The sequence below is a fragment of the Lissotriton vulgaris genome, chromosome 4_1 (genome assembly GCF_964263255.1).
Source record: "Lissotriton vulgaris chromosome 4_1, aLisVul1.2, whole genome shotgun sequence".
Classification (NCBI taxonomy): Eukaryota; Metazoa; Chordata; class Amphibia; order Caudata; family Salamandridae; genus Lissotriton; species Lissotriton vulgaris.
In genome coordinates, this window is record NC_141691.1 from 965,180,823 (window position 1) to 965,252,911 (window position 72,089).

The window sequence follows — 72,089 nt, forward strand, 5'->3', positions numbered from 1 at the left end:
GGCGAGCTGGTTGTTGACCGCTTTCTCGATTACTTTGGCCGGGAATGGAAGGAGCGAGATGGGGCGGTAATTTTTGAGTTCGGTGGGGTCCGCTGTGGGTTTTTTCAGAAGGGCGGTGAGTTCAGCATGTTTCCAGTTTTCCGGAAAGGTGGCGGAGTTGAAGGAGCAGTTGATGACGTCTCGGAGGTGCGGTGCTATGACGGAGTCTGCTTTGTTGAAGATGTGGTGAGGGCATGGGTCTGTGGGGGATCCTGAGTGGATGGAGTTCATCAGGCGGATGGTGTCCTCAGTGGAGATTGGGTTCCAGTCGTTAAGGGTGTTCGCGGGGGGAGAGTGTTCAGCATGTGGTTGGGTGGGTTGGGCTCCAGGTTGGTTGTCGAAGCTGTTGTGGATGTCTGCAATCTTGTTGTGGAAGAATGAGGCTAGGGAGTCGCAGAGGGTTTGAGAGGGGGTGATGTCGTTGGAGTTGGCCGAGGGATTGGAAAACTCCTTGACGATGTTGAAAAGTTCCTTGCTGTTGTGGGCGTTGTTGTCAAGTCGATCCTTGAATGCTGTTTTCTTGGCCTTTCGGATTAGTTGGTGGTGAGTGCGGGTGGCGGTTTTGAAGGCGTCCTTGGTGCTGGTGGTTGGGTCTTTTTTCCACGCTTTTTCAAGGGTGCGGCAGAGTTTCTTGGACTTCTTAAGATCATCGTTGAACCACGAGGCCTTCTTGTTGCCAGGTTTGCTTTGACGTTTTTTCAGTGGTGCTAAGGTGTCGGCGGTGTTGGATAACCATAGGGTGAAGTTGGCGGCGGCTAGGTTTGGGTCCGAGGAGTGGGCTGGGGTGTTTAGAAGGAGCGATGAGGAGATCTGGTCGGTGGTCATTTTGTTCCAGTTTCTTTGCAGAGTTGGTTGGAGGTGGTTGGTGGGTTTGGGCTTGTTGTAGGTGAAGTGAACGCAGCTGTGGTCAGTCCAGAGCAGATCCGTAGTGTGGCTGAAGGAGACATGATTGCTGGAGGTGAAGATGGGGTCGAGTGTGTGACCTGCGATGTAGGTGGGGGAAGTGACCAGTTGTTTAAGTCCAGGAGGGTGGTGGTGTTGCGGTCGTTGATCTTTTCAAGGTGAAAGTTGAGGTCTCCCAGAAGGATGTATTCTTTGGAGGGGAGCGCGTGTGGAGTGATGAAGTCCGTGATGTCTTCACTGAATTTTGCGCGGGGTCCAGGTGGTCTGTAGAGGAGGGTGCCTCTGAGTGTGGTCTTTGGGTCGATGTGGATCTGGAAGTGAAGGTGTTCGGAGTAGGCGAGGTTGGCGTCAGAGCTGGTTGAGATGCGGATTGATTTCTTATGGGCGATGGCGATTCCTCCTCCTGTGTGGTTGGTACGGTCTTTGCAAGTGATCCTATAGTCTTCAGGGATGGCAATGGTGATGTGGCAGACTGTCACAAGCTTAGTGTTGACAATTAAGTGCTGGTGCCGAGCACCAGAAACCACCGGCTCAAATTAAGAACGGTTAATTATACACCTTACCGACTGTTTAAAAAAGGCTGCGAGGACACTTCCACTTGCTTTTGTTGCAAGGTTTTTTAACGCCGGCATTACCCATGTCTTCGCCACTTGACCAGTCTTTTCATTAGTTTGGGCAACAATTTTTTTAACAAATTGATTAACTTGCTGCAGGTTGTTAGATGGGATTCGAAGAAGATTATTTTGGGACACTCACAAAGTATCCATTTCAATCTTGCTGGCAATTTATTTCTTTGGCATCATGGTTAGAAGTCTGGGCGTTGCCAGGACTTAGCTTTCAAGAGAACCACTAGATCAAAAGCTTACTGCCAGGAATTTATCGTTGCCTGTGGCTCGAGTTCACTATCATCCAGAAACACCAAATAGACTCAAATTCCATGAGCTATGGCAACCAATTAAGGAAAGACTTGTTTCTTACAGGCCTGGCTACTTACACAATATTTTCTGAATTTCATACTTTTGTCTCAATTTTCGTTCTAATTTAGTACATCTCCGTTTATTAGCACTGTGTGACAAATTACATTTTGAGATGTGGATTGCTGTTGTTTTTTTTTTTTACATTTGCGGGTTTTCAATAAAAAATAGAAACACTATCTTGGCAAATGTTTCTCTTCGTTAGTACCGGTTTTACACATAAATACAGCAAAAAGCAACAGAAAGGTGACCAATCAAGCTTAGTAAAGGGCCTTCCACTGTGCAGCAACACATTGCGCTGTTTATTTAGTAACTGTTGACCCGTTTGAGCTGGAAACAGCACTTGGTTAATTAAACTCTGCAAATTAGGCCACAGATGATGGATTGTGTGGCAATTGAGGCAAATCTACAATTATGTGGAAGATGTTGCAACTGTAAAATCACGTCATTCCAGCGGCCCTGCATATAAGGTGCAATCTCTCCCTAATAACATCGGTAAGTAAATATATTTTGGATTGACACACATGTAATTCCTTCTTAAGCGGAAGTCCACAGCATGCAACAAGAGGTGTGATTTTAACCAGGTAAAATTGAGCAGTTCTCAACAGAGAAAACAATGGAAGTTGTGGGCTTAACATACAGTGAAAACAAGAAAACAAATCATGTCATGCACATTTGGATACAATGCCATCACTGGTTGCAGGCCACTTCTTCAATAGCAATGGCCCGCCCTGCACCTAATGCCAGCTGTGAGGGGCCAAAGGCTCAGTGTAGGTGACTCTTGGGGAATGCAGGCTTGGAACCAGGGGACAACGCTTGATTGGGAACGTTTAATCAAACTCTTTGAACAATATTTAATTGAATTTCTTGCTGGCTTAGAATGTCTTGAAGTTACTTGGCATTATGGATTTAGGCCCAGATCTCTCTATTGGGGTGAATGTATGACATTGTTCTGCATTCTGTCCATCAACTGTGGTTTTTGCATTTGTCACCCGAGTGGGATGGGTATGCTCAGACGTGAGTCCCATGCACTCCACACCATTGGATTCAAGCAAGCCGGGCTGAAGACGGCTGGAATGCCAGTAACCGGTCCTCAGAAGCTTGTTTCTGGTCCAGGGAAGGCATGGCTTGGCATTTCGGGCTGGACTGTTCCCATGAGGCACAGGGTCAAGGCTGATTTGCATATGGCCATGTCTGAACTGGGGTGGTGTGGAGTGCAAAAAAACGATGGATTTAGGCCCAGATCTCTGTACTGGGGTGAATGTATGACATTGTTCTGCATTCTGTCCATCAACTGTGGTTTTTGCATTTGAAGTTACTTGGCAGCAGCAGATGCCCATGTATAAGCTTTAGACAAGTCACATTTAGTGCCTGACTCTGCCCTTCACCCCTCCTGCCCCTCAGAGGATTCCACAGTGTTGGCTTCCAGGAGCCTCTTTGAGGTTTCATCAACGGCCTGTGATGTGTGGTACTGCTGCAAAGTTAATATTTTTTTAGGCCTGGGCGAAGTTTGCGGAGTTTCCTTATGCAGAACTCCATGAAAAAACTCGGTGACGCCACGCGGAGTTCCACAAGTGGCAGAGTGGGTTAGATTGTGCCGTTTATGCTGATTTGTAGTGCTGGGGTGGTTGTCCCGCACTGGAAAATGAGCATGAATGGCACCATGCAAAACGCAAGAGGGCACTGCTTCTTTTGGCCACTCGAGTAGATGTTCTACTCAAGTCATAGATTTTTCAACGTGAACTGAAGGTTTCTCAATGTGAGCGGTCGTGACCATCTGCAACAACTCTTGTTGAGGAATCACACTGGGAGGTGGTCTACCATTGGATTTTCCTCGCTTGAGCGCGATCATGGAAACAACTCCGCTCTGGGTCAGAACTCTGCATGCTCCACGGAGTGTAGAAAACTCCGCAAACGAAGTGAAGTTCACTGCACATGCCTACATTTTTTTCATTCTTGGAATTAAGGAAAAAATTGGGAAGCCCGATAGGGACCTGTCTTAGCACTGTACTTTTAGAACTGCCGGTGCTGAGCACCAACAGGACCTGACCCACTTAAAGCCCTGAGCATTTCAAATCTGTCCTTGTTTGAAAGAGGCCTAGGTCCAGTTTAATAGCTGGGGCACTTGATGGCTGCAAGTGCTGTTTCTCTATCTGAGAACGACCTCTAGCAGCAGTCGTCCACCACTGATGTCAGGCTTGGCCGCCAATTCACTTTACCAACCTATGTTCAATAGTTCTGCTATCATCAAGGTGTTCAGCAGTTATCCCCAGAGCAGATATTCTTTTTATGATAGCACTGGTATAAACCAGACTGGAAATGAACAGGCTCCAGGCGACTGACAATTCACCTATTTTAATGCTGTCGGTAGATGTCATCACATCTCATCTAGGCCCTGGCGAAATTTCATTTGCAAATGCGGAATCTTGTTTACACAGCTGGGATCTCGCGATCATCAATTGCTGGTGTTTCACATTGCACTTTATAGGCAAAATGCTAGAAATTTCGTTGTTATGCCACAATAAGTATTGAGCCTCTTGTCTGTAAGGAGCATATTAAGAACGTCAACTAACAAAATAAGAGTGGCCGCTGTGGCGGCTCCTCTGCTAAGGCGGAGGAGCATTGCCCCACTGCCCTCAAGCAGGAAAAGAAAGGAAAAAATAAAAAGATAATAATGTAATGTTATTATCATTTTATTTTTTCCTCCTGCTGTGGCAGCTTACGTGAGGGTTTGGTGTGTGGCTGAGGAGCAGGGGAGGAGGGTACAACCCTCCTAAGTGCGCAATGAATGGTCGATGCTCTTAGGCCGCGCAAACTAGTCATGCGCGTGTTCCCCGTGCATGCCCACCTCTCCAGCCCCTGGATGAGGACTGTGTCAAAGCGTTCAGACCAATCACAACGCTGCATTGCAGTGTTGTGATTGGTCAGGGGAGCCTGTGTGCAAGGTGCTTCCTGTTCCTGGAAGACCAGAGTCAGAGCAGAGACATGGGACCCGACAAGAAGGTAGGTGTTTTTTGTTTTTCTAAGTTGCGACCCTCGCTCCCCACGAGCCGTACCGACCACCACTGGCTGCTGTTAATTCCTTCATTTGCCCATTTTGCACAGATTTTGTTACGGCAAAATGCATCAACACATCAAAAAATAAACGTAAGGACGCATTTTGCACCAAAGGATTGTGGAAAATGCTGGATTGGCAATGATGTAATTTCTCATTCAATTTTTCAAGACTTTTGTGTAATTACCCTAATTTTAAGCAGACTAATTTTATTGTGGAACAAAGGGGCATATTACCAACAACTAGCGATAATTTTTGTCTCTAACTTGTTTAGAGACAAAAAGTATCGCTGCACATCGGCGAGTTTTATCGCAGATAAACCTTGCTATTAGCAAGGTTTATCGCAAATGCGATAAAAAACGGCCGCAATGCATGAATATCGCTGAAAAGTCAGCGATATTCATGCATTATCGAGCAAATGCTCTTAGCCATGTTATCCACCTCCCATTGGATAACATGGCTAAGAACTGCTCAGGGCAGGTGTTAGCTTTTGGAGATATTCACGCTTAGCGCGAATATCTCCAAAAGTTGGTAATAGGAGATAGCGATGTTAGGGACTGCTTCCAGTCGCTAACATCTTGGCACGCCCACTTTGCATGTCATTAGTGACAAATATCACTGACATGCAAAGCGGGGCCCAAGATGGTCGCTATCTCCTATTAGCTGTCACTAACTGGTGTTAGCGACAGCTTAGTAATAGGGAGATAATTTTATCTCCGCTTTCTTGGCTTTTAAAGCCAAAAAAGCGGAGATAAACCCCCTTGATTATATGCCCCGAAGTCTTCTGTCTACAATTATTTAACAATAGTACACTGTGTGGGCCTTGGCTACGATGCACTGCAGAATAGCCGCCTTCTAAAGGGGCTCTGCAGGCCAGACTTTAATATCCTCTAAAATCACTTTTCAGGCACGGAATCTGCCAGTGTAAACCAAGCCACCACTGGAAGACATCGACTAGGCTGAATGTATACATTTAAGATAGAATTCCCAAACCTTACCAGAGGACGCCACGACTGGCCCAGTGGCTGGAAATGGTCACTGGTCATCCAGAAGCCCCATAGAGACATCAACATAATTGGGAGCTCCTTGGGGGGCGGAGCTAGCCGGCAACCGAGATGGCCGCCTGAGTCCAGGGCTGCTCCATCTCTAATATCTATCCTGCACTTATCCTAGTGAGTTGTGCCCTACTTTCGATGCCCTGCGGCGCTTGAAGGAATGATACACCTGGGGGCACGATCTTTTGTCTCCTGCCCTGGTGGGCGGTGAGTGGCTAGTTGAGGCCTGGAGTGAGCTGAGGGCTAGCGGACCCGTGGCCTGGATTACATGTAGCGCCGCAGCTAGTGACGGGACACCCGCTGCTACTGCCCCCGGAGGCGCCACTGGCGCTGGAGTGTGACTTGCGGAGCTGAGCGATGGCGAATACTCGGGGGCGCTGGATTGTGGAGGTGGGGGCTCTGACTATTGGGTCTTCCCCCTCCCGTGGAGCTCACCTCGGCAGCGCGCCGGATCCACGAGCGAGGAGCAGAGCGAGGAAGCTGCTGCTGTCCATTGCTGAGGCGGCTGGTGCTCGTTGCTGCCCGGGTGGAGTGTCAGCCTGTGTGCCCTCTTCCCCGGCCTGCCCTGGGAGCGCCGTGTGAGGGGCCGATGCGACGGCTCTGCTGCCTGACCTGTGGCGATCCCCTCCTGCGCCCCGGAGTGATCTGCGGTGCTGATCTTTGCGGTGGACTGCGGGAGGGGGCGAGAACGCCTGGACTGCTGCTGCTCCCTCCCTGCCTGCCTGTTACGCCGGGACTGGGACGCTGGAGGTCCTGAAGTGCTGCGGCCGCCATCTTGCTTTCCCCTGCACACGCAGGGTGGTCTGAGTGAATTTCCGGCCCTGCTGGCGGACTGACCAGTGGGCGCTCTCGGCCGCGTGTGTCTGCGGGTGCCACCATACGCATCCTGTGACCGGACCCCCCTGGTTTTACTGGCCTGGAGCAATATTTAAAGTAGGCCTTGGAGATCCCTGACGTCCCTGCAGTGGTGGTCGGAGCCAGTGATTTGTGCAGGTGCATCGGGATAGTCTCAGTGGGCGCTACTAACCTGCGTGCCTCTATATTGGTCCCCTTGGATTGCAGTGCCCCTGTCCACCTGTACTGATGGGTGGTCAGACCCTGCGGGGTTGTGTTGGTGGTGCTGGGCCCTTCATACCGCGCCCAACCTCAGCCCCTCAGCTACGACCCCTGGAGGGGGACCTGCTCCTTCTGGCCGCCCTCCGGGGCCTGGACCCATAAGAATCCAGCGCGATTTTGGGGGATGCGACGCCTTTTCATTACTCATTAGAAGGCACCTGCACTTGCGTTTTAGCAGTGGGAACGCCGGTGTGGTGGCCTGCTCTACAGTAGCTGGTGGCCCCTGGTCTTTCTCCTGCATTGAGAGTGGGCATTTATTGCAAGCATGGGTCGCTCGGACAGAACACAGCCTAAGCTCTCTTTTGGCCCCAGAGGACCCAGGTCGTCGGACGACGCGGGGGCGGCGGTAACGCGGACCGCGACACAACGGAGAAGGCGCAGCAGCAAGACTTGCATGGACTGCTCATTGCCATGGAAAAAAACCTCCAGGGGGGAATGACCACTCTGGGAACTAAACTTGATGCTCTCACGTATCGCATGGACTGTAGGGCTGAACGGTTGGACAAACATGCGGAGCGGATTGATTCGTCGGAACGCCGACTCACTGAGGTTGAGAAGGCTCAGTCCACTCTGGACTCGGAGAACAAGCAGATCAGCAGAGCTATGCAGTCCCTACTTGATAAATCCGAGGACTTGGAAGCTCGCTCTCGGCGATGCAATCTCCGCATCACGGGCCTACCAGAGACCACTCAGACTAGGAACATGGAGCTTTTTGTCGAATGCCTGTTAAAGAAACTCCTTGGGGACACAGCTTTTTCTGCCATGTTTGTGGATGAGAGAGCCACCGATCGCTGGGACCTCGACCTAAGCCGGGGCCCCCCGCCCCATAATCGCTAAACTGCTTAGTTATCGAGATCGCGACGTCGCTCTGAGACTGGCCAGAGACAAGCAATCATTGCAGTATGAGGCCTCGGTGCTGACCTTGTACCCGGATTTCAGCGCTAGGGTGCAGGAGGCCAGAAAGCAGTTTGCACCAATGAAGCGTCCGCTACGGGAATTGGGCGCAGACTACGCAATGCTGTACCCAGCGAACCTGCAAATTAACAGGCAGGGGAAGTCTATGATATTCACAGACCCCAAGGTGTTACAGAAAGCCCTCAGGGACTGGCAGAGAGAGAAACGACCATCCAGAAACGATGAGGCGGATGCTGCGGACGGCTCCCTGGAGGAACAAGACTGAGTAGTCCTGGTTCAGATAAGATGCGCAACTCGTGCTGCATGTTGCTTAGATGTGTGAGGGGGAGTGGGGAATGTTGCTTTATGAGACTATATATTGGGGGGATCCCAATTTTGGTTGGCAGCAGCTGCCCATAACGCAAGTGGACACTCTATGTACAGCAAGGCGGCTGCAGATGCCCGGATACTTACCATGTTGTTATGTGATACGATGCCCTGTTTTCCCGCCCATCGGGGAATGACTGTTATTTGGACGCTGGAATGGGTAATGACTCTCTTTGAGGGGGTGTGCTCATCTGCTGTTTGGGGGGGCTCATTGACCTATTATTTTTGCAATGGGGGGCAACTAGTTCTGATTGAAAAGTTTTTTCAACTCCTAATCTGTTTTTTCTTGAGACGGCGGGGGGCGACGGGGGGCAATGCTATTTATTCCCTCTTGTTGATTGTAGATTGTAATTGCGGGCTACCTCTGCCCTCGTGTGATACTCACTTAGTTCGCATGTGCGTGAAGGGGAGAAGGGGGGACAGGTTGTTTGACTTGGTTGTTCTGACTCTGTGTGTTTTTTTTGCGCTGCGGCCAGGACGGGAGGTAGGGGTGGGACTTGGGGTGTGGTGGGATGTACGTGGCCTAGTTGGGGTAGGGCAGGCGTGGGTGGGTGCTCAGGGAGGGGTGTTCAGAGGGAATGGCGTCTTTAAGAATTTGAGGCAGGTTGTATTATGTTCTTTAGAAATGTCTTTTAAGTATATGCACATGATTATGGCAGATTTTATTATTATGCATAGGTTCCGCATGCTTATGGTAGGTTACACACACACACTTTGGAAAACGCGATGACAGTGGAGGACGAATCTCCTGACACTTTACGGTTCCTGACCTGGAATGTCCGGGGACTAAACGACCACCGCAAGGTGCGAAAAATTCTACAGTACTTTGCTAGGCATAGGTTTGACATAGCGATATTGCAAGAAACTCACCTGCCTGTGGACAGTCCGATTCTCAGATACCGGGGACTTGGGGGCAATGTCCATGCTGCAGGGTTCACAACACACACTAGGGGTGTTCTCACGTGATTCAGCCCAAGGTCCTCGTTGAAGTGGTCCTCTCTGGTAACGGATAGCGATGGGAGGTACATAATCACTGGCTGCTTCGGCAGGGGCTTTGACATGTGCGTAGTAAATACTTATGGTCCCAACTACGATCACCCAGACTTTTACACTGATTTAGCTGCGAAAATCACGCCGCACTCAGAGAAGTTGGTTTGTTGGGGAGGGGACTTCAACTTGACGCGACACCCGGGACTAGACAGGTCGGTTGGCCCGACCCGGTTGCCCTCGGCCTCTGCTCGAACACTGACTGTGCAGCTCACCAATTTGGACTTAACTGGTGTCTGGAGACATAGGCACCCAACGCTGGGAGGGTTTACACACTATACAGCCCCCCATAATATTCATACGAGAATAGACTATGGGTTTGTTTCATCCCATTGCCTTTCTAATATCCAGTCATGCGCTGTCCTGCCGCGCACTTATTCGGACCACTCTCCTATTTTGATGGCTTTCACCACTCCCGCACGTCGGATTCCACCCTTCGCTTGGTGCTTCCCCATTCTCCTTGTTGGATGCCCTCTTTAAGGAGGAGCTGACGACGGCTATAGTAACTTTTTTCGAGACGAATGTGGGCTCGGTTGACTCTTTTCAATCTGTCTGGGAGGCGTTTAAGCTCTTTGTCAGGGGGGTCACTATCTCTAAGCATGCGGGGGTGCTGAAATAGATTAGGGGCAGACTCCAAACCTTAGAATCCAAGCTCAGGGATTTGGAGCTTCAGCGGCTACAGACAAATGATGAGACCCTGACACAGACAATAGTTGGAGTTCGACAGGAGTATAATGAGGAAGCGGACGCTGAGGTCAAATATGCCACTGCTCGCCATATTGTGAAAGAGAACGTCCGGGCTCGGTTCTAGCGCGACTTGCTAAATGTAGAAGGGATAGGACAAGTATCCCGGTGTTGAGGTCTGAGACGACGGACGAACCTCTCCCTAACGCTCAAGTCGCGAAGCGCTTCCGGGAATATTATTCACAGCTGTGATCGCATGGTCCTGCGCCGGAGGAAAGCAATACCGATTACCTTTCCCATATTGAGCTTCCGTGGCTCTCTAACCTACACCGCGAATTCCTGGCTCGTCCATTCTATCGGGATGAAGTTGTTCTGGCGCTCTCTGCGATGAAGGGGGGAGCGCGCCTGGCAGTGATGGCCTCACAGTGGCCTTTTATAAGGCATTTTCTGACCTCTTGATACCTCATTTGCTCACTCTGTTTGATGACATGGCTAACTCGGGAACAATGCCACCCTCTATGAGAGAGGCAATTATCGTTGCGATACTTAAACCTGGGAAAGACCCCGGAGAGTGCGCGTCGTATCACCTACTGTCTCTTATGAACGTGGACGCGAAAATACTTGCCAAACTGCTTTCCAACGGCCTCCAACCTTTGGTCACCACTCTGGTGGCTCCGGAACAGTCAGGATTTGTTCCCACTCGTAACCTCACGTATAACATTAGAACGGTCTTTGCGGCTTTTCAGCACACGCGTCCGGAGGTGTCGGCAGTGGCCGTTTTCTTGGACATGGAAAAGGCCTTCGACTCTGTGGAGTGGCCTTTCCTTCGTTAAGTCCTGTGTCGGCTGGGAGTGGGGCAGTTGTTTCTGCAGCTTTTGGCGGTGTAATATAACAATCAACAATACGCCCGTCAAGGCCAAATTTTGAAAGTCTGGAACCGTGTAAAAAAGGACCAGGGTAATCAATTGTCCCGAGCCTTATGGCAAGAAGTAAGAGACAATCGTAAACTTCAAGCCTGGGCTTATCTAAATAAAGTAAAAGAAGAATTTGGAATAACAGCAATTTGGGAAAATACAATCACCCAGGAAAGCTTTAAAAAAACAATTAATAAATTGGTTACTCACCTATCGCTGCTAAAAGACAAAGAATTATTGGTAAAAAGGAAGCATGCATGGCCAATTATAAACGAATATAAAAAAAAGCAAGTCCAAAAATACCTTGAAACTCCATGGTCCCACCAAAGTAAGCGATTATTTATAAGAGTACGCTTTGGACTCTGGCCAGGCTTGTGCCATCTTCCACCATGGAAGGCCATTGAGGGCAATATGACATGTAGGCTATGTAAACTGGGACAAGAAGATATTCTGCACTTGGTTTGTTCTGCAATGGATACAGAAAGGAAAGCAATCCTCAGGAGGTTATTTAATGCCCGAGGTATAAGGATTTGTAGACAAGCAGTAATGGCTTGTCTAAACCCGAAAGATCTACCAATGAACTCTGCTTTTGTAAAATTTTTATCGGTGATCGTGAAAAATCTTAAGGAAAATTTTTATTAGATTTCGTTTTTTCATGAAATGCATGACGTTTTTAAATATCTGATTACTTAAAGATATTTTAAATATATATCTGTTTTGTAAGATTTTAATTAATCAAACAAATAAACATAAATTGAAATTGAAAAATTGAAATTGAAATTGACTTGCTAAATGTAGAAGGGATAGGACAAGTATCCCGGTCTCTTATGAACGTGGACGCGAAAATACTTGCCAAACTCCTTTCCAACGGCCTCCAACCTTTGGTCACCACTCTGGTGGCTCCGGAACAGTCAGGATTTGTTCCCACTCGTAACTTCACGTATAACATTAGAACGGTCTTTGCGGCTTTTCAGCACACTCGTCCGGAGGTGTCGGCAGTGGCCGTTTTCTTAGACATGGATAAGGCCTTCGACTCTGTGGAGTGGCCTTTCCTTCGTTAAGTCCTGTGTCGGCTGGGAGTGGGGCAGTTGTTTCTGCAGCTTTTGGCGGTGTAATATACATCCCCCACGTCTCGCATACGTATTGGTTCGCTCATTACTGATCCCATTAAGATTGGTAGAGGGACAAGACAAGGATGTCCCCTTTCCCCGATCCTTTATGCACTAGCGGCCGAGCCCCTTGCCTGCGCCTTACGGGAGTACCACAGTCACAGGGGCATCCGTTTCCCTACATATAATTTGATTGTATCCACCTATGAGGATGACACTCTTCTATATGTCCGTGACCCGGTGACACATCTCTCTCCGGTTCTTCGTGAAGTGGTCCTGTTTAGCTACCTTTCGGGCATCCATGTTAATTGGAACAAATCTGTTATGTTTCCTCTGACGCCTGCCACAGAGAAATTTGAGCCAGAGTATCCACTACAGTGGACTACGAACGCTTTGCGTTATCTTGGGATCCGTCTCTATACGGACTCGGAGTTTGTTCTCAGGGAGAATTATGGCAGTGCTATATCTAAATTGGAGGACGATGTCGAGAAATGGATCACTCTTCCGTTATCACTCTTGGGACGCATATCGCTCATGAAAATGATAGTTCTCCCACGATTCCTATTCTTGTTTAGTAATGTGCCTATGGTTTTATCATCTCACTTTTTCCGACGGCTACAAGCGCTAATGGTACATCTTGCATGGGTGGGAAAGCAACCCAGGGTTGCATGGAATATTTTAATTCGCCCATATGTGGCTGGTGGACTCAATTCCCCGGATCTGGAACTCTACTACCGCGCCGCACAAAGTGCACATGCCCATTATTGGATGCATGGCCCTCTGAATGCCCCCCATGTGCACATTGAAACGATAGTTGCAGACCCGACCCCGCTGCCCGCACTCTTGGCGAGACCTCGACATCGCCGTACGGGGATTCTGGATTCCTTGAATTCGGTCACGCATGCTTGGCATGACATGATCGATACCCAGGCGTGCTCCAAGTTGTATGCTCCAAAGGCGGCGATAGAGTGGTTCTCCTGGCTGGCCCCGTGGAAAGAGAAGGGAGTGCTATCGGCGGTGCATCTGTTGAATGTCCACACAATGGGGGATCTATTTGTAGGAGGAACAGCGCGTGCATGGGAGGGACTTGTCTCTGGTGACGCACCTTTCCCGTGCTGGCACGTTTCCAGTTCTATAGGGTAAGACATGTACTGAGGGATCTTCTGGGGGATGATATGGAGGAGCCTCGGACGGTCATGGCATATGACTATGTGGTCAACGCAAAGTCCCCAGTTAAATTAATAACCAATTTATACTGCATCGCCCTTTCTGAGAGAATGACGAAGTATGCGAAGCTGAGATTGGCATGGCAATTTGACTTGCAAATTGAGCTTTGAGAGGAGATGTGGCAATATTGCTGCACCAGCACTAGAAAGATATCATTGAATGGATGTCACAGACTCCTACACTTTAAGTTTTTGAACAGATCCTATTATACCCCAGAGAGACTATACAGGTAGAAGCTGCGAGACTCCCCGACGTGTGAGCGGTGCAATGCGCAAATTGCTGACTTTTAGTGTGTCGCCTGGGCCTGCCCTGCAGATTTTATCCTTCTGGCCTGCGGTATACGTGGAGATTAACAGAGTGATGCATTTGGCTTTGGTCCCGGATCCGCTACTAGCCATACTGGGTTATTCGAAACCCCTGCGCCCAGCACATAGGCAACTAACTGACATGGCTTTCCTTATAGCTAAATGGTGCATTGCGCGCGCTTGGATGAGAGGCCCTCTCTTAAGTCCTGGACGAGGGAGCTGACATACTGCTGCACGCAATCCGAGCTTTACAGCGTCTTGATGCTCCCACGCAACAGGCCCAAGAATTTCTGGTCCTTGGTACTGGACGGTGCAATGAACCGGGAGGAGACGGCTGGGGGTGGTGAGACTGTGGAGGCCGACATGGATAGTAGTGTGGAGTTGCCAAGTGTGTTGCCAGACACGGTGACTGGGCAGCACCCTGAGTGAGGTCCTGGGGTGGGTGATGATGCTGACACTAGGCTTTGGATGGAACGGTGCCCTCCTGTTCTCGGGATGGCCTATTCCCTACTGCAACTGCCTGGGAGGTTGGGCCCTGGGTATTTCCAGATACTATGTCCTATTCCATACCACTGTGTTGATTTGATTCATGTATGCTGTGTCCCTGCCAATGTAGCTGTGTTTTTCTTTTGTATATCCTGCTGCCAGTGAATATTGTCAATGCTTATGATGCTCTTGCCTTGTTTTTTTTTTTCTTTTTTGAAATGCCAATAAAATAAATTAATAAAAAAAAAAAATTGGGAGCTCCTAGAGATGCCACAAAACCTGCCCCCTGATTTCGGTACACTTGCGGCAGCCATCGACTATCTGGGGTTGAGTTCTGTGCCCTGACCAACAGCGGCTTGCAATTTCCGGTGTGAGCCCGGCCGGGCTGTGTGAGCATGCGCACTTGCGGCACCCGGAGCAACTACGGGAGCGGACAGGGTCGGTCCGGCTGGTCTCCCTGCTGAAAGATGCCATACAGATCCGGTGCTGTGGAGAAGATTGGATCAGTCAGATGAGGAGTCACGAGCGGGATGGAGTTCTGTGGCAATGCAGTGAGTGAGAGCCGGGGTTAGGTTTGGAGCAGCACTGGGGGAACCCACGCCGTGTGTGCCTGGGCCCTCTTGGCGTTTCGCGCCTGCTAGTGTTGGGCGGGGGCGCGGTCGGGCGTGCTCTTGCATTGGGGAAATACCTGTTGCGGCGGCTGTGCTGGACCGTGGGGAGCCGAGGCGGGCCTCTGCCATCTTGTCTGCTCCTCCTGCATTTTGCTGAGCTGCTGCTCCGCCTGCGCTGGGGGCCCGTCGGATCTCTCCCACCCATCCAGCAGCTTGCGCAAGACCCTCTTTCCTGCCCTAATGGTATTAGGGCCCTGCCTCCTACTCCGCCCCTCTGAATTGCGAAGTGCCTTCCCTACCTTAAATCACGAAGCGTGGTGCTCTACCGCATCGCCCCAAATATTCTAATTGCTGGGTGCAGTTGGATCACGGCATCAACTAAATTGCAGGCACCTGCGGACTGCTCCCACTCCGAATATGCTGATGAGGTCTGAGGGCTCTGCTCGATCGACTAACGGTTGTGCTTCAAAACCTGCTGCCATTGGCATGGCAGACCCTAGGAAGCCTTTGCCATCTTGTCTGCTTATTCTGTGCTGCACTGCAGAGAGGTGGTCCCGGCTGCGCTGAGGCCCATTAGGTCTCTCCCTCCAGTCTAGAGGCGAGCGAGAGGCCCCTCTTCCTTCTCTATTGATGTGGATGTCTTTCCTTCTGCCCCCCTCCAATTTGCAAAGTACCTCTCATCCTTAAGAGCACAAGGAGTGGTGCACTACTGTATCACCTCATATAACCTGGCCACTGGGCTCAGTGAATCACAACATCACTTGCGCTGGGGACGACTGCGGACCGTTCTGCCTCCTAAAACCTGCAGAATTTGAGGGCTCTGCTAGATCGACTCACAGTAACGCTACATGGCCTGCAACCATGGGTAAGGCAGACCCTAAGCGGCCAAAGATTCCTTTTGAGCGCAAACGCCAAACACGTACAACAGAGGCGAGTTCTGAGCTGGATACTGCCCAGGGACCTAAAGAAATGACGAAACAGGAGGAGGACATGCGATCCATCCTGCTCGATGTGCATTCCAGCCTTAAAACAATAGAAAACAAAATAGATGCACTGACCTCAAGCCTGGACACTGTTAAGAAACGGGTTGACGCTCATGAAACTCGTTTGGACGTCCTGGAGAATAGACGGTCGGACACTCAAGACTCTCAGGCGGAATATAGAACGCAAATATTGAACATGGAGGAAGTGCTTGCTATGATTAAGGCTAAGAAGGAAGATTTAGAAGCGTGTTCTAGATACAGCAACCTAAGATTATTGTCCTCCCTGAATCTACAGCAATCCCGAAAATGGAACCATTCATTGAGATTCTGCTGCAGGAACTGTTTGGCCCGGTGCTTTCACAGGTAATGATTGTGGAGCATGCTCACTGTTCTCTGAGCCCCCGGCAGCTGCCGGGAGCTCCACCAAGTCCAAACATCACGCGCCTCTTGAACTATGGGGACAGAGACGCAGTTCTTAGAGAAGCCAGAGCCAAAAGCCCCTTAACCCATCAGGGAAACCAACTATCCATTTTCATGACTACACTCCTGCTGTTCAGGCCACGCGCAGAGAATTTACACCAGCGAAACACATTCTACAGAACGCCTCCATTCCGTATGCCATGTTGTATCCGACCAAGCTAAAAATCAAACATGATGAACCTGTCAATTTGATCCCTAGCCTAATATTTGGCAGATTCAGTTTTACATGCCAAAGCCTGGCCACCCTGTCCTATGGCAGGTTAAAGCAGGCGTCCCAGGCCCCCACAGGGAGATCTCCCATGTATCTATGTTCTTATTTTGTTATAGGGTAATTTCAAGGGGGGTGGGTGGTTATCAGTCACAACCTAATTGGGGGGTCGTTGTGGGAGGGGGTGGGACAGTGAGTTTAAAGCATTTACAGACACATGATCATTAACCGCACTGCACTTGCACAGGTTCAATTGTACCATAGGTTTTCATATAGACAGGACACTTCACCCATATGCAAGAAACTGGCAGCAAAAAAGACATCTCATTACTCCATTATTGACGCTTCACAGTACATCCTCCTCTAGCATGAAGCCCGCTACTCAATTTTCCCTGCTAAACCATGATTGAGACCAAATCCCTCACATGGAATGTGAGAGGGCCTAATGATGTCAGAAAGGAAAGGATGGTACATACATATTTACGCAGGCACCATATAGACTTATGTTTCCTCCAAGAGACCCACTTGAAGCACACCATTGACCCCAAACTGAAACATAGATATTGGGGTGAGATGTACTCGGCTTCATACTCCAACTACGCCAGGGGGGGTCTCGATACTGATCAGGCGAGGGCTTAGCTGGTCGACTACACATGCACAAATAGACCCGGATGGGCGCTATGTCATTCTAAGGGGCTCCCTCCTGACGACACTGGTCACCCTGGTAGCCATCTACAGTCCAAATGTTGAAGACCACAATATTTCCTTACTGTATGGGCCAAGATAATGGCTGCAGGTGGAGACACGTTATCTGGGGCGGGGACTTTAATGCTATTCTGAACAATAACTGGGACAGGGTAGGGACCCCTGGCAATCCCCTTCACACGGCAGCATTACAGCTAACCAACATCATCCTTGAACACAGGCTCACTGATATCTGACGTACTAGACATCCAAGCGCCAGGGTGGCACCTGCATCACTTCCTATCACAGCGCCTGGTCCAGACTAGACTATTGGCTTGTAACGTGTGATGTCGCGGCTTGGACAGTAGATGTACTACATCTACCGCGCACACTCTCTGACCATGCCCTGGTTATGCTGAAGTGGAGAATTCAATATACATCCCCACGCGCGTTCAGCTGGCCACTTCCCCCACACGCCCTTTTGGATGCAGCATTCAAAGAGGAAATCCAAACGGGCATTACCCAATATTTTTCTACTAATGAGGGATCGGTGGACTCTCCCTCTATACTATGGGAGGCCTTCAAGGCGGTAATAAGAGGGGCCTTTATCTATAAGCAATCAGGGGTACTTCGGTCCATTCGCTCTACTCTCACAAAATTGGAGCAGGACAGAAAGTCTCTTGAGCTGCAGTTCTTCAACTCTAGAGACCCCAAGCAATTGGCTTCTATAAGAAGCTAAATATCGTAATTCGAAACAGAGGTGGCAGGGGAGACCAGGTTCCTGGGAAAAAAGCAAGAGCACGTGGTTATGGGGAGGGCGACAGGCCAGGCAAGACCCTGGCTAATGCACTCAAGCAACACACATCCCTTTATTTTTGTAGCCAAGTTGATGGAGGAGAACTCCTCCCCCATTAGGGGACAAATGGCCACTCATGAATATCTGACAAAATGTTATTTTTCATTATACACTGCCATGCAAAATGTACCTAACCCTGACCTAGGCGAATATCTAGACTCAATTGAGCTGTTCTGGCTTAGTGCAAACCACAGAGAATATTTAGACAAACCTTTCACAGTTGAAGATATCACACATGTTATTAGAAGCTTACGAAGTGGAAAGGCTGACCACCTTATTTTATAAGACGTATAAGGAAGATCTTGCTCCCAACTTCTTGATATATATCAAGAATCACTGGAAATTTGTATACTACTGCCGACCATGCGGGAGGCAGTTTTCATTTCCCTATTAAAACCAGATATAGCATCAAATCTATGTGATTCCTATAGATGCCTCTCGCTAAGTAATGGTAATGCAAAGATCCTGGCCAACTGATCGCCAACAGACTACAGCCACTTTTGGCACTTATCGCAAGGCGCGCCCAATCTGGGTTTATTCCAGCAGGTCAACAGCCCATAACCTGCGTACAGTCTTCTCCACAATCCACCAAATTGACACTCAAATTCCAGTCGTTGCAGATTTTCTGGACTCAATTAAAGTGTTTGATTTTCTTGAGTGGCACTTCTAGTTTACCATCCTGCCTAGGCTGGGCGTCAGTCCTAATTTCATCAATTTAATTAGCTTGCTATACACCAAACCTACAGCCCGGCTCAAAGCAAATGATTTAATTTCGGAACCCTTTCCCACTACCTGCAGCACCAGGCAGAGCTGCCCTCTATCATCGCTGCTTTTTGTGGTAGCAATGGAGCCATTAACAGCTAGAATCCACCAGCATCAATCCGCCCAAGGTCTACTTTTCACAGATAGAAACCTCATCATCTCCATGTACGCTGACAACATTACACTATACATTCAGAAATCAGATGATAATTTGAACCCAGTATTAAGGGACATCCTTTGCTAAGGGGGCATGTCAGGCATAAAAATCAATTGGCCAAAATCCTATGTTCTGCCTCTCACAAATGCTCCACTAGACAGCACACCGGAATTTCCGCTTACTTGGGGGATAATGTAATTAAATACCTTGTAGTGTGGCTAAGCAAAGACCTACAGGACATCTGGCGCTTGAATTTTGGCAAAAAAACTAGACTGGCTGGAGGGCAAGTCGAAATTCTGCGCCACTTTGCCTCTGACACTTTTGGGTAGAAGTGTCATAGTTAAAATGATAGTTCTCCCTAAATTATTATACCTTTTTGTTATTATACCAATACCCTTAACTCAGGCCACTTTTAAATCCCTGTGGCATGTCCATACACATCAAGAACTCAGCGAAGAGAGCCTTACTTAACTTATAGCTACTGAACAAAATAAAACCTTTCATCCCGCCCAATAATCTCAAACAGGCCACCCAAACATCAGTATTGTCAAGACTGGACTCTGGGAATGCAGTCCTCTCAGGGATAGCAAAATCACATCTTGCTCCCCTCAAAACAACGCTCAGCGCGGCAGCCAGAATGGTCACCGGAATCAAGAAATTCAACTACATTTCTCCTGCACTCAGAGAACTCAAGTGGCTCCCAATGGAAATGAGGGCTAGTTTCAGAACAGCCTGCCTCACTCATAAAGCCTTGCACACAGGCAAACCCAAATATTTGGCGGCCAAACTCAAAAAAGCCGGTCAGGCCAGGAACCTCAAAAGCTCGAACTCTCTTCTACTCATCCTGCTGAAAACTCGAAAACAAAAAACTGCGGCTCGATCCTTCGCCGGGAGTGCGCCCAAAAACTGGAACTCCATTCCCCCTCACATCAGAACTATCCCCACCTTTGTAAAATTCAAGAGTTAACTCAGTACCTTGTTCCTCGACTGCTCCCTAGGGAACCGATAGGAGCAGTCGGATCCCGGAAACAGGCTCTATGTCAGCAAGACCTCGAAGCAGAACTCTCCATCGCCAACCTTCCCTATTATTGTTTTATGTGATTATCTGCATTGTATCTGATGTAAAGCGCTCCAATGCCCTCGGGTCAGGCCAGCGCTATATAAAACTTCTTAAATAGGAAAAAAAATAAAAAAATAAAATGATTGCCCTGGTCTGGGCTTGCGGCCAACCCCTGGTGAGCTGGGAACTGTTGACACGCCCTCTATCGAAGGAAGGACTGGGAGCTCCTGATTTCAAACTCTATGCGTTATGTGCACAAGTACAATTTCTTCAATTATGGGTACATCCCATCCCGTTTCAGCCACATGTGGCCACAGAGAGGGACGTAGCCAACCCAACCCCTCTGCACGCAACTGTCTATAAACTCTATCATAGAAATGCTAATGAAATAAACACAGTCGAAACCCTACGTTGGGCTTGAGATGGACTGAGGAAGCAGACAGGTACTCCAATGCTGTATGCGCCCTCCACATCACTTGCGATTCACCCACACCTCCACTTCCTGCATGACAAGGGCGCTATCGCACATTCTTGTAAAATGGGCATCTCTACGTTAGGCGGCCTCTATCCACAAGGCACATTTTTGGAACCGCCAACATGTCAGGATGACGCACAACCACCAATCCTGGAATTACTCCTATATTATCAATTCTGAGCCACCTGCAAAACAATGCATCATACTTTTCCAACTTCTTCAGCTATCATGAAACCATTAGTACACCTATTAATCACACTGTCCTCTCGTAAATTGATAACCAGGCTCTATACTTTCATGCAAATAAATACCCTATGGGTTGCCCCAAGGGCTCTGGAGCAGTGGGGGAACGACTTGGTAGATCTGCCCACAGATGCACAATGGGAGTTTTGTTGCTCACAACTAAGATATTTATCCACTAACTACAAGCTGAGACTTATACATTTTAAATTTCTACACCAATACTATCGAACCCCCTGAAGCTCCTAAGGGACTCGCATTGTTGGAAGTGCAAACGTGAAGCCACTACCTTTTTACACATCGCATGGAATTGCCCAGTTATATCTAGATTCTGGGGGGAGGTATATGACCCAATACAGGCCATCACTGGACTGACGCTGGTATGTTCCCCATTAGTTGCATTGCTGGGCTACGTGGAGGAGATTCCACCTGGATCCCGCCACCTCACAACTATGTTGCTGCTGCTCACAAAGCGTAGACTAGCTATACATTGGGGAGCCACCAGGTACCCCTGAATTCCTGAGTGGATCTGAGACATAGTTTGTTGCCAAGAGCAGCTGGCAGCATTTTGGAGTCTCATGCCAACAGCATCTCGCCCGAAAGATATTTGGGAACCCTTCATGTCTTGGCTCAGGGAAAGCGATGTGGGCCTCCCTGATGACACTAGGCCATTAACAGCTGAAGCTCTGCCGAGAGCACCCCAATGGTTGCCTTAAACAACTAATACCTTGCGTATGCTACGCTTCCAGTTAGGATAACAACATTTCCTCTATGGCCCATTGTGTTGGTGGGCAGGGTATCCCTCTCTCCTTGACTCAGTCGTCCTAGTACCCCCTGACCCGGTCTGCTCACATATATATTATCATCAAGCCTCAATAACCATTATTTTGTTGATTGTACTAATGTATATGGAGTTGCATTTTATCCCTGAAACATATATCTGTGTAACGTCAATGTGCTGTACAGCATACTGCTGCTATTTTTTCCATGTAAGGTGTCCACTTTGCAATTCATTGTGCATTGTGTGTGTATGTATCTGTTTTGGTATACATTTGTCTGAATAAAACTAAATAAAACATTTAAAAACACTGTTCAACAATTAAACTCTCTCCTGAACTCCAACATGATTGCAAAACTTTTAGAATAGAACACATTCCAAAATGTAAGTCTGTGTACATAATAGAACGGTTCCAACAAAACCACCAATAGGAGGAAGAGGATAAGAGATTAATAATGTGAAAATAAAATTTCCTCCTCATGTTCATACCGTAGTGGCTCTGCATTTCTCTCCTGGGATGACACCATCCCAAAAATCACAGAACAGATTTACTTCTCCATACTCTTGGGAAGACATTAGAACACCTTTAGTTCAAAGACAATCATCCATTTTACCAATCCAGGCTCAGTAGGAAAGCCCTGGCAGGGTCACTATGAGAATGGGTGTAGGAGAGTAGGGTCTGCAATCCTATAGTCACCCCAGATTTTTGCTTTTTGCTTCACTGGTTTATGACTTTCCCTGGCTGTGGGCCTGCTAATAAGACCCACAGCATAGCTGTTCTCTCTCTAAATTGACACACATGTACTTTAGGTGCATTTACCAATTGGTAATGGGTCACTCTTGTAAGTCCTTGTACAGTGTACCATAGGTACCCAGGGCATAAGTGCACCCAAGGCCTACCAGGGGCTGCAGCATGTATTATGCCCCCCCTTGCTGGCCATCTAAACAGACAAAACTGGCTGGTAACACAGCTGGGGCAAGGTTGTGTAATCACCCTTTGCTGTAGATATAGTATACCTATATCTAACCCAAAATGGACACATAGATTCCTATAAGTCACTCCTATGGCAGTCCTTATCAATCCTGAAGGCAGAGTGCTTGGAATTATGTGAGATGGTGCTTTAGCATGAGCTGAGCCTGTCTGCAGCTTTCGGAACCATGTCCTTATAGCTGTTCCATGATAACGCTATACCATTTACTCTTAAGTGCATTATAATCCTTGCGGTTATTGCTAAATTTGGCATAGCATTATCGAAACATGTCGTGCAAGGTGTCATACGCTTTGGAATATTACCCCTTCGCCAGTTCTGGTGACAGGGGTAGCATTCCACCCTTCTAGAGGGATAAGACATGTATGTAACTGTAACCCCGGTTAAAGTTAACCCGAGCCTCAGCATCACAAAATGGATGCTGCTGCCACAGAGACAAGTCTGACCTCCTGCTGCTGGGAGTCCTTCCAGCGAGGGAGGCCTGGACAAAGAGTTTCCTGGCTGGAGAGGTGCCAGCACCACCCCAGACAGGACTTTGTGTATCCAGATAGGCAGGGCTGAAAGGAATGAGACATACCTGGGGCGCACAAGGTGTCCCTGTGCATACCCCGGTTCAAACCAGTTGCTGGAGCACTCCAGCCCCAGCTCTGGCGCGAAACCGGACAAAGGATAGGGGGGTGTAACCACCCCCCTTCCTGGTCCCACCCATGGGAGGGACCTAGTCACTAGTACAGCCCCCTTAAGCAGAATAAAGGTGGGAGCTGGTCCCATTCCAAATTAGATTATCCCGAACAACTTTACAAGAAGACACTCTGGACGCGTTCTGCTCCACAGAAGACTGAAGAAATCTCCCTTGTGGCCAAGGAGTGACCACCCTGCACAAGCAGGCACCATCAAGCGTCCTAGCAGTTAACTTTGTCGTCCTTCCTGCTGGAACCAGACCTCAGAGCTCAATGAGACCCGGACTCCCAGACCTCTCCGACCTCTACCCACATCTGCAGCACAGCTGAGACCCGTGGGTGCGACGAGACACGTGGGACCAGCCATCTTTGAAGAACTGTACTTCGCTTCCAGCACAACCTCTGAGGCACCCTTGAGAAAGTGCTTTGGGGATTGAGAAGCCCCTGCCCCGAGCAGCTCCTGCACCGAAGACCAGCCCTCCAGCATCCACGAGATCTGTGTGGGGCCCTTCTGCTTGATTGCTACTCGACGCATTGTCTGGTCACTTGCCGGCTGGCTAGTGGCCTCCTAGATGACGAACCTTGAAATCTACACTGCTGGTCTGGTTGCTTCAGACTGGCCCTTGCTTCCTTCCAAAAGAGAAGCACCCCGGAGCCTCCTGGTCCGCTCCAGACGCCATCTTCTCTTGCCGCGTGGGCTGCATTTGCCAAGGCCTGTTAAATCAGATCCTGGAACAGACACCGCCGACAGCGAGAACCTGCGTGTGACAGCTGGTGCCTCCATCCTGGTCACCGAAGACACCTCCTGGTTCACATGGCTGCAGAGTCAAGCGTCACCTCTTCACCTGATCGCGACAACATCATCTGGTTCCTTCCTTGTTCCACTCTGGTCACTGGCTAGTGACTTTGAACATTGCCCCCTCTGCTTTCAGGTCTCCATCTTCTTCGATCCGCCCTTGGATCACTCAGGACATCTTCCTCCTGGGTGCCTGCAGCATCCTTCTCCAAGGCTCCATTGACTTCAACGCTGAAACCCGACACACTTTCACACCTATGCAAACCGCAGCCCGTGGGTGAGCTAAAGAGAGCATTTCGGTGCTCATAGGAAGATTGCCTCTCCGAGTGTCCAGGTATCCTGTAGTTTCAGTCTCAACCAGTCGGAACTGTCCTTACTCACCTATTTTGTAAATTGTTAATGCCCGTTGACTTTGCATTGAAACCTGCGTGTGTGTTCTAACACTGCGCACGCGTCCCGTGGGCCTCCTGATCCTTACCTAAGGTTAGGGTACTGTAGCCCCAGCGATTCTACAGCCTCTGGGCATCCTCATTTCTCCTATTGTTCTACTTATACCATTTACTTAGTATATGGTTTGCCGTGCCCCTAGGGCACCATTGTAATTTGTGCGACTTATTGTATTTTTCTGAAGAGTATTGTTATGTGCTTAGCCCTCTGATCTCATAAAGAGTTCAGAGGTGTTTGTTAGTAATAAATATATTGTTTATTTTCATAACAACCTGTGTGGTGTCCTTTCATCTGGTATTCAAGGGGTTATATGTTTTAAAACAGCTGGCTTCACATGCCAAAAGAGTTTAGCCTAAGACTGCTTTGTCCATGCTACCATTAGGATAGCTGGTCTATGAGGTTGACTTACAACCAATCACCATAAGGGTTGTTTGGACTGATACAAGGTGATCACTAGAACTAGTGAGCATCATTTATCAGGCCAACTTCTCACAATGGGCATACCTCTTGGCATTGGACTGGAACCCCTACTGATGCTAATACCTTCTCTGTCAAGCAATTCCATCCGACTGCTCATTTGTCCTCTTCACAGAGTTTCAGGACACCCATCAGCAAAATGAATGTGGCTCTGATTGACATGTACAATGCACTTTGCGTTCAGTACAACTCTCATTAGCATAGCCTTTCTTTTGGCCAAGATAAGCACGTCATTACGGCGCCACTGGCATTAATATCACTACTCCTCGACCTTGTAGGACGTCTAGAAGCCTTGTGCACTATTCCACATGTCATATCCAGAACCTCTTATCAGGGCACCCAATATATTTTCCATTACTAATTCAGAGGCACTGCAGTATATGTAGGCTTTCCCAGGGCCCTGATTTTGGAACCCGACTTGTCTTAGCTGACACCTGACAGTGCTGTTTTAACAGCACAGCATGCCCAACTGCAGAGTCTTTAAAGCAGGGGTCTTCAACCTTTTCTATAATGCGAGCTACTTGTGTTCAATGAACTCATCAGGAGATAGTATGGTAACAGCGTCCACATTAGACAATGTTACAAAGTGGACGCCATTTGCAAGGTTACTATCGATCACCTCAGTGCATCAGGCCAGGTTGCCAGCATTCATGTAATGCTTCTACATGGGTAATACATAACAGCCATAGCAGCGTTGCCTCTGGTACCAAGGTAATAGCACTTATAAAAAGTCACCTTAGTACCATATGATTTATCACTCAAATATCAGCTTTAAATATATATTTCGAAATTCAGCCATTTTCCTTCAAATTTCAGTTCATGAGTTCTGAAAATAAACTAATTTTCATCTTTAATACACACTATCAATTTTGGCATACGTATATTAATTCATCCAAGCAAAAGTTTCTAATATAGTAGAGTTGGCTGCACACAAGAGAGCTGTTTACAGGTTGCTGGAGAGCTACAGTTAGTTCATGAGATGCTCATTGGAGAAGCCTGCTTTAAAGTCTTACGGATCTGTCAGTGCATTTGTTTGCCCCTGCACTTCCAGCCCATGTATTCTACCTGATGACATCACCACCACCTCTTCTGTTTGAGAACCACAATGTGCAAGTCCAGCCATTCTCTTCAACAGCTGTCACCACTGTTTCAACCCTGGTGGTATTTTGCTCCAGGGGAGCTTGCAGCATTCATAGGTGGCCTGAGGATTATTGTCTCTCCCCCTCATCAGGTCTGCATGATCAAAGGCTACCTCATCACCATTCTTATGCCCCTTATTCTCTGAGTTAGGAATGAATAAGCCATTCCCTTTCTAGATTTTGTCTGCCATTTTCAAAGGAAAGTCCCAAAATAATACTAGCTAGAGATATAGGGAGCCACACACGACAAAGGAACAATTTGATGGAGAGATGTGTGACATCCAGGAAACACACCCGCCCCTCTCTGACTCTGTCGAGTTAGATGTTCTAGATCCATTGAGGCAGGAGTTAGTTCACTGCTGCAGCAGGAGCCTACTTACAATCTTCAGCACCACCTTCCCTGCAAATCCTTCCACCGACCTGCTTCACCCCCCACACCCCTGGAATTCATGTTTGTTGGAGACCTGATTTAGCTGCAGACCTGCCAGTTTCTTTGTTCCACCAATACATCTTTAGGGTCAGACCTCTGGAGCTGTCAAACCCTCTACGCATGTTGGCTTAGTTGAGCGAAGGTAGGCTAGCCAGTGCTGATGATGCCATCCATTCCCCGCTCCCAGCAGCACACTTAGGGCACAATTAGGACTTTTGGCGGTGCGGGAGCGGGCGGCCTGCCACCACCACTTCCACGCACCGCCTAGAGCCGCTGCCCATCAGATTACAAGTTTTTTATAGCCTGGAGGGCAGTGTGGCGGTTCCCTCTGTGGTACCTCATCCAAGGGGGCGTTGCCTTTAAAAAAAGCGCACCAATGGGAACGCCTCACAAGGTTCCTGCATGGCATCAACAGTAATGTCCTTGCCGTGCAGGAACTGTTGTGAATGCACGCAGGGGCAAATGTTGTGCCCCCCTTGTGTGCATACACAGGGCACAGAGGCACAAGGGGACCATGTAGGGTCTCCTTTGTTTCCTCTCTGTCAGAGTTTTCATGGCGGTGGAACAGTCATGAAAACCCTGGCAGGGAGGGAACTTGTAGTATGCTTGGCGGGACCACGGCAGTCCCGCCAAGCATATTGCTGCCTCTGACTGCCGCGCCACAGCCAGGGAACATCGGTTCCCAGGCGGCGGTGGTGGTCCCAGGGCGGTCCGACTGCCCAAGTCGTGATGGGGCAGTCAGACTGCCGGTGCCGTGGTGGCTGGACCGCCACCGCCGCGCCACCAGGAGTACGGCGGTCCTCAGAAAGTCAGACTCGTATTTAAGCCCTTAATGTCAAGGAACGGGAGGAGAGCAGAAATCCCTACTTACATGTCTCCATTGGCCCATTCTAAGAGGGAAACCGGCTCTGATGTAGTACCTGGCAGGATCTGATACATTATTCTGGGTTAGAGGAAGCAGGTGGAAAAACAGAGCTCCAGCTTAAGTACCAAGGAAAAGTAGCCATCTTGGCTCCTGCCAGCTTTGATCTACCCTGTTTACCCTTAAAAAATAAAACAAACAAAAAGCTGTTTTCTTGGCTTCTTAACACAACAATGCATATTTTCCTTCTACATTCCAAGCCTTGTATTTTTTGTTGAAGTGACAAGTTGATTCTCATTAAAATATTGTGTCCTTCCCTTATGAATATGGAACAGCTACACATAGTCCTGAACATCTTTGAAGAGAAGTTTCTGTTGTGTTTTTGGTGTTTGAGCACTATGGGGCATATTATCAAGGGGGTTTATCTCCGCTTTTTTGGCTTTAAAAGCAAAGAAAGCGGAGATAAAATTATCTCCCTATTACCTAGCTGTCGCTAACACCAGTTAGCGACAGCTAGTAGGAGATAGCGACCATCTTGGGCCCCGCTTTGCATGTCAGTGATATTTATCACTAATGACATGCAAAGTGGGCTTGCCAAGATGTTAGCGACTGGAAACAGTCGCTAACATCGCTATATCCTTTTACCAACTTTTGGAGACATTCGCGCTAAGCGCGAATATCTCCAAAAGCTAACACCTGCCCCTTAGCAGTTCTTAGCCATGTTATCCAATGGTGGGTGGATAACATGGCTAAGAGCATTAGCTCGGTAATGCATGAATATCGCAGACTTTTCAGCGATATTCATGCATTTCGGCCGATTTTTATCGCTTAGGAGATAAACCTTTGTAATAGAAAGGTTCCTAAGCGATAAAAATCGCCGCAGCTCGGCGATAAAAATATCGCCGCTAAACCAACATAGGATAATTATCGCTAGTTGTTGGTAATATGCCCCTATATCTGTATCCTGCTTTCCCCAATCTTCTTGCATTTCTCAAAACCATAGCTATCCGCTGCATGTCATGGGCCCTTCTCGAACATCCATGTTAGTGCAAGCCACTGAAAGATTTGCTAGGTACAAGCACAGCATCCACTCTCGACTCAAACAGGTCACTGCGCATGGACCAGACCTGTCCTGGGCGAAGCCATGAGGTAAGGGTTGCATTTCTGAGGAGAGGTACAGCAGGGGCTGGGTGGACTGAGAAGCTGTTAGTGGTCAACACCTGTTAAAAAATCCCAGCCATAGTACCCAATATTGAACAGAATTCTGTAGACAGATATCTTCTTGTGCATCCTTTTGTGTTAGCTATTGTGATATTATGTTATTTACAATAAGCCAATGGAGGGGTGTCTCTTTTATTCACTGCCTTTGTCGGTGAATTTTCGAATAATAATTGTGAGATGTTGCGAGAAATATTTGAAGATCGTCTTGATGTCTCCTTTGTTACTTTCTAAAACGATCTTTTTAGTCCCCAATATAGCACATTAAAATCCACAATTTGGCAATCTTAAAAACCGCTCCTAGTGAGAGAACTACCCAAACACCCCATCATAGGGTTAGGCTTGTCTATCGTAATGTAATGTACTGTACTCTATTACTATTTATACATTGTTCCCTACACCCAACACGGGTTCTCTAGTCCTGATAGGTGGGAACGGTGTGTATTTGTAGCGTGGACTATCTTGAGAGTGACCTGAGGGTTTGGGGTTGGTAAAGGGGAAAGTAGCTGAGGGTGACGTGAAGATTCAGGGGTATGCAGAGGTAAAGGGAGGTGAGGGTGATTTGAGAGTTCAGGGGTGAACAGGGGTAAAGGGAAGTGGGGTGACTTTAAGGATCAGGGGTTGGTAGAGGTAAAGGATGGAGTGGGTGATTCGAGGCATCTAGGATTGGCAGAGGTAATGGGTGGGGAGGGTGACTGGTGAGCGTCACTTGAGGATTCAGGGGTGGGCAGAGGTGAAGCAACAGGTGGTTAACATTTATGTGTCAGAAATGGGTCATATGCCCAAAGCACGAGTTTCTACTCTGATGGTTTCAAGTTGTCTTGCAAGTATAAGCAAAACAAAAAGAAAACGTACCCTAATTTGAGGGCACGCAGCAGGTATGAAAACTAATCAGTAAAGCAATCAGTACTTGGTCCATGCTCCAGAGAATGAAAGATAACACACGGAGATGAAGTGAAGCCCAAGTGAAGCAGACAGGCGTAGACAGTCGCAGACTCATCACACCAATGAAAAGGAAGAAAATTAGATAGACAATGAGGCCAACCAATAATAAGTAATGAGTGGGTCAAAAGCCCCCTTTTTAAAGCTTTTTTTAATTCATTTTTTTAGACTTACTTAATCATCTAAAGTTCTCAGGTGAGACCAAAATGTGCCACACTGATGCATGGACATATTTCAAGTAAGGTCTACAGTTAGCTGGCTGACACGTGGGAGCAAGTCAGTCAGTCAGTCAAACAAAACTTTATTTGATTTGTTAAAACCTTAAAAGTACATTCCACATTCCGTGATAAGAGAAAGGACAACAGCAAAACATGGTAATATTCAACAGGAAAAAGAGCAGCAGCATAACAAGATAATATTAAAACCACAATTACACCTCAAGATACTTAAAAATTAACTTCTCTTGTTCCTTTTAAAACGGAGTATTATAACATTTATTTGTTAAAATCGCTAACATTTCCTATATATACAAGTCATTGTAAGGCATGCACTGGAACATATTACATGCATTATAGTCATCTATGCCCAACTCATAATGTGAATAGCATATACCGTAAAAGTAACAGAACTACCTTTTGTTGCATTTAGTAGTCATTCAAAATAAAGCACATGAGCATCATGTCAATGATTGCGTTTCCCTTAGTACTCGATTGCCTTGTGATGTAAGTCCTGCTAAAACTGTGTAAGCTTTCAGGAGCTTATTTAGGGGCCCTTGCGTCACTTTTGTGCCGCCGGTGCGCCTCTTTTTGTGACGCTCCAGCTGCGTAAAAAGTGCGCCATGGTGTGCTATATTTACAAAGTGACGCATCTAGGTACACATTATTCCTGCGCCAGGTATAATGTATGCAGGAGGGGCGTTCCAACGCAAGAAAGGGTCGTAGAAGTGACGCAGTGAAATCTACAAGATTTCACTGGGCCACTTCTAGGATGCAAATGCGTCAATATCTAACGTGTACTTCTTGGAAGGCCCAAGACTGATGCAAACACATTTAAGATGGGACTTGCCCATAAGTAATAGCCCATTGCTGGAGTTTCATCACTTTTGTGAGATATTCCAGCAATCCGTCATTTTTGCGCCTATAGATATGTCAGAAATACTGGCGTATCTGTAACTCTTTGCAACATGATGCGTCATACTGTAAATATGACGCATCATTAGTGTAGCAAGTAGGGCGCAATGAAAAGTGAGGCATTGCAATTTTCGAACAGTGATGCATCACTTTTCAGAAATGAGGCCCTCAGTACCTAATTTGTGTTAGTGGTTGCAGGTGGTGGGCACCGGCACTCATCTTTTAGGACTGCCTGGGATTTCTTTTTTATCATTAGACTTTAACTAAGAGCAAGAGCGAAAGGAAGAAATAACAAGGAATTAGAACGGATAAGAGAAAGAATGGAGCACAATGGCAAAGAGAGAAAGCGGGGATGAAAAAATGAAAAACAACCTTCAGGTTTGAGATAAAGAGACAGGGGGTGGACGAAAGAGGCATCGGTTGAACAAAGACAAGGCAGCCTCAGCTTCTGGCAATCCTGGAATTGGGCAGTGACAAGTGGAAAAACATGCGGCAAATTAAAATCTAATACTCCAAAACAAAGTGAGAGTTCTTCCAACAACAATAGAAGAGTAATGAAAATAATGTAGCTACCATAGCCACTAAGGCTACAAATCAAAGGATCACCATCAGGGTCGGACTGGGGCAGAAATTTGCCCGGCACCAAAATAAAAGAGGCCACTATTAGCAAATCAGACAGCTAAAAAACGTGGCCTCCATTTGTTGGTCGTGGCAGTTTTTGAACTTGTAAAGACACGCAGTTTACGCGGGCAATGTTTGTGGTAAGGGCAATTTACAGGAAAAACAGGCCCACCACACCAGAAGATAGGTTCACAAACAGCAAGAACAAATAAGTGAACAGTGAGGCCCTGCCTAATATGGCATGTAGCATTATAGAAGTTTATGGAGTAAATGTTGTGAAGAGAGCGCCATCTCGTGGTATATTATGAACAGTACGTGAATATCACTATCACTGGTATGAGGTAAAACGGATTATCAAAATAGGGATATCTGTAATGAAGCACCCTTCACTAGTAAATCAGAAATCTTATTGACTGTGACGATAGAAACGTTATTGCAACATATTTGCTTGATATAAACACAGATGTAACTGCAAATAAGTGCTATATACTGGTCACTGAAGCACTGCGATTACATTTATTATGAGGCGATGCAATGCAGGCCATGACAGGCCTTTTATCCACCAGACATTTCCCTGGTGGGATGGAGTGCTTGGAGGCCTGTTTACAATACAAGGGTCGTTCCTGGAGGTATATTTACCGGAACTGGCACTGGATTCAAGCAAGCCTGGCTAAAGACGGCTGGAATGCCAGAAACCAGTCCTAGGAAGCTTGAATCCGGTCCAGGGAAGACATGGCTTGGCAGTTCGGGCTGGACTGTTCCCATGAGGCACAGGGTCAGACTGATTTGCATATGGCCATGTCTGAACTGGGGTGGCAGAGTGGGCTAAAGAACGGTGATGGTTTAAACCCAGAACCGTTGACTGGGTGGGAGTGTTTGATTGGTTCAGATGCTCCGTCCATCACCACCCCTTTTGTACCGCTCTGTTTTGTGGCAGCGGCAGTGGTGCGCTCAAAAAATTACAGCTGTGATACGATAGGTGCCTAAGCCATGTTAGCATTGTATTTTCAATACAGCGCTCCATGGAGTTAGGATAAGTCCGGCGCAATAAAACCTAATGCTGTTGTGTGTGCTGTGTCATTAAGAAATTTAACGCTAATGCTGCAAAGTGACATTTGGCTACTAGCCATCCTAGAGTCACTTTTATGCGCTTAGCTGAACAAACAAAAATTAAAAAACGTCACTATATGAAAAAAAAGTTCCACTTACCTGAAAGCAGCTATGGAGCAGCCAGGAGTGAGCACAGCCCAGCCCAACAACCCGAGTACCAGCCAGGCTGACTAGCCAGAGTCGCAAGGGAAGAGGAAGAGCACGTTCTGTCAGAAGGAAAAATAGATCTTGATCACAGAGGTGACGGAGCACCAGCACCAGCTCTTCGTCAACTCCAAAATGTCACTGGGGAGGAAAAAGGCCATATGGCAGACCATATTGGACAGGGTGAACAGCGTTGTTGAAGTCAAGAGGACAGTAAGTGGCTGTAAAAAAGTGCTGGCATGATCACAAGCGCAAGCCAAAGGAGAAACTGCCAACCAATCTCAAGGCAGCATTGCAGTGGTAGTCCAGCATCCCAGGATGAGCTGGATCCCTTGGAGGAGCAGGTGTCCACTGTCATCTCCGAGGTGTCGGTGGGTGGAGTCGTGTGACAGGACTGTGCCCCTTGCTGCAACAGGGTATGTTGCAACAAGGGGCAATGTGTGTAACTAGGTCATGTCGTGCAGTGAAGGTACCTATGCCCCAGAGTTCTGCGGCACTGTCTGCAGGCCAAAGGGTAGGATGCCTTCTCATCTATGGTTAAAGATGACATCAATGGCAGGCTCATGGGCATTTTGGCAATATTTTAGCATAGGGCAGCACTGAAAAACTTCTAATTGTGCTATCCTACATCAATAGAAAAGGGCAGGAATGCACCATATCTACAAGATACAGTGCAGTCCTATCTTTTCTGCCAGCACCAGTGCACAAACAGCAGACGTCCACCAAAGCAGGCACCCTTGCACCATGGAGCTAGGGTACCTGTGTTCATGCTAGCCAGCCGAATGTGCACCAGCATAGAGGAAAGCACAGGAATGCGTTGTATTGTCGTAACTACAGCACATCGCCAAACTTTCCTAATGACACAGCTTGGCACAACAACATGGTTTGTGGGGCTGCACTGCACCACATGTCTATCAAATATGCCCCACTGTCTCACATGGGGCCATGCACATTAACCTGGCATGCAAATCCATAGCATGGAATATGTTTCTCAGAGTAGAAACAATACACCTGAAGGGTGGGAATGTGTGGGCCATGGGACCTACCTACACATAGGGACATTTCAAGAACCACTCCCATAGTAGCCTAGATTAAACTACATTGTACACAGTTGTCCTGGCACACAGTGTGAGAGCACGCAGGTTTCAGCTGTCATGGTAGGGACCACCTGAACTCCTCTCATCTACTAAATATGACTGGGTGTGGGCGTGAATGCAAGTGATGTACACCAAAAGACCATGGAAGATATTTACAATGAAAAGGCACAGCACATTGTTGCAAACAAATCTGCTGCGCCGAGCTGTGTCATTTAAAAAAAATGCAGGGATGGGCTGTATTTCATACATGCCACCCCTGTGCTCACCCCTGCACTGATGCAAAAAGAACAGAAATGTGCCAATGCAGGTAACCTAAAGTGGCACTGGGCTGTTCTTTTTAATCCCAGGAGTGGCATGTATTCCTGTAAATACTGCTCATCCCTTCCTGCACATAAAAAATCAATAATGGTTTTTTGCTACTTTTATGTGTGTTGCAGAATGCAAAATATGAGCAGAACAAAAAGTATTTATCTTCATTGGACCACTCTAAAGCCTAATTTTGAAAGGCGTTAGTGTTTGATGCTGCATCAGATATATGTTTGCATGTAAATCTGGGACAGTGCCAAACATCATGTTCCATGCCCCTTTGATGCAGAAATCTGTGTCAAACGGGACGATATTTACAAGGCGGCATTCAGACATACAAAGTGGCTTAGCGCTGAGCAGGTCATTGTGCGAACGGAGCGTCGCAAGAAGTGACGCTCTGGTGGGGCAATGTCCTTGTAAATATGCCACAATGTGTGTCAAAATGAATGATGGTGTATGGCCCTGGTGGGCCCAATGCTAGTGCAGTGCATAGTAGGTGCTTGTTGTGCACATCCAACCACCACTCTGTCTGACTGGGGAGACTTTGCTTTGCAAGGAAGTGAGGGGACATGTGTTCTGCACTTGTGCAGCAGCTGGTTAGTGATAACAGACAGCAGCCCATTGTGATACTACATTCTACGTGCATGTGGACCTGAGTGAAGATATGGCATGTGCCAGGAGGGAATATGGCTCAAAAAAGTCTCACTGTGCCACATATACAAGTCAGAGGATGTCATACAGGGAACTGTCAAGGGATAGGGAGAACTACTTAGTCACCACAAGGGACACAAGTTTGGGAAGGTCAGAGGCTGAGGTGGATGGGCCCAGTTGTCTTAGAAAACTGGGGGGGGGGCATATTTGCAAAGGTATTGCACCACTGGAGCATCACTTTTTAGGGCGCTCAAGTGGCGCAATGCCCTGCTCCATATTTACCAGGTGGCGATAATGCAGCTTTGTAAATATTGCACCCTTTTACGCAGGTATCTGCATGAAAGGAGCGTGTAGTGGGTGTTGCTGTGGGTATTCCACTGCAACACCCATTGCTTTTGAATGCTGCCCCAGATTAACAAGTATCTGTAAATCTGAGGAAGCACTATTAAAAAGCAGGTATTTTAATGGCACAATGAGGAGAAATGCTTTTATTTCTCCTTGCTCTTGCTCTTTCTGCAGCACACATAGAACGAGAAAATCACTTTTAGTGATTGTTTGCATGCATTAAGGTGCCCCTTCCTGCACATAAACAATCATCCCTGCAACACAGGCACCCTTGCACCATGGTGGTGCAAGGGTGCCTGAGTTGCAGGGAATTGTCCCTGTGTTGGTGCTCTGCAGCTTTTTTTAGTGGCATTACAAGGGGTAACACAAGGTTGTGCCATATTCTTGTAAATACGGTGCATCCCAGCGTTTTTGAAATGACGCAGCGCGTTGCTGCTAAATTGCTTGCAGTGCCGCACCATTTCTTGTTAATATGCCCCTCAGTAGGTACATGTCACCATTCCCAGCATTACTACCATAAGTGGTGCTGCCTGACAAATCACTCTAGAACAGCCTGCCATGTCAGTCCTTTGGATATGGTCATGCATAATGTAGGTGTCGTAGGCACATGAGGGTCAATGTATGATCAGGGTGCCATCACTGTGTGGTAGTAAGTCGGTTAAAAAATCAAAGTAGAAAAGTGGGGGACGCACAGCTTAATTTTTAGAGTCTTTTTGTTTTTGGTAAAAATGTATAGTAGAAGTGGGGTGCTCCAACAAGGTGGTGTGCCCGTCCAAACATGTCTGTAGAATGAATTCTGTTCATGTGCCACCATAAGACTATGGTAGCATCCCTGTAATGTGGGCACACCTTGGGTTCTCGTCAAGCAAGATTCCACAAAAGATGACGTTAGCAATTTATTCTTATATCATCATTAGTCTTCATGATAACATTCTATTCAATGTGGTTTTCAATGATTATATCAAACGTTCACAACTCCATCGAGTTCCAAAAATGCAAACTGCTCCAATGCATTTCGGGCCATGTGCCCTTCGTCTGGGAGTTCTACAATGTAAATATAAAGACATAGCACTAAGGGCCATATGTATGAACACTTTTTCCCATAGACACAGAATGGGTAAAACCCTTTGATACATCTGGCCCTAAGTGTCTAAAATGACAACAAAACTCCAAAGGTGTATAATAACAAAATAGAACAGCCTGGGTATCACGCAATGCATAGCAAGCAGGTGGGTAACTGTGGGGGGTGCTCACGGGTGGCCGACGTCTAGAAATAAAAACATACATGAACTAGAGGTGAAGTGATCTCAGTGCGGGTTCACATCGTGAGCAGGTATTTTAGGTGCCTATCACGGACAGAGGTTAGTGGTGTGAGTCTTAAACACTCACGTTTCATCCAACGTTGAGAGAGTCTAAACATAATCATCTTCTTATATGCTCTCCCAATGCCTCTATAACCCCACAAAAATCTTACTGAACTTTTTTCAAGTTCTTGAAAAAAAAACTAACGGAAATTCCAGAGGAATTGTTCTGAATAAGTAAATACATTTCGGAAGTATTAGCATCTTTAATACATTATTTCTGCCATGGAGAGATAGATGTAGATGATTTATTCTTTCCAAAGTTGAGTTAACTTTCTTGAGAATCGGGGTATAGTTTAAGCTAGGTATTTTCGAAATGGGTGTGGTTAGTCTAATTCCTAAATAAACTGCCTCAGAGACTACATTTCTAATAGGCGGTGGATTAGGACCTATAAAAAGAATTTGTGTTTTGGACAGATTTAATTTATATCCTGAAAAAGATCCAAATACAGCAGCAAGTTCTTCGATCCTCAAAAAAGCTCTTTCAATATCTTTGGTAACCACTACCAAATCATCTGCATAGGCAAGGGCTCTGTATGCAATACCTCCTAGCTGTACCGGTAATATATTCTCATCCCGATTTAATTGATTAAGAAAAATATCTATGTATATGGCAAAAAGAAGAGGGGAAGATGGACATCCCTGACGTGTTCCTCGCTGAATAGGAAATAATGCAGACTTAGTTGAACCTATTTTTATTGCTGAAACCGGGTTTTTATATAGTGCCTTGAGTGCGTTTAATATTCCTGGACCAAAACCTTTCATAGATAACAAATCCCAGAGATAGGGCCATGCCACTCTATCAAATGCTTTTTCAGCATCTAGCAGGGTAATCCCTATCGGTGTATTAGAGGCTTCTGCCCAATCCACCATGGCTATGATTCTTCGTACATGATCTGCCGTATCTCTGTTAGGAATAAATCCATGTTGCCATCGAGAAACAATTAACAATATTATTTTTGACAGTCGTGTGGCAAGTATTTTCGAATATATTTTACTGTCGGCATTAATTAGGGATATTGGCCTATAGGAAGCTGGATTAATTGGATCTTTATCTTTTTTTAAGAACGTCATGATTACTGAAAGAGCCCAAGATTCTGGTGGTATGCCTTTCTGAGCCTCCAAAAAAGTAGTAAGCATATCATGTTTTATATAATTTCTGAAAGTCTTATAAAATTCTAATGGAATAAGGTCCGGTCCAGTTGCTTTGCCTGTTGCTAATGAATTCAATGCATTTTCAATTTCTTCCCATGTAATTGCAGAATCTAGAGCAACCATTTGATCATGGGAAAGAGATGGCAAGACATTTTCCATGGCAAAGTTCATACATGCTTCTGACGAATAGTGGTCATTCTCTTGTGTATAAAGTTTAAGATAAAATTTGCAAAAACATCCAGAATTGCTTCTGGTTTATTATGTAATTGACCTATCTTGTCTTGAATTATATTAATGGTGTTATACGCTTCTTTTTGTCTAATTCTTTTTGCCAATATTTTCCCCGTATTTTCACCTATCTCATATATCTGAGATTTATAGCTTGCCATCTGTTGTGCTGACTTGTCTGCAAAGGATTCATAACAAATAGCTTTATTGATCGCTAGACTCTATTCTATATCGGATAGTGGTTGTTTTTGTGCAATTGCTGTTATTAATTCCTTTTCCCAAAATAATACTTTCTCAAATGCTTTTTCGTTCTTTTCACGCATAATTTTCTGTTTTTTTATAGCATAAGAGAGCGATTCACCCCTTATCCCTGATTTAAACGTATCCCAGACAATTTGAACTGAGGCATTTCCTCTGTTAATATCGAAAAATTATTTTATCCATATGGCCATCATATCTAAGTAATCTGAATCAAACAATAATTTACTATCAAAAGTCCAGGGCTTCGGTTGAAAAATTAATGTATCAGTTTTAATTTCAATCAGTATTGGGTTATGATCAGAAATTATGCGTGGAAATAACTCAAATTTTGTGTCATAAATAAATGATTTTTTAATAAAGAAATAGTCCAAACGTACAAACTTTTTATGTGGATGGGAAAAGAATGTAAACCCGGGAAATGGTAGTTTTTTTTCGTAGACTAAATCAGCTAAACCATGATCCAAGACCAATGAACGTAAGGCCATGAATGACTTTTTTTTAACCCCCTGATAACAAGATATGTCACAAATATCCCTATTAGAATCTAGATGGATATTAAAATCGCCACAAAGTATTAATAATGAAGACCAGTTAGCTAATTCCAAATTTAGAAGGTCCAGGATAGCTGGGTCATCTACATTTGGGGCATAAACAGCACAGACAGTCCATACTGTGTTATTAATTTTAAACTCTGATATTGCCCATCTACCATATTTATCTGCTTTATGCCGAATCAGAGTACCCAGGCCATTCCTGAATAAAATTGCAACCCCTTTTGTTGTTGAACCTTGAGATGTACATACAGCTAACTGCATACCTAGATCTTTATATAGATGTCTGTCCTTCCACATTATATGTGATTCCTGAATACACAATATGTCAGGTTTCATAGACTGTAAGATTTGTGCCGCAATCCCCCTCTTCTTTTTATTATTCAGACCACATATATTCCATGAACAGATACGTAATTTTCCCATTTATATATAAAAAAAAATTCCACCCTTACTTCGCAACTGAAGTACCAGACAATGCAGCAAATAAGTATGTACAATCAGATGAGACCTCCAATATTTCACCCTGCCAGAAAACTTAACAAAAAGTAACAAAATAGTCACACATAGCAAAATAATAGACTTTCTGTTTTTACTTGCAACTGCGTTTTCCCCCCAATCCTCCCCACAACCCACCCCGGACTCCCCCTGAGCCCACCCCTCCCCCCCACCCCCCAGAGCTATCAGGGCAGAGGGACTTAATAGTCCCTCGTATTGATGATGTGATGAGCGCTAAGTGGTTCTCATCGTGTGGCTCTTTTTCATGATTATTGTACCCTTTCCATAATCATTTTAGATCCAGCAAGTCACAAATTATTATTCAATATATATTAAATGGAAGAACGTGAGAAAAGAAAAGAGAATAACAAAGCCAGAGAGAGAAAGATAAGGAGAAAATATGTAAGCATATCTAAGCATATCTAAGAATATCTAAGCAGATTTTATCATTCATTGCTAAGCCCTTTACTGAGCCTCCTTCCCCCTCCTCCTCCTCATCTCTAACAGCCTGTAGAGACACAGAAAGGGGGTGAAAAATGAAATTAGCATGCACTGCATTGCTTTCTTATTACACTCTTAAAACAAAAAAAACAGGTTTAAACTAAGAGCCGCTATAGTTCATAGTTATGATAGAAAGAGAGAGAAGAAAAAAATATCTGAGAGTAGAAAGATTTTTCCTTTCTTCCCCCCCCCCCCATTCTCCTTTCTCCCTCATATAGACGTCAGAAATTCTTTGGTTGCTACCTCAGAGGTGAAGAAAACAGAGCGTTCTTTATGTATTACTTTAGGTTTGGCAGGATTTAAAAGAAATGCCTGCGCTCTTTTTGCCTGGAATAAGGCGATGAGCTGTCTGAACTGCCACCTTAATTGAACGGTAGCGTGACAGTAATCCGGACGCACGAAGAATTCCACATCTTTAGCCTTACGCTTTTTATTAGGTCTTGCCAGATCGTAGAGCGCTTATCTAGCTAAGAAGTTGTTCAATGAAAAATAGCTCGTGGTTTAGAGGCCGAGTCTTGTCGTGCCTGAAATGGAAATCTGTGTGCCCTTTGAATCTCAGACTCCCATTTCCATTGAGTTAACTCTGGGAAGGGAGCTGAAAAAAGCTCTATCATAAACCGACGTGGGTTTGAATCTTCCTTCCCTTCTGGCACACCTAAGACTCTGAGATTGTTGCGGCGTGATCTATTTTCTAAATCCACGAGTTTCCAAATAATCTCCTCTTTCAGACCCTCCATTGATTTTAATTGTGAGCTCTGCTGTACCATAGAATCTTCTATTTGTGAGATTCTATTTTCTGTCTCAGTGACTCTGACGATTGTATCATTAGAAATTTTCATTACTTTTCTCAAGTTGTTTTGTAATTTTTTTACAGCTCCCTGGGTTCGGAGATTTTCAGTTTTAGTTTCTTCTCTATGATGTAGCATTACACGATATAAAACTTCCAATGTTATTTCGGGTAGGTCATTAGGTGGGTTGTTAGATTCTGGGGTAGTGGATGTTGGAAGTGAAATAGACCTTATGGCCCCCCGCAAAGTAGAGTTGGAGTTCTCCTCCTCTTCTTCCTCCCCCCATTCAGGTCTATTAGGGGACTCCTCTGGATCTGAATCTTCAGGATTGCTGAGCTCTTCTTGTCCTAGATCAGAGTAAGATTTTTCATGCTCCCGCAATAAGCCTGTGTCCCGCACCAAATCATCTGTACTGTCAGAGTCTAACGCTTGTGAAAGGTCAGTCATGGAGTAAAAATTGCCAGCTGAATCTAAGGACTCTGTATCATCACCTCGGGTTTCAGATAGAGGGGGCTGGGCTGTACCACACTTTTTATTTTACTATCTAGCAGCTGTACTTCAATACATTTCTCCGTTGATTGTCGGTAATAAAATCCCTACTTCTTTGGCACAATACCCAAATATATATGAACTTGTATTATGCTCTGAAGCCAATCATCATCTGTTAAAAATAATGGAACCAAGCTACTATAAAAAAAACAAAATTTAAGATTATCGCAGCAGCATATAAAGTATGGCGAATTATAAAAAAATTGGTTGGTATCAGAAAAGTTACAAGATACACCCCATTAAATTCAATTCATTGTTTTCCTCCTATGTTTAGAGATCAGGTGATGAAAAAATGGAATAGTAAAGGGATCTGCTATCTCTCTGATTTATACACAACCAACTTCGATTCATTACTTTCTTTTGGCGCCCTTCAAAATAACTTTAAAATCCCTTCTCATGATTATTTTAAATATTTACAGATCCATAGCTTCCTACATTCATTTTCTAATGTAGAGAGACAAGATTTAACGCCAATTTTGCTTATAGACAGTTTAACTAGTAAAAGGAAAATAGGTTATTACTATAATGTGTTAATGACCTACCTTCCTGACGACTTTAATAATTTGCGCGATAAATGGGAAGAGAAATTAGGAATAAAGGATTTATTCTTAAAAGAATCAATTAAAATGGCTACTTCTATCTTATTTTCAGGGCGAACTAAAACTCAACACTATATGATTTTGTGTGATCTTTATTATACACCAGCCAAAGTCTTGAAATGGGGGTCTACTGTTGGAATAAATTGTAATCGTGTAATATGAGAGGAGCTGACACAATACATATGTTTTACTCCTGTGTAAAGCTTGCAAGTTTATTTTCTGATATTCAAAAATTCATTGGAATTATTATATGTAAAACTATGATTATATCACCTGAACTAATATTATTTGGTGTTTCTAAAGACTCAATTGACTTAGAACAATTCAACCTATTATTTATTATGATGTCTGAATTGCGCGCATGCATCACACAGGACTGGATCAGCCCGGAACCACCATCGTTTTCTACATGGAGGGGCCGATTATTAGCCAGATACAAACTCGAACTGGCATTATATGCAACTAAGGGAAGGAAAAGGAAGCAACTAGGCATAAAAATCTGGACTCCAATTAAAAAATGGGTTGATGGGGTAATGACTCAATAAGATCTTTTTTTCTTTATGTTTCCATTTTCATCGTATTTTATTTTGTTTTTTTAATGTGTTTTGCAAAATTGCATATGTATACTTTGTATATTTGAAGGATATGTCATAATCTGTTTAAATTTGCAACAAAAACTTCAATAAAAAAAAAAGAGAGAGTCTAAACATAAAAAACATAAGAGAACATGCCCGGTGTAGTAAGTCGGTTGCCATGACCAAAATGGGAAGAGTCAGAGGAGGCATGTAAACATATATGTGCAAGTGTCTGATCAAAATGATGTATGACACCTTGCAGATAACCAATTTCGGTCCTGATGAAATGGGTTGAACTTCAGTGATTGTAATCTGACTAGTATGACAAGGCCCATCCACTCAGATTAGGCACACAGTGGTGGTGATAACAATGCTGATATCAGTAATCTGAAAGGGAAATGCAGTGCTATTTGCAATCCACACCCTTGTAACAGGTGTCCTACGCATCAATGAGGAACTGAAAGTGAAATGTATTGCCCCTTCATTGTCAACTGGGTTACTCATATCAATGTCTAAGAGACATCAGCAATAGCAATTCTCCATCTCATTGCAGAGGATGAACCCTCAATTCCTGGCCAGCATGCTGCCCCAGACTTTAAGCGATGATGGTGATGACAACCCACAAACCATTGACCAAGACACCCTCCAACAACTCCTTGACTCCATCAGGATACCATCTTTAGGCACAGGGACGGTCAACAGCATTGTGGGTTCTCCAAAACCCTGCCTACCAACCTACAGGCACCACTTGCCACCCCACCCAGAGTCCCACCCAGCATTTTTGGCTGACCTGCTGGCTGCAGAAATCACGCTTTAGTCTCATATGTCTATTACTTTATACACAATAGGGCAAATGTGTGTTTTTTGTTGTATTAGGATGTGCAATGCAGGTAATCATTTACAGGATTGCTGTGTTGGGTGTAAATAGGGGAATTGTCCTGCTTACTGTCATTGCATGTGATTCATTTGTGTGTTGACAGTGTACACATGTGTGAGTTAATGCTTATGGGTATAATACTATGCATAGGGCCCCTTCCCTTAGGTAACGCAAGGGCACACCTTACAAGAGGTGCCCGTGTGCTAATTGAGTATTAGCACCCAATGACATTGCTTTACTTTCCCTCAGGGATGTCACAAACCAGATGCCACAGAGCAGGCAGTAGGCTGTGGGGATACTTGGGAGGTTTATATTTTTTCTGGCAGGTGAGTTCTGTGATTGGCTGCAAACACCTGGAATGGAGGTATGGATGCCACCAGATGATTGTTTGAGTTGAGGCTATTCATATTCAAGAGGCATACTCTACAGAAAAGTAACAGTATGTTTCCCACGTATGATGATGGTTTTATGCTAGTTCAACATACATGCCTTGGCATGACCACCTACATATTGCTGACAGTAAGGATGCGTACATCACACCATAGCTACATTCTGCATCAAGGCTGTGCTGTTTGTGCATTGCAGTGGGTGTTCACATGCAACACTCATGTCGTTTGACACTGAGGGAGGTGATGAGAGTCACATGGACCTGGCGGTACAGTCCAAAACTTGACAGAAATCCCCAGTAGAGCCAGAACAAGGATGTATCAAATGATATGATATTCGTTTATCTGTTTCCATGTGTCCTGCATGCTGTTGCTCACATTGGCCTTATAGAACTATACCATGAATGGTTTATGTGCAGGTAAGTGTTGAGAGAACCCATCATATCATGCTGTGGTACACAAACATCGGCTGTGTGTCCTTATGTCTGGAAGATATGTGAGGTTAATGCACATAGCATTCGAACGAGGAGGCCAGCTTGTCTAGCCACAACTAGTGGTCCGATATAAACCCCAATGAAGAAGAACTGCGAGTTATAAACTTGCCAGCAAGATTCATAAATGAAAATGAAGCGCCCCTTTTGAAAAAGGGTATCAACTTCTGTCCATTGGAATCTATGAATACGGCTCAAACCCGGATCAATCTATATAAATATATAAGAAAGATCAAATTAGCCAAAATCTTTGAGGAAAACAAATAAATGGCGAATTTCACAAAATTAAAAAAAGAAAAAAAGACTGGAAGGGTCAGAGGAAGAGCGAGGCCTAACAACTTTGGATTTACCAGCATTAGTCACTAACCAATTTGGATGTAATAAATGACGATGAAATCATCTCAGAATCGGGGGGTGTCCACAAAAAGAAGCTGGCTTAAGTGGTATGAAAACAGCGTCAAGATTTTATCCACAATTGCCACAAGGCAATAAAATCGATATTTTTCAGGAAGCAATCATTCGCGAGACATCTACAAATTTAAAGGGATGAAATATCACGACAATTTAAAAATAGAAGAAAGAACAGCACTAATAGATTTAACAGAGGACAAGACAATAACAATAAAAATGGCCGACAAAGGCGGAAACATTGTTATTTTAAATACAAAAGATTATGTGGCGGAAGCTTATTCACAACTTGGTGATAAAAATTATTACAGAAAATTGGAGAAAAATCCAACAGAGCTTTTCAAAGAAAAGCTGGATAAAAAAAACTCAAGATGTGGACTGACCAAAATCTGATAGACCCAGATGAAAGTAAATATTTGACAACGGATCACCCAGTGATGGCTACTATATATTTTTTGCCTAAAGTGCATAAGAATCCCCTAAAACCACCAGGGAGGCCTATCGTATCTTCCAAGGGGTCACTTATGGAACCAGTAGCCAACTATATTGATTTTTTTCTAATGCCATTTGTGATGAATTTGAGCTCCTACTTATGGGACACAACTGATCTCTTGAAAGATCTAGAGGAACTGCCATGGCAGTCTAATTACATGCTCATCACCATGGACGTGGTATCATTGTATACCAATATTGATAACAACATTGGATTAAATGCTTGTGCTTACTTTTTAAAGGAAAGAGACATTCAATTTAACAGACATAATCAAATGGTAATTGACATGGTGGAAATGTGTTTAACCCAGAATACCTTTCTGTTTGGGGAAGAAATCTCTCAACAAACCAAGGGATGTGCGATGGGTTTCTCATTCAGCCCGGCATATGCATGCCTTACCATGGGGTGGTGGGAACAACAAATCGCATGGCACCTGGACAATGATATCTATGTAAACAAAATAGCAAAATGGGTCAGATATATCGACGACCTACTAATAGTATGGGAAGGAACTAGTCAAGAATTCGAGGCCTATTTTCAAATCCTAAATTCATCAAGTACCAACATAAGATTCACCTACAACATCAGCAAAAACAAAGCAATTTTTCTCGATACAGAAATATATATTCGAAATGACAAAGTTGAAACCACACTACACAGAAAGGAAACCGCGACAAATTCAACGCTACACGCTAGCAGTTTTCATAAACCTTCTGTAAAAGAAAATATTCCTTATGGTGAATTTCTAAGACTAAGACGGATATGTTTAGAGGAAAGCGAATGGAAAAAGACTAGCCATGCAATGGCATTGAGATTCAAAAACCGGGGCTATAACAAGAAAATCATTGAAAAAGGTTGGAAGAGGGCAAATGATAAAGAAAGAAAGGTTGCCCTAACAACTAAACGTGAAGCCACAAAAACCATAGATAAGAACACATCAGAAGAAAGAAAAGTTAGACTGATTCTGGATTATACGAGGGAATCCAAGCATATCGTGGGTATTATAAGAAAAAATTGGAAACTGCTTCAATTGGATCCAACAACAAGCAGAATAATGGGCAAACACCCCACAAGTAACCTTCAGACGGGCTAAAAACCTTAAAGATAGACTAGTACATAGTCATCATCAGGATCATACCAAGAAAAAGAAAGGAATACAATGGATGAAAAAAAAAGGTTTTATCAAATGCCAACACTGTAAGGTGTGCCAGATAGCAGTAAACAAAAAGGAAGTACTGATGCCAAACAACAAAAAATGGAAAATCAAGGAACTGATTACATGTTTATGTACTCACGTGGTATATGTGATAGAATGTCCATGTCTTCTCAAATACATCGGAAGTACCAAGAATGAATTAAAAAAGAGAATTCTAGAGCATGTAAGAGTGACAGTAAAAAAGGACAGAAGTAATGCTGTCGCGAAACACATGGAGACCACTCACAACGGGGATTGGACATTGTTGAAATTTTATGCCCTAGAAACAATTATCCCACATGAAAGGGGTGGAGATAGAGAAAGAACTTTGAGATGCAGAGAATCACGTCAAATACTCAATTTCAGGACAATGACCCTGATGGGTCTGAACCAAAGAGAGGAACTGTATGTACATTTATAAATATGATGTGGATTAAGGGTGTCTGGCTGTTTGAGTAAATCGATAAAGGATAGAGGGATAGCAAGAATATGAAAACATGTGCAATATACAAAAAAGTTTGGAAATGTGTTTAATACATATACATAAACTTTATGATAAAAAACAGAGGAAATAACTGGCATGAAATAAAGTTTCTCTTTTGGTGTAGAAATCAAATGGACATCCATAAACAAATATATATAATGGATGATGATTACTATAATTTATGATAGAATCCGTAAGAACTGTGATTAATCCTCACTATAATTAGCCCACTAGAGGGCATGAAATGGTGAAAATAATTCAAAATAAATTAGGTATAATACCTTCTTTGTCAAATAATATGCAATGAAATTCCCATAAAGAGCGAGGATCTCAGTTAAAAATTAAACAAACACTAATGCCCACTGGAGGGCCAAAATGTCTTATTCGAAAGAAAGAAATTTGTAAAAAATACAACACGGATAGATCTATCGAATTTTATAAAATATCGGAAGTTGGCCGTTAATGGGCGATTTAAAGAACTATGGATGTCCCTTACGTATATTTAAATGGAGATCACAGAGTGAATATAAAATACTACAAATGAATTTTTTTTTTTTTTAAATAAAGATTAATTTGTGACTAAATGATGCCAGACTTGTTAATAGAATTTGTTAGTCAAATGATGCGTAAAAACTATATTTCCAAAGTAACTTCCGGTATTGTGAAACATGAAGTGATGCATTGAGAATAGAATGTTTGGCAGGGCCTCCATAGAAATAGGAGGGACTCAGAAGTATCATAGCATTAACCGTGAGCAAGCTAAACGTTTGTAGCGAAACGCGTCGGAATTACTTGCTGATATGCTGGAAACAACTGCGAATTAAACTTTGGGAAAAGAAAGAACTTTGTGAGTGCGTACTCATTTCTTCTATCGAGGAGGTGTGTGAAATAAATTAAGGCATGGCTCTGCTGAGGAGTACGGCACCGGAGATGGGAGCGCCAGGGGTCTGCATTTGAGAGCCGAATCGGTGGATATATATATATATATATATATATATATATATATATATATATATATATATATATATATATATATATATTACCTACTGGCGGTCGCCAGTAGGTATATATAGTTAAGATTTTTTCTCTATGGAACTTTTGAAAATTCTATGTCTAATAACTTTAGCGTTTGTGGACGGAATCGGCTGAAATTTTCAGGAAAATGGCACATTTAGTTTCCAATCAGCCGCTGAAAATTTGGGGGGGGGTTCGTCAAGGGGGGGCAGATAAAAAAGGGGGGTCCCAAAACGTGTTTTTCCCATTCATTTTTCCATAGGGCGTTTGGCCTCACTTTTAGCTCAAACGGCTGAATGGATTTACACGAAACTTTGCAAAATTGTAGGGACTGTTAGCCCGATGTGCCTTTGCTGGGTCTCAATATATGTGCTCCAGTGGATTTTGAGAAATTAACGTTTAAAAAAACAGATATATCTGTGACAGCGTCCCGGATAGCGCTCCAGTTTGCATACTTTTCGCGTAACGGAGCTTTGCGAAGCGAAGCTGATTGGCTCTCCGGTGTCTGTCAACATTCTAAACAGTCCGGAGCGGCCGCCATCTTGTCTCTCGGTAGGATCGAGAGACAAGAGGGGGAGAAAAACGAAGGTGGAATTTAACAAAAGGGGGCAAGGTAGACCCTTCTTGACCCCCTAGGAATGATGTTGGGGTTATTAAAGGGTCCCGTGGGGCAAATAAAAAAATATTGATTTTTTTGCGGTAGAAGCGCTTTCCGGTTCGCGAGCCGGGTAGTGAACCGGGACGCGAAACGGGAATTCGCCATTTTGTGTTTCGATTTAATTAAATTACAAGATGGAGGAAAAACAATGTGAGAAATGGGTATAAGGGGGTACGGGAGATGTATCCTGACCCCCTATGTTTTCTGAGGGTGGCTGAGGAGGCTCATATATGTTGATACTTGTCTTCCAGCGGCTGCGCGTGAGCGTTTTTTTTTTTTTTTGCTGTGTGACGTCTGTTAACGTTCGATTCGAAGGAAATCAGGAAGTGTTGACCGCCATTTTGACACTGCGAGTAAATATATTGTTAAAAATAATAGTTATAAATTAATCCGTATTGATAAACACTGTCTGCGCCATCTTGCTTTTTTTCCAATGCCACACTTTTGTCGTGCACGGCAGCCATTTTAGATGCCTTGACCAGACCCACTCTCTGCACGCCGCCGATCGTGACGTCTGTTAACGTTCGATTAGAAGGAAATCAGGAAGTGTTGACCGCCATTTTGTCACTGCGAGTAAATATATTGTTAAAAATAATTGTTATAAATTAATTCGTTTTGATAAACATTGTCTGCGCCATCTTGCTTTTTTTCCAATGTCACACTTTTGTCGTGCACGGCAGCCATTTTAGATGCCTTGACCAGACCCACTCTCTGCACGCCGCCGATCCTCAGCATGGGTCCCCACCCTCGCAAGCATCTCCCCCACGCACTGGTCACCCCTGCTCTCTGTCTTATGCATGGGCCATAAACCTCCCCCCATCTGCGCTGCTCTTCCCTGAGAATCACACCCTGTGCCCGCCCGACACCACCCTCTCACCCTATTCACTACCGCACCCTCTGACATTCCTCTTCCTTTGTGTCTGATTGTCCAGGCTGGTCCCAGGCTATCACGCAGCCCTGCGGATGTAGTTTATGGCCTCAACTGTAAAGAATCACCCCTCTTCAAAGGAGTTACAGTAGATCAAGGCCCCCACCCGATGAGATCCGTCACACCACACGCGTTCCTACTATCTGATAACCATCCTGTATTGTGATTGGGGAGGGGATTCTCACTGTGAGGGTGTGTGGGACCGAGCCTGAAGCGGAAGGTTCCAGGGATGCCTTTTTGTACATCAAAGTCTTCACAATTATGTGTCACATTAAAAATATATAGCACTCCAACAAAGTAGTAGGATTATAACACTTTAATAACTTATAAATATATACATTGCAACAAAAACAGTAAACACATTAATTTTTTTTAATTAAAACAGAAGCAACAATGGTCAGTAGCGGTCTGTTGTGCGAATAGTCCCAAGGCAGAACAACGTGCTGAGTTCTGGACGGCACCCAGGTGATGTCACCTGGGTGCCGCACTGGTTTTGGTATCCTACAATGTTGCTCCGAAAAACGGCGTGGGGCGCCCCGGGGGGGTGGGGGGGAGGCGGCGTGAACGGGCCTCCCCAGGTGGAGGCTCGTCTGTTGTAGTGGGGCGCCCCTTTAGCGTTTCACTTGCCATTCAGCGGTTTCCCGCCCGCTTTTGCTGCACTGTGCCTCGTCAGTAGCGGTCTGTTATGCGAATAGTCCCAAGGCAGCAGAACGCGCTGAGGTCTGGACGGCACCCAGGTGATGTCCAGTAAGTTGCCGCACTGGTTTTGGTATCCTACAATGCTGCTCCGAAAAATGGCGTGGGGTGCCCCGGGGGGGGGGGGAGGCGGCGTGAATGGGCCTCCCCAGGTGGAGGCTCGTCTGCTGTAGTGGGGCGCCCCTTTACCGTTTCAGTTGCCATTCCGCCCACTTTTGCTACACTGTGCCTCTTCCGCCATTCAGCTGTTTACCGCCCGCTCTTGCGGCTACAGCGTCTCGCTCATCATGTAGTTGAGTTGCTCCCACTCTTGCGGTGCAGTGATAGGCGGCTGCCACAGGACTCTTAAAATGGCGGCCGGCTCTTCGGATTTGGGCCTGGTCCACTAAAATGGCCCTGGGACACCTTGGAACTCGGACGCTTGTCTGCTAGGGCTTGGGCTCCATTCTCGAAAGCGTCCCCTCAGCCTTGAAGATTCTACAAAAGTCTTGGGGGCCCCCGACTCCCGCAGGCTTCCGGTGGGGAGCGGCTGCCATGATTGCTTGCGGAATGGCCACGACGGAGCTACGAGATGGTGGTGCTCTCATGCTGACGCCAGCTTCAGTCTGAAACATCCAGAAACACTGTAGACTATCAATTTGATGAGTTCCGGTGGAGCCCCAACGTGACCCGGTAGGGAAGAACTTGCCCTCCCCTTTTTTGAGTGATGGTTCTTGTTGCCTGTCCCCTCTGTTGTCATCTAACGGAACCTTTTTTGATTGCCGAGTGAGAAAAAAAAAGGTGGGTCTTTCATCGTTTGGGAAAAAAAAATGCTTTAATCCAATGAAAAGTGTTATTTTTAGGTCATATGATCAAGCCTTCCATCATTAGGAAACCAAAAGTAAAGTGAACCAATGAAAAGTTTTATAAACAAGTCACATGACCTGTTATGCGGCTTTGGGTTATAAAAAGCATACAAAACCCGTTGGCCCATGAGGCGGCGTCAGTAGCGGACCGATGTGCGAATAGGCCGAAGGCAGCACAACGCGCCGAGATCCGGATGGCACTGAGGTGATGTCCAGCAAGTTGCACTGGTGTGGCCATCCTACAATGCTGCGCGGAAAGACGGCGTGGGGTGCCCGGGGGGAGGCGGCGCGAACGGCCTTCTTCCGCCTCCCCAGGTGGAGGCACCTCGTGTGCAGTGCGGCGCCCCTTAGCGTTTCATTCGCCATCCAGCCGAGTTGCGCCCGCACTTGCTGCTACAGTAGGCCGAAGGCAGCACAACGCGCCGAGATCCGGATGGCACCGAGGTGGTGTCCAGCAAGTTGCCGCACTAGTGTGGCCATCCTACAATGCTGCGCCGAAAGATGGCGTGTTCAGCTGAGTTTCTCCCACTCTTGTGGTACAGTGACTCGAACGCGCTGAGATCCGGATGGCACCGAGGTGGTGTCCAGCAAGTTTCACTGGTGTGGCCATCCTACAATGCTGCCCCGAAAGACTGCGTGGGGTGCCCGGGGGGGGGGGGGGAGGCAGCGCAAACGGGCCTCTCCCTCTTCCCCAGGTGGAGGCACCTCATCTGCAGTGGGGTGCCTCTTAGCGTTTGACTCGCCTTCCAGCTGAGTTCCGCCCGCTCTTGCGGTACAGTGACTCACCCGCCATCTAGCTGAATTGCGGTTACTCTTGTGGTGCAGCGATAGCCGGCTGCAACAGGACTCTCAAAATGGTGGCCAGCTCTTTGGATTTGGGCCTGGTTCACTAAAATGGCCCTGGGACACCTTGGAACTCGAACACTTGCCTGCTAGGGCATGGGCCCCATTCACGAAAGCGTCCCCTCTTTTGACTGATTGTTCTTGTTGCCTATTTCTTCTGTTGTCATTTAACGGAACATTTTTGGACTGCCGAAAATGGTTCTGGTCCGATCGCTGGTTGGTGGAGACATTTTTTTTTTTTTTTCTCAGCAAAAAAACTTTAATAAAAAAGTAGAACATTGGTGCCAAAGCATATCAATCCAAACTGTCTCCAATTTGCAATCAAAACACATAAAATGAAGTCTAGACTAAAAGGCAATGATCATATTTTCTACTCTTGCTATAGTTGTTCATGCACTGAGGGTGCTGTAGAAAAAAATAGACAATGTACCCGATGCAGCACTATAGTGCAACATACACAGCACCTGGGGTGTCAAGAGTGAACAGATCCTAGGTGCTTAACCAATGACTGACAAATGCTATATTAAACACTTACTGTGTATAATACTTGCGTTCACAATAGTTTTACTTTACAAAACAGAACAAAAGATGTCCCCTGTAAGTAAACCCATATTAGCTGTTTCAGTTATTGAACATCCTAAGGTTTTATGGCATGGGGAACAGTAGTGATATCCTGGGCGGGTGATGGAACTGGGATTGTTAATGGAAAAACATCTACAGAGAAAACTATTGGTGAATTCTACTTCTCCGGAAATTTAAAACTCACAAATGTTTCATTTGTGTAATCGTTTCATAAACATGTACATTAAAAAACTAAATACGCTCCACTGTTTTAGAAAATCTTTACAGCTTGCTAGATCACCCTTTAAAGTTACAACTACGAAAACCTACTTACTTAAGCTGTTGAATTCGGCTTCAAATGTAAAGCATAAATTCAAGCTAGCATATCATGTGTCTAAAAGGTTAAACATAATTGATATGCAAATTTAAATACTACCCTTTCTTAATGGTGACACCTTATCTCTCCTATATCCCCCAATTTCCATGAGCAAAGCAAAAGAAATTCTGAGGCCCTGAAGACATAAGGCTTACTGTGGGGTTCAACTCAATCTGGTGTTTGGGCGCTTCCATGTTTTGGGGTGATATTCTGTGACAGGGTGCAGGCACCAGAAGAATTTAACCTAGTTCATCACATTGGAGAATGAGGGCCTGGGTAAATATCTAATCTGGTGAAGAACCATCCCTTCTTTAACCCCTTTTTTTTTTTTTTTCTTTTCTTTTTTTTTATTGAAAAATAAGGTGTAATTCCATTAAAATCCAATACATATTCAATTGAAAAATTATACATGTATAAAATGCAGAATGTAACAAAAAAAAAAAAGTTAGTCAGCACAGTACAAAAAATAGTATCAAAATGTACATTCCTAATTCATAGTTCCTGGGGAGTTCATATTCCTATTATAAATACATTGATCAATTTAAAACACTCATAAGTAATGTAATTTATCTTTTTGTTAGTTCCTCCATTTCTTCAAGGGCTCCCAAATATTTCTACCAAATTCTCGAGCTGTCTTCCCCTTAAATTCATATAAACATGCTTCTAAGTTATGCATACCTAACAATCTGGATAACCACATTTGAAATGTAGGAGCAACAGTATCCTTCCACCCAGCCGAGATAAGAATTCGTAATACCGCTACTGCAATGAACAATAACGCTTGGGTATCTCTCTCAACATGATGTTTATTGTCTATCCCTGTAATAACCAGGGTAGGGGATAGGTTGATATTAATACCTAGCAGCCCCTCCAAAAATAAAGTTATTTCACTGCGTATTAAGACCAAACTAGGACAGTCATAAAACATATGCAATAGGTCTGCCGGGCCTGAATTGCATTTGGGGCATTTATCATTTTCTCTAATTCCCCACCCATACAATTTCGCAGGGGTATAATATAGGTTAAATAACGTCTTATAATGTTGAGACCTAAAGTTTACTGCACGAAAAACTTTCTTACTTAATATCAGGGCTAGGTCTATATCGACATCCGGATCCCCCAATTTTTGTGCCCATGTGGCCTCAGTTTTCTCCAGATCATCTGTGAGGGCGAGCAACGCAAAGTTGTAGGCAGTACCTATCTTCTTTCCCCCTTTTTTTAGGTACTCAACCAGTTGACTATCTGGGGGTATCAAAATCTTTGGTCTTTGTGCTAATAGTGTTTGAGAAATTTGTTCATATAAAATCCAGTGGGTACCGGGGATCCCATACATCTTCTGTAGGTCGTCAAAGCTATAGAGAGCACCACCTTTCATGATGTCACCCAGAGATCTTATCCCATGCTCTCTCCATACAGTACAGTACACACTTTGGCCCAGATATGGAAATAGATTTGATTTCCAAAGATTTACATTGGTATTTATTTTGGGAATCTTCATGATTTTACTGATAGCTTTCCAAGTTCCCCGGACCCCTTCAATGATCTTATACCTAGTCTTCCTATAGTATCTTCGATCTAACTCGCAGTGCAATAATCCATAAGCCTTCCTTTCCAATAACAGCTCGAAAATAGAGGGAGGGACCAGACTCTCAGTTTGATCTTCAGATGTTAGATGGTCCGGTTGAATTAGTATGTTCATCTGTGTAAGGAGGCAAACCAAATGATATAGTCTGAGGTTCGGCATAGCCAGACCTCCCCTGTCCCATGGTAGTGACATATAATTAATTGAACGTCTAACTTTGCCGTACTGCCAGACAAACTTAACAAATGTGGATTCGATTTTCCTCAACACACTTTCCTCTAACAACAGTGGGATAGCCCTAAACAAGTATAACATTTTAGGGAACATCGTCATTTTTAAGACATTTACCCTACCAATTAAAGATAGGTGTAAGACGTCAATTCTTTTCAAATCCTTTTCGATTTCATTAATAAGGGGGATATAATTCTCTCCAACCATCTTCTTGACTGCTGAATTAATTCTAACTCCAAGGTATGTGGCTGAATTTACAAATCTATAATCGGTCTTCACTATATTTTTAGTACAAATTATCTGCGTTTTCCCCTCATTTAGCCGATAGCCTGAATGAAACCCAAATTCGTTGGCCAGTTGAACCAACGCTGGCATTGCTTGATGAGGGTCAGATGTAGTTATCGCCAAGTCGTCAGCGTATGCGAGCAATTTTGTAGTGAAGCCATTAAACACTACAGGGCTGATTTGTCGAGAGCCTAAAATTTTTTGAATGAAAGGATCTATATATAGGGAGAATAGGATCGGGGAGCAAGGACACCCCTGACGTGTCCCCCTCTTTATCACTATTTTATCAGACCTTTCCCCCATGACCATAATCCGAGCCACGGGATCAAGATACATAGCCTTAATTGCCCTCAGAAAATTATTACCAAAGCCTCTACCGACCAAGATCCCCCAGAGAAAGTCCCAAGCCACTCGGTCGAAGGCTTTCTCAGCGTCGAGGAGGATCATGGCCATCTCCCCCCCGTAGCATCATGGGCATCAAATAGCGCAATTGCTCTTCTAGTGTGTTCTGTAGTACCTCTCCCAGGTATAAACCCATGCTGCCACGGGGAAACAAGACGCCCGATGATCCCCCCCAACCTGCCAGCCCAGATCTTAGAATATAGCTTGGTATCAGCATTAATCAATGATATTGGTCGGTAGGACCCCGGCAGTTCTTTAGGTTTCCCCTTCTTGTGGAAGATAACGATGTTAGTTTCCTTCCAGGACTCGGGAATTAAACCTGACCACAAGATACCATTGAATAAATCTAGTAAAATTGGGGCGATCTCCTTTTCTAAACATTTATACACCTCTAGAGGGATTCCATCAGGTCCTGCTGCTTTACCTGAGGCTAGTTCCTGTAAGGCTTTAGTTAATTCTAACATATCTAGATCTCTATCAAGATCTTCTCTAGTTTGACTGTCTAGACAAGGCCCATCATCCACATAGCCTGAATCTGATCCGTGTTCACCCAAAACGCCCTCTTTATTATAAAGGTTCTGATAAAAATTCTGAAAGACTCCTAAAATGTCTTTGGGCTCTGTATATTCCTTATCTTCGTCCTGTATACGGGAGATTACATTCTTAGTCCTCTTTTGCCTTATCTGCAAAGCAAGTGCCTTATCCGCCTGTTCTCCTGTTTCATAGCGACTTGCCTTGGAAACCTGATACTCACTAGTTTCTTTCTGAGTGACTGTTTTCTGCAGGTCCGCTTTGATAACTGTTATCCTTTTTAGACTCTCCCGTCCCTCCCGTCCCTGACCTAAATCCTTGATATGCTGTTCTTCCACTACCACTAGCATATCTAACAGCTTCTCGATCTCCCTTTTGTCACCTTTCCTAATCCTGGCGGAACAGCTTATCTTCTCTCCTCGAAGAGCAGCCTTAAAGGCATCCCAAACACTATTACGAGACGCACTATACCTATTGGTATCATAAAACTCCACGGCCCATTTTTTAAGATGTGGAACAAATCTGGTGTCTAATAATAATTTTCTCTCGAAAGACCAACTGGTTCGTTTTCTTTCTATTTTAGGCATATCATAGTACAGCACTAGAGGATTGTGATCTGATATTGATTTTGGGAGTTTCTTAATTCGCACCTTATTCAGCTCCGTGGAGGAAATCAAAAAGTAATCTAATTTAGTATATTTCAGATTAGGAGAGGAGAAATAAGTGAAGCAAGGATCCGAGGGTTCCCTGACCGCCCACACATCTTTAAGACCATGTGACTTCATAAGGGAGTCGAGAGCTCGGAACACTTTGGGTTTCCGCCCAGAGTAATCATCTGCTTTGCTCCAGTCTACTGAAATATTTAAATCTCCACAGACCATTATGGGTGTTGGCCAATTAGCTAACTCCCCCTCCAAACAATCAAAGATTTCAGGATCATCCTGATTTGAGCCATATATCACACATATTGTACAGCCTAAATTAAGTTCAACTATCACCCATCTCCCTGCACTGTCAGCCTTATACCGCTTTGCTCCTCCAACCATAGGTTTAGCTAAAATGGCCACTCCTCTAATAGTTGACGTTTGAGATGAACAAGCTAAAATTTCAAGCCCCCTAAATTTCATCAGATTTCTCTTTGCCCAAGGAAGGTGGGTCTCCTGTATGCAAAAAATATCGACATTGTTAAACTTAGCAAAATGCTCCACCCTTTGGCGTTTTCTTGCGTCATTCAAGCCACCTACATTAACTGTACAAATTTTAATGCATGACATAATTTTGTATTAAGCTTTCCTGCTGAATTTTAATGTTAACAACTTTTACCTTAATACACCTTATTTTCTTTTTTTTCAATTTTCCCCCCACCACCCTCCTCACCCTCCTGACCCTCCTTTCCCCCCATTCCCCCCTCCCCGCCCTCTCCCTCCACCCCTGCTCCCTAGCTAGTGAGGCGCTCAGACCTGGCCTGTGCGTGTGATGGTCGCAGTGAGAGCAGTGAAGCTCTTAATATTATCATACTTTAACTCTTCATTCTGACCCCCCCTTGAGACATTTTTTTTTTTTTTTTTTAAATAAAGTGGACACCCAAACTACAAATTCACCTGAACCTTCACCCATAGTTTCTATACAACTAGAAACAAAGACACATGCTTCATACATCCAAGACTGTTCTATTTCCCATGAGAATCCAGATATTCTCTAGCTTTAATCTCAGAGGTAAAGTACATAGTTCTCCCCTCGCTTATAACTTTCAATTGGGCTGGATTAATTAGATAGGCCTGCATTTTCTTCTGCTGAAACGGATTGATCAGCTGCCTGAGTCTCCAACGCCTTTCCACTGTACTATGACAAAAATCTGGGCGAACAAAGAACGAAATCCCATCCGCATTCCTCTTAGCATCCGGTCTTGCCTTCTCCGCAATTGCCTGCCTCAGCACGAAATTACCCAAAAAGATTAGGATAGCTCTAGGTTTATCTCCTTCTTTAGTGCCTTTTTTGATCTTAAATGGAGTACGATGAGCTCTCTGTATCTCTGCTGACCAAATCCAGTTGGACAACTCTGGAAATGCTTGTTCGAATAATTTAATGATGTAAGCTCTGACATCGGACCCTTCCACCCCTTCGGGGACCCCAAGAACCCGAAGGTTATTCCGTCTCATCCTATTTTCAATGTCTTCCAGTTTCCACTGAATATCTGTGATGTGTGCATTTTGGGCTTCAACCTTATTGACTGCGGCTGCTGCCTCCGCCTCCGTGGAGACAACTCTATCCTCCAGATTAGTTACCCGGTCTCCCAGATTGATACAGGCCTTAGACAACTTCCTAACAGCTCCCTGGATTTTCTTCACGGCTGCTTGAGATTTTCGACTGTCCTGCCGAGCTTCCTCTCTGTGGGCCAGAATCTCGCTATGGATAGTCTCTAATAACGACATCTGTGCGGCACCTCCTCCCGGGCTCCCCTGCAGGGGCAGTGCTGAGGAATGGTCCCAACTAAGCTCGCCTTGAGGGAGCTCACGCTTCTTTGGTGGTTTAACTGGTGTTGCGGGGAAGCCAGACTCAGGATCACTTTCTATATCTGGATCTGAGACGGCATTGGAGCCAAGATCCTCATCTTCGTCATCCTCTGACCACTCCCCCCCCTCAGACACTGAGAAGAAGCACTCACTCGGGACCTTTTCATTTTCTTTCCCCTTCTAGATTCCCCGCTGGTGACAAGATTCTCCTTAATAGGTAAGCCATCACTCGGTCCCTCTTGATCCTTTGCCATATTCACGACATCAACCAAGTCCTCTGGACTCCTCTGGATGTTACCGGTGTCAGAGACCCCTGGTTCACACGATATGATGTTGCTGTCAGTCTCTTTCAAATTCCCCATGGTCTCGCTATCACATTTGCCTGAAATATCAGGCTCATACTTAGGCTCCAGGTCGAGTTCAGGCTTAAGTTCATGCTCGGGTTCCCTCAAATCATCCCCTTCCATTAAGCATAGTCCTCTAGTATTCAGGGGGGGGGAGAGGATCAATTAAAACAGTTACTTCTGAGTCAATCATGATGCCAGTGACAGCAATCCCTGTTTCAGGCTCTCCCCCCTCCTGTGGTGGTATTAGATTTTTTGCCCCCTTCTCTCTGCCAACCCTTGCAAATATGTCGGCTATTGGGGCCATAGCTGTGGCTGTTGCTTGTCTTGTTCTGCCCACCACCTGTTTTCTTACCGGAGGGGTCTGCAAATTGCCATCTGTGTCACTCGGCACCGTTTCCATTCCAGCCTTTTTCTTTCTTTCAGTGACCGACTTCCCTCCTGTGTTGACCTTAGGAGCCATAGCGGATCGCCTCTTTCCTGCCCGGAATCTCCTTAATGCAAGCTGCTCATCCCGTCCTGCAATCCTCAGTGATCTGGCCTCGTACGCTGTTCTGCTCCGCGGCGTCCGTGAAGCTTCACCCGAGCCCCGCCCTCTTGCTCTCCGACTGGAGCACAGTGAGAGAGCCGCCCGCGTCAGCACCTGGAGCAGCCGTACCGCCGAGCCACGACAGGTAAGCAGTAAAAGCATCCAAAAGTCTTTCCTAAAGGTTCCGCCGGAATTATTACACTTCCTTTAGGTGCCACATCTGAAAATCCATCGGCTCATAGCTTATGAAAGCTATAGATAGCCATTGCCATTGATCTCGGTGAGGGAGTTCGTCCGAGCTTCACTGCTCTGCTGCTTTCGGCTGCAACTAAGCAGCCGCCATCTTGCCCCCTCCCTTCTTTAACCCCATGGTGACCAACTATAGTTTATTCTCTATTTCGTTCCCTTGCCATAACAAAATAAAAGTCTTGGGTTATTTATGGAAGGGAAGACTTTTTGTTTCTTTCAATTTTTAAAAAAAAAACAAAGGTTTAAGGAAAGGCAACCCTTAATGTGCATGTTTTCCACAGAAGTTTGCCTTTGAAAACTAGAGGCAATAAATAAGGCCGAAATCTGTATTTTGTTTTTGGATACACATGTTATTTGTGTCTGTGTATTCATTTATATGCATGACTTTATATGGAATGGTTAAAATAACTTATGATGCAACTTAACAGGAAAGCTCACAAACATTCCAATGAGTGCTATGTCCCAGGTTTTACATAAAGTAGTGTTTACCTAGAGTGGTGCTGTGTAGGACACTCTGAATGGAAATTAACCAGAACTATAACCATCTACTTCCAATAATATAACTTTTATGCCCAAATTACGCAAAGATTTAGCTAATCTGCTAAAGGGGGGAGTCGCCATTTCTTTTGATAATTTATTCACCCATCTGTAGCCTCTCTAATCTCCATTACAATGTGTTTGTTGCTGTCGCTAGCTGATGAAAAAACCTAAAGTGACAACTTCCTCATCCTTAATTTGTCTTTCTTTGTTCCTTAAGATGTCATCTGTGTCAACCTCTTCCGAGAATGCAGATGCGTTAGGGATTTCCTTGTGTTTCTTAATAGCATTGGTGTCTGCACACTTCTTTGTCAATTCTGTGAACATGACAGCTGCTTCATAGACAGACGATATCTTTGTTAAGTCATTAGTGTTAAGTGTGTCTGAAACTACAGTGCCCTTCTCTGTTTTACTTTCCTCAGACACTACAGAGTTTTGTGTGTTGTTCTTCTGAGCGACAATTATTCCAGAGGTTTCAGGTTCACTTGTTTTGTCCTGCAGTGAATTAACAGCTTCAGAGACTTCATGTTTATTTGCTATGTCCTGCTGTGCGTCAACTGCTTCAGAGACGTCAGCCTCATTTGTTATGTTTGACTATATCCTGGACCTGCCCGGCCGCGCCCAAAATGGCGCCGGTATAAATGGGACTCGTAACTCCTTGTTGTGTACAGGTTGCCCAACCTTGATATCACGAGATACGTATGCAGTTTTGAAGCACATGGCGAGCAGGGACGAGAATTGATTGAACATTTTGACATCCCTATTGATATTAAGTTCTGATGTGTTATTGATTACTGTACTATTGAAAGTTCGAATTAACGTCACCCATGGTACTTGCCCCCAAATGTATATCTAGATAATTTTATTGTAACTGGCCCTGTCGTACTTTAATTATAAAATGTACGTCCACCGATTCCGTAAATGGTAGACACCTTAGTTCTTGCAATCTAATGGGTCGCCCGTTACGTTCTTCTACAGTGTAAATGTGCCCTCATCATATACGATTCCAGTTTGCTCCGTGGCCGGCCCACGTGGTTATAGGCCCGTATTTGTATACTGACATTTTCACAATAAAGGTTTTTTTTTAAAACATGGTAGTAGTACCTACATTGGTAAAGTTTTGAATAATAGCCACTGTTTTCGAATCAGTAAAAGGCAAGTGAAATAAAGCAGTCCAATTACATGACTGTTAAAAAGTATAATACGCAGGAACGCAGTAAAGAAAAATGGTCAAGGGCTGTTGTGTTTTCTACTCCTGCAACATAAAGTGATCGATAAGAATCTGATATTCATGCCTATCAGCGATTAAGACAGCAGGCCGAGCCTCTTTTGCTCAACGGCTCCCTCATGGGACAAAGAAACGCCCTTTTTTTCGAAAAAGGAATATTTTACTTGCAGGACAGTTGTAAATTTCCCGGGAAAATACATTAGCCTGGAACATTGTTAGTGACAAACTGTAAATGCATCAGGGTCCTTTGCTTTACAAGTCAGAGTGAGAAAAAAAAGGTGGGGCTTTCATCATTCGAGAAAAAAAAATGTTCAAAAGCAATGAAAAGCGTTATTTTTAGGTCATATAACCAAGCCTTTCATCATTAGAATAACAAAAGTAAAATGAACCAATGAAAAGTTTTATTAACAAGTCACATGACCTGTTATGCTTACGTTACGCGCTGCGCGCCGTGCTCTGGATCGTTTCCGGGAAGCTGCGCCTTGCGCACCGGAGCACTTCCGGGTGCGCTAACGCGGCGCGTCATATGACGCATTACGCGACAACGCAGGTCCAGAATATAGTCAAAATGTCTCCACCAACCAGCGGTCGGAATACAACCCCTTTCAGCAGTCCAAAAAGTTCTGTTAAATGACAAGAGAAGGAACAGGCAACAACAACAATCAGTCAAAGAGGGGAGGGCAAGTTCTTCTGTACCGGGTCACGTTGGGGGTCCACCGGAACTGATTGAATTGGTAGTCTACAGTGTTTCTGGATGTTTCAGATTGAAGCTGGTGTCAGCATGAGAGCACCCAATTCTAAAACAGTAAATGCTTGGATAACAATCAATCAAATGTAGAGGGAAGCAGGCACGACGGGTTACAATGGGGGCAAAGGCTTACGTTGCCTACCCTTCACTATCTGCAAAGAGAGAATACTCCTAAAAGAAAAGAGGAGGGGGGGGGCAGCGTTCAAAGCACATCAGCGTGCATAAATACGAAAATGTTTTTACCTACCACGTGAAATTCACTAAAAAAACCATAGGTTATAGACCATATATAGTTAGGAATTAGCATTTACAAAACCTTAATTTACTCGCACAAAACCATAGAAATTCGCATATATAGTTAGTTGCAATAACTATATATCGCGCACCCGCAATCCACTGCTGATGATGTCACATATTACATCATTCATGACATGGTCAGTGACATCACTGATGACATCACTGATGACATCACTGATGACATCACTGATGACATCTCATTTGACATTACTGATCACATCACTGATAATATCATTCATGTGATAATACGATGAACCTCTTCAGACTCTAATATAACCTTAGATACAATCAGTGTAAACAGACACTCACAGATTGTCACTCATCCATGGAGTTACTCACACATCTAGTCAGTCATGAAAAGAATCAATCACTCCTCCATTTCCTCAACTATACAGTTATACACACCTTACTAATTCAAACATATTCTAACACATATTTACTCTCTTATACAATCCCTGATACAAGTTCACAATGATTCATACAGCCACTCTCACATTCACTGGCTCTTATGCTCAGTTATTTATATATGTCAACTCTCACATGTACTGTGTTTTACATATGTACTTACTTTGACATGTAGCACTGAGATATCCATTCACTCACCAATACACTCATGCACACAGTCAACTGCCCATACAGCTGTTTCCACATGCACGTTTGAACCCATACATCTAGTGAATCAACTGCTCACACATCTATGCACAGAGTCATACACCTCCTAGCCACCAACACACATACTCAGTCTCCCATACAAATACTTGGGCAACCAATCAATAACCCATATAGTTACTCATATAGCTACTGATTAACACATGCAGCAGTTTACAGAACAACAGACATAATGATGCACAAATTAAGACAGTTTAGTCACTAACCCATGCACTCAGTGAGACACATTTAATCACTCTCTCATACAGTCAGTCATGCACCTACTAAATCCTTCATCCAGACACTTATACATCCACTCATTCTTCAATATGTAAGACATATTTTAACTTTACAGAAACATACAAACACTGGATGATGTCATCAGTGATGTCATCAGTGATGTCACTGACCATGTCATGAATGATGTAATATGTGACATCATCAGCAGTGGATTGCGGGTGCGCGATATATAGTTACTGCAACTAACTATATATGCAAATTTCTATGGTTTTGTGCGAGTAAATTAAGGTTTTGTAAATGCTAATTCCTAACTATATATGGTCTATAACCTATGTTTTTTTCAGTGAATATATATATATATATATATATATATATATATACACACATATAACATATAACATACTGGCAGACCCCAGTAGGTAGTTATAGTTAGGTCCTCACTTCTATTCAAAAAGAGTTTTTTCTTTTGCCAATATGTTTTGCACCATTTGGCGAATGTCCGTGAAACTTTCAAAACTAATGACTCACTCCAATCAGGTCCTGTATTGAAAGTTTCTGGGTGATTCGTGAAACATGGGCCGAAAAGCATTTTCTCCATGCAAAGTTCCATAGGAAACTTTAGACACGGCTACAGCCCTAACTGCTGAACGGAATTACACCAAATTTGGCAAAAAGGTAGCTTTTGGTCCAGAAGGCACGCTTTTTGTTAAATGCTATAAATCCGTTCAGTAGTTCGTGAGATATTGATATTTAAAGAAATATCGATATCTGGTGCCTGCGGATTCTCCCGATGACGAGGTTCACTTTGATTGGCTGCCAACACTTCAAACCAGGAAGTGCTGTCAGCCATTTTGTCACTCAGTAGAACCGAGTCACAAGAACAAAAGGGAAAACATTGAAAAAGGGCATGGAAGGTACAGTTTGACCCTCCAGGGCTGCTCAGGAAGGGCCAGATTCCCAGAACTAACTTAAGACAAAATCCTAAACTTACTACCATTTTGGTATTCACAGAAGGCACTTACTCATTTTGGTATTCACAGAAGGCACTTACTCATTTCGGTATCCACAGAAGTTAGGAGTCCTAACTTTAGGACTTCTAAATGCCTTCTGTGAATACCGAAAGTCTTAAAGTTAGGATTTTTGTCAGTTTAGGAGTAGTAAAGTTAGGACCCCTAAATTTAGGACTCCTAAACTGAGAAAAATCCTAACTTTAAGACTTTCGGTATTCACAGAAGGCATTTAGGAGTCCTAAAATGAGGATTCCTCACTTCTGTGAATACCAAAATGAGTAAGTGCCTTCTGTGAATACCAGAATGAGTAAGTACCTTCTGTGAATACCAAAATGGTAGTAAATTTAGGATTTTGTCTAAAGTTAGTTCTGTGAATCAGGCCTGAGGTGCCAAAGGGACTCCGGAAAAAAAAAATTGAAAAATATATATTTTCAGCTGGAGTCGCGTAGGGTCGGAGAATGATGCCAAAAAAAGGGGGAAAACTGCAGTGTCATGCGTTTGTTTAATTAAGCCCCAAGGTGGGCCAGGTTGCGAGAGCAATGGCTACTTATGATGTGGGTGGCTACTTCTGTACCGGGGACCGGCTCCTTCCTGGCACATATATGATGATGTACGGGGGTAAGTGGCCCTTCCTCTGGCTCGGAGAGCACCATGTACCCGGGGCTATATGTGAAATTTTAATGTGCAGGGCCTGAAGCCCTCCTGACACTGCTCCGGGAACCAGTATCTCTCATGGGCATTTGTTAATTAAAATGTGAGGGGCATTGTGGAATGCCGGTCCCAATGAGTATGATCTTGTGGGGGCTTTAAATTTGGTGGAGCAGGATCACGCTGTGTCACTTGAAGAGCTTACATGGCTCTGGGGAGCAGAATCCGTGAGGGCTGGTCCCAAAAATGTTTTTGTGGTGTCTATATGGAGTTTGGTATGGCATGGCGGGAGCGGTGCTCCTGCAATGCCATAGCAAACTTTTGCTTTGCTTTATGGAAGTGGGAGCAGGAAATTTGCATTTGGATTTATGGAGGGAAGCGGACTTGCTATTGGGCAAAGGGAAGTGCATGTCAGTAGGTACCTTTTTTTAAAACAATGCCGGCTCCCACAGGAGATGGGGAGGTTGCAGAGACCGCAGCAGTATAGGAGCAGTCCCTATATGACCTTATGTGAGGGCCCCGGGAAATGGGGTCCCCAGAACCTAATATGGCACGGGAAGGGGCCAGAGGGCCTCAGTTGTTTGTTTTAAATTATAAATAGCCATTACAAATGGGAGGGAATGGGGTCCCTGGTCCCAAATAGACCAATGTAACTGGGGGTTATTAAGTAATGTATTTTTTCATTTTGGTTCAGGGTTTGTAACCGGCTCGCAGCCTGGGCTCCCATACACCATTGCAACTGGTTCTCAAATCCAAACAAAATTTTAAAATAGTATGTATAGAAATAAATGCGATTGAGTTCTGGGTTATAGGCTGGCTCTAAAAAGAGCCCTTGTTTTCATGATGACTTTGTTGGCGCTACATGTAAGTGCGGATGCAGAGCTTAAGGTTGCTGAGAAATACTCTCTTTCCTTGATCTGTGAAGTGAACTCCATCACTTCTGTACATTATTGTTATAGATGGAGCCAATTCTATGATCTCTGAGGTAAGCAGAAACAGCTTTATTGACACTCTTTCTAGATTTCTCAATCCTTGGACAGAATTGATTTAACCACTTCCATTTCTGTCTTTGGCATATATTACAGTATACAAAGACAGTTTGAGGCTAAAGTAACATCAACTGTGCAAAGGTATCCTTCATTAGCATTTCCAGGCCAACCCTGGTCAGTGTGCCAAGGTCATTGCCATCACAGTGCACAACCATGAGTTCGGGGGGTTGGAGATGCAAAACGTTTTCAACCAAGGGCATCAATTGGTGCCACTTTAATCTGTGCAACCCATTTAATATCCACATTGTGCAAACCTAAGTCTTTGTCAATCCCTCTGTGTTCAGCATACTTTTTGCACTAGAAAACATAGCTGTGCCCTACGATCCATACTGTAAGCATTTTGAAAGGTTGTGTGCATGGAAAAAAAAAGATGTCTGCAGCTGATGTAGTCCGTTGGTAGAATTGGGAAATATGTTAAAAAGTGGAGAGCAAGCTTTTTTTCACAAAACCGATGCCTGATTGGCTGATGATCAAGATTGTGCACTGAAAAATAGGATGCATGTTACTTTTGTGAAAAATGAGGGTTGTGATTGGTTAATAAAAAAGTGTTTCAAAGGTACAGACGATAGGATAAAATAAAAGGTTGCAGGAGTCAACCACACCTTCTATTTGCATTTGTAACTTTGTGTTGTGAAGTTAAAAATATGGTGAACTTCTGACCTCTGACTGCAGTTGAATGTTTCAGAAACTTTTACTATGGAAACTGTCATTAAGGAGAGTGGGGGAAGGGTTGAAACAACTGTGGAAGTGACATATGTAATCCAATTTAAATACAAGTAATAAGCAATTAAAGTTAGTTTTTCTAAATCAGTGGTATGTTTGCAAGAAGTGTGTTGTTCAAAAAGAACAGTAGTATTATTGGAAATAGGATTTTAAACGGCTGTAAGGGTTTGGGAATCCAGGGCGATGCAGCATCGTGGTGGAGTGGGGGCTGCCAGCACATTATAGAACTACTTTGGGAGCTTTTAGAACGCAGTTAGAAAGGGTTAATAATACTAACCAATAGAAATGTGTTTTACAATCAAAATAATGAAGGAACAAATTATATTTGTTGCTTACATATATTTCTGGTGAGAAACAGAGGGAAAGTTTGCCATTAATGGTTTTACCTTGTTGAGACTGTTGCATTACATTTATTGTGTGAGAAAGAAAAATGTTCATGCGTTTGACATATTTGATATTCAGCAATAGTATTACTGAGGTGAGTTAAAGATTTGTAATGAGTGTTATGTATTGTGTAGTAGTTGTTCAGTTAATAGAGTCATATTTTTAAGTTTAGTCAGAATTTTATTATAACATTTTACAAGTTCTTAGAAAGGTGTGCTGTTTGAAATATGTTATGGAATGGAGAAAGGGTGTCAGTAGTTGGTGAGTGGTGAAGTTGTAAGGTAAAAGTGAGGTTAGAGACATGCTGGCAGAGGGATTAGTGATTGTGGTACTTGGTACGAGTTTAAAAAAAAGGTATAGTTAAAGTACGGCTTATAGTTTTAGGTGTCGTTCTGAAATAAGAAGTACAGTGTGATGTTGGTAAGAATGTATGGTCTGTGACTGAGGTAAAGGGTTAAATAGGTATGCAAAATGGTGTCATATAGATGCTGCTTTTCTATATATTGTGTTAAGTTAGCATGAGTTTATTAAATGTTTAAACAACATATTTTCCTTTGGCTTCAGTTTGCACACGACACATAATTGTTATTGTAGCTTTCAACCTAGACGAAAGATGTGATTTATTTGAGAATAATATGTTATTGCTCTGATATCTGTCGTGCTTGGTACACTGTCTGAACAGTGGGTGCTGAACGCTCTAAGAATAACCTAACACAAGGTTGCTGGTAGCTCTGATCCTCGTACCACTAGACATAACACAAATACGGTTGCTGCCAACATTGGGCTCTACGCGGGTTTAAGATAGAGTTACTGAGAATGCAATAACACACTTGATGGTGCTTCGCATGCAGAGAGCTGGTAGCTGATGATGTGATCTTCTCCTACTGACATTTAGAGGTATGGGCCCGCCCTGCTAAAACCCAAATGAGACCTTCTTAGATATAATATAGTATGCTAAATAGGGTGCTCGAAATATAGGTGATACAGATTTCTATTGATTTTTGCATTATAATATGCTATCACCGTTCGCTTACTATGGATTAGTGACTATGCTGATAACTCTGATTTTTATAATATGTATTCTGGTATTATATAAGATACTGCGTTTAAGAACCTTGCATTGAAAAATAAATATTTCAAACTTGCATGTGTCTTCTTTTACTCCCCGTTCTGGTTAGAAATGATTATAGAGCGAAAGAGTGTTCATGTGTTCCACGATACCTGAGGTAACCTAAGTTCATGTTCTGGTTTGTCTAAGTCATTGGGAGTTTGATATAACCAATGAGACACTGTAGCTGGCTCGGTAAGGGGATTTCTGATACTAAGGTGAGTTTTGGGTCATCCTAATTCACTAAGGTTCTAGATCTCTATGCACAGTTCTGTGGGAGAACGGAAACCCTGCTACATTGCGCCCATACGTTGTTGGCCTTATATCATGACACTCGAGTAGTATATCATTCATACCTTAACCCCTGCATTCCTGTTTCCGGAAAACTTATTTTTGAAATAGGTCTTTTCAAGCTTGAATTTATCTGAAACGGTTTCCTTGAATTACTACCCAGTTGGGCTACAAAGTTATCTTTGTTTTTTCATATTCCTGTGCAGACATGGCACAAGCCGTGGACATCCCGCTGCATAGTCGCATTGCGGTGCGTGATCATTTGCGGACTTATGATGTACCTGCTGAAGGCTTGGCTGTGGTTCTGGTGGTGAGTGCAAAACATGCTTACCCATACGAACTGTTTTATTCGTGGGTGACATTTCCGGCGGTGGACGCAAATTCTGGTGTGTTCCACTCGTACACTGCGTCACCTGTACCTGCTGAATATGCTCTGTACAGAGCACAGGAAGTACCTATTGATGTTTGGCAGCATGGAGTTTGGTTTGGTGGCGCCCTACCCCACTCTTTAACCGCTCCGAGATTAGGTCCTTTGTCCATTCCGGGCACGAATTGGCCCACTTTGGCTGGATTTACTCCTCACCCTAATCACGGCACTTGTAACACAGGTGACCTTAGGCGACTTCATGTAGTCGCTATTGCCGTGATTAGAGCCCTTGTACATTACACGAGTCGTAATGTTCAAGGTGCAGCCCCTAGAGGTGTAGCCCTTCCGGCAGGGCAGGCTGGTTTAAAAATCAGTCCTGTCATGGTGAATTCCGTTATGGGCAAGAAGCCCCAGGATGACGATGATTTTCCTTTCTGGCTTGCCGGGAAATTTGACCAGCTGGAGGCGGTGTTTCCTAATATGACTCCTGGTGAAAAACACCGGATTCTTACGCTTAGTTTGCCGAAAGATTTTGCCCCTGAGCTTGTTGACTGTGAGACCTGGGGTAAGACTTTTGCGGCGGTCTATTCAAGGTGCTTTGGCTCCCCGTCTATGTCCAATCTGTCTACGGTCCTTAAACGTGTTCAAGATGATCACGGGCCGGAATCGGCTGTTGAGTTGGGTATGAGCCTATGTAGCTCCTTTGATGTGGTTTGCGATCTGATCCTTGCGAATGTCAAGGGGGATGCAGTGAACTTTCAGGTGGCTAACGCTTTGGCGCTGGTTCCCAATGCCGAGAAACCCCGACAGTTAGCAAGGATAATTGTGGCGGCTTATAAAACCGTGGGTCGCAATAGTAAGGGTAATAAGCCTTTTTCTACTAAGGAGAAGAAGCAGCCCCAGGGACAGGCTTCGGAAACTGACGTTCAACCCAAGTCCAAAAAACAAAATTGGCCTAAAAAACAGAATCAGGGTAAGCAACAGCAACAACAACAATCTCAGGTTTCGCGCCCTGCGTCTCCGTTGCCTGCGCAGTCGGAACGAGTTTATGATTTGCGCAACAGCGCGATGATTAAATCACCTGAACGTTTTCAGGCTTCTGACCAACGCTCTCCTCGTTCCTTTCAGGACTCATCGGCTCCGTCAACCGGTGGTGGAGGGGGCGGCAGGGGCCGGGGTGGCCAGCAAGGACGTGGTCAGCCCCGCCCGCGCAACGGTGCAGACAAGCAGGAGGGCTCTACGCCTCAGAGACCGCAGTTTGCCAAGAAGAAAGTCGCAGCCTTAACGGCGCATCGATATGCCCCAGATTGTGAGAACGCGGCTTCGGAATCTGACTTGGGCTCTGACCTTGCTGGACAGCGCAGCGGAGATTACCATAGTGAGAGAGGCCCTCCGTCCACTACTGAAGGTGACAGCGCCTGACACTTATGTTGTGATTGAAACAGCTGATACAAGAGTTGCTCCCCCTGATAGACTTTTTGAAATTGTCCTGTTAATTGAAGGTGACATACAGCGTACCATAAAAGGGGTATTTTGGGAAAATCTTTCGTCTACGTATGACATTTTGCTTTCGGAGGCTGACTGGCCCCCACCTTTTGTGCTCGCAGCTCCACGTGGGGAGGAGGTAATCCTCCCCAGTTTCGCGAACACTGTTTCGAGAGTGGAAGCGCTGCACTTTATAGAAGAGTGGGCTCTGGCGCTGGCACCGGCTGTGTACCGCAATCAGCGTGGCCGGGATAAATTGTCCCCGAGCCACGAAATTCCTTTACGGTCTCAGCCGCAGCCTCAACCTCAATATCCCATACGACGTGAAGCTAAAGCTTCGGTCGCAGCGATCCTTGAACAATTGGAATATCAAGGTGTAATTGAAACATGTGTGTCACCGATGAATAACCCCCTTTTTACTGTAAACAAGCCGGACGGCTCTTACCGTTTGGTTTTGGATTACCGGCATTTAAACTCGCATTGCCGTAACTGTGCAGTACAGAATACTCACGGCTCTGCCCTTGTAAATAGTCTTGTGCGTAAGCGGTTCAAAACCACGCTTGACATTTCCAATGGTTTTTATGCCCATTCATTGGACGGTCTAAGTTCCCAATGGACTTCTTTCACATGCGGCGGTGTCCAAAAAATGTTTCGGCGTCTCCCGATGGGCTATAAGAATAGTCCTGGAGTATTTTCCGCCCGCATTGTCTCTCTGTTGGAGAGGGTCGACCCAGATGCTTGTTCCTATGTGGATGATATCTATCTCACAAACGACGAACTTTGGGAGCATCTGTGTCGAGTGAACAGTATTATTTGTAACTTTGCAGACATGGGTTACAAGTTTAATTTTGCAAAATCGCACATTGCAGAGTACACAGTGTTGTTTCTAGGCTATGAACTAACCAATGAGGGAAAAGGCTTGGCTCCTCACTTCCTGGAGAAATGCGCACAGTTGCGGTCTCTGACAACACTGAAAAAATGACAATCTTTACTGGTGTTTTTGAATTTCGGAAGAACATACATTCCGGAATATGCCCAGCGTATCAAGCCTTTGTATGCTTTGATACAACCATCTTTTTCCAAATCATGCTGGCTGCCTGAGCATTCAGCTATTCTGTAGTCTTTGCAAGCTGATTTGCTCGCTTCTGAATACTTACAGACTCGTGATAACCGGACCAACCTGGTGATAAGAATTGTCCCTGGGCCGGTAGGTTTCACGTACCTAACTTTTAATGAAGGAGATACAGTACCTATGGCTTACAAGTCACACTTGTACACTTTGGCTGAAATGCGCTTTTCTACTGTGGAGAAAGTTCTAACGGCTGTGCAGATGGCAATTCTCAAGGAACGTGCCCTGTCACAGGAAAAACGCATGTTGGTTGTTACCCCGTGTCCTGCCTTGGAGGCAGTTACGAAAGCCAGTGTACCAAATTTCAAAGCATTGCACCCTCAGTGGATTCAATGGGCTGCATTCTTGTCATCCCAGGATGTCACGTTTATTTTTGACGCCACTTTATGGTCGCAGGAGTACTTACAGTATGAGTTTGTTCATCCTGCTCCTTTAGCAAGGCAGCCGTTGGAGGATTTCCATTGCATCATTTACACTGATGGTTCGGCGCAGGTTGCGCATGGCTCTAAATATGCCTACGTTTCCGCTTGCACCATTGTGGTCGGTGCCATGGTGAACGATGAGTTCAAGTCCAGTGTCGTGCACACGCAGACGCTTGGGGACTGCACCGCACAATTGGCAGAGCTTCGTGCTCTGATGCTTGCATTGGAGTACGCGGATCCTAGTGTGACGACTTTGATCGTAAGTGACTCTTACTACTGTGTCCAGTCTTACAATGAAAACTTGTTCTTTTGGATTCAGAATGAATTTTGTGATTCCAAGGGTAGCACTATAAAACATAAAATGATCTGGGTCCGAGTGGCGGAACTCAAAGAAAAGTTGCCACTCGTGTTTGTGATTCATACTCTTGGCCATCAGCGCGTGGGAGTCCACGCTGTCGGTAATTCGCTTGCTGATGAAGCAGCAAAGTCAGCAGTATCTAAATATTTAGTTGCAGCAGTCACGAGGTCCAAAAGTAAGATAGATGATGACATCTTGGCGGCTGTTGCTGCCACTGAGAAGGGAGGTAAATATCCTTCTGGGTTCCCTTCGAAGTACACAAACCACTTAAGTCCCGATAAGGTTCCTTATGTGAAAATTCCTGATGTTGGTGAACGTTTAATTCCCAACTCGGATCGCAGAGCTACTTTGATTACAGCGGCTCATGAAGGTGTGGCGTCTGCGCATGCGGGCGTCTCGGCCACTGTAACTCAGCTACAACAGAGGTTCTGGTAGCGGGGACTGTACAAACAGACGCGCGATTATGTCCTTCAATGTGACATTTGCCAGCAGATTAAGCCTTCAACTGCTGCGCGTCCGCCTCAGACACAGTTGTACATTTCTAATAAACCACTGGG